The following is a 71,303-nucleotide window of genomic DNA, read 5'->3' as shown; positions in this document are numbered from 1 at the left end:
TATTCTGAGCAGTGGGATAAACACTTGAGAGACCCATCTCTGTTCATCCACCCTTTATCCAGTGTGCCCACGCTGCTGGCTCTACACTGGTGTAGGAGGTCCTTCTGCATTTGTGTTGATTTCATTGTTTGAATAAAGAAGCTGCCTTGCCCTTTTGATAGGGCAGCCCTTAGGTGGGTGGACTAGACAGAACAGAATGCTGGGAGGAAGAAGGCATGCTTCTCCCGGTAAGCGTCAGTCAAGTGGCGATACAGATTATTAGAAATGGGTTGAATCAAGATGTGAGAGTTAGCCAATACGAGGCTAGAACTAATGGGCTGAGCAGTGTTTAATTAATACAATTTCCATGTGGTTATTTCAGCTGCTCCATCTACAACAGACACATGCCTCAGTCACTCAACAGCCTCTGTGGCCCATCTCTGTTTCATCCATCCCTTTATCCAGTGTGCCCACGCTGCCGGTTCTACACCCCTCAGTCACTCAGCAGCTTCTTGGGTTGTCCAGTTGACTGTTGTGGTCTGGGTCACACAGTGCTGTGTCAAGGAACCCTATAGTCATCTACCATTACATCACCTCACACCATCTTCCCGTTTAGGCGTTCTCGTCTCACGTCACCAGGAGAGTGGGTACAGTTCGACAGGGTATTTTGAGAGCAAAAGACTACACTTGAAGAACAGCCTAGTATATCGCTGTAAATTGTGCTGTCTTACCATAGTTATTGTTCTTAATGTATACTATGTAAGTATGTTAAACATGTATTTTATCTGTATAAATATAAATATTTGCCCTAGGCAAAGACAGTATGTTATATAGCTGGTGATATCCAGGGTTTCAGGTATCCACTGGGGGTTTGGCAGTCCTCCTCCGGAGATAGGGAGAACCGCTGTGTTGTTTATTTTGCGTGTGTCTGTGCATGCTTCTGTGGGCGCACAGGCATGTGAGCATGGGGGGGTCCAGAGGCCAACTTTGGGTGCTGTGCTTCAGGAATGCCACCTGCTTTGTTTTTGTTTTAGATAGAATCATTTTCAGAAAAGGATTATGGATCTTATGTATATTGCGCGTGCCCACACGAATGTACGCGCACCTCATGGGTTGGGTTGGCCGTAGAAACGGATGCTCCTTATCCAGGCTCTGGACTAGATCTTCGAGCAGGTGGCCTCGCTGCTGGTAATGGCACTAGCTACTTCCCTTTCGGCCGGCAGGGACATGGCAAAGGTAAGTGGCGTGTGAGTCACAGTACCTGGAAGAGCTCCGTCTCCTGGAGGGGAGGAGCCCTTGGAAGGGTGATGCACAGCACTAGATAGATGATATAATATACTGGATGTAGCTAAGGATCAGTTTCACAATCCATCACGGTCAAGAATGGCCTTGGACCCCTGTTAGGGACCGCCATGGTGCCCTGGCTGGGAGCTGGAGTCGGGGAGTTGAAGAGACAAATCCTAATGAGGAGGAACGTAAGCTGGTGACTGAGGACATGGTGGCTTGCTCAGCAGAGTCTCCCAGCTGGGGCCAGATAAAGAGACAGTGAGTTCCCAGTCCCTCAGGACATCTCAGACCCATAAGGGTCTTAAGGGAGAAGGAGCTTTGAAGATGGGGCAGCTCTGGAACCCTTTTTGGAGAGGCAAGGGGAGCGTCCTCTAGACTCTAGAGGATTAGATTCTAGAACATTTCCCGTGAAGTAGTCTGCTTCCTGGATAATCAATGAGGGTGACCAGACCCTACCTGGGGAAGGCCAGCCCTCCTAAAGCAGATCCATTAAGCAAAGGAAAGCGGGGGTCATAGCTCAAAACAGCCCAGTGTGCTCCACAGAACACAGCGCACACCACACGCTATGCCGTGTGCAGAACTGGGGAGGTTTACTCAGAACTAATGGCCATCCAGTAGGGATAGGAGATGGTGCTTCTGGGAACCACATCTGTGGGCTAGCCCATGCTCCACTCAGCCCAGGCAACCCTGCAGTCGGTGTGTAATGTGTACCCAACCCCCTTGGGGAGAACAGTCTGCTGTGTGGTTGACGTGAGAAGACACTTCTGTCGGTGGTGAAAGTCCTGCAGACAGAGACGTGGTTAGCAGACTATAACCACACAGTATCAAAGGTGACTTTGCTAAGTGCGAAAGCAACAGAGACTTCTACGAACATCAGGGAAGCTTGGCAAGCCTTCTTCGAAGCTTTCTGATGGCAGCCAGAACCACGTCAAAATCACACCAGTTCCTCTGAGGCCAAAGTCGTGTTCTTTCTCCTGTGCCCAAGGCCTCTCCAGGTAACAGGAAACCAGAGCCTGCTAAATGAATCTTGGTATGTTCCAGGGTCACGTTGATGAGCGAGGAGATGGCTTATCAGTTATGAGCACTGGTTGTTCTTCCAGAGGACCGGGGTTCAATTCTCAGCACCCACACAGCAGCTCACAATTGTCTGTAACTCCAGTCCCAGGGGATCTGACATACATGCATGTAAAATAATTTAATATAATAATAATAGTAAATTTTATTTAAAAGAGGAGATGCTCTTGATCTCTTACTGAAAGGACTGAGTCTGGGCGTGTGCACTGACTTTTTTTTGGAACACATGCACCTACAGGGCTCATCAGAATTCTCCGTAGTCAGCGCTGACAACAACCAACAAGGCAGGTGTTCCTGGCAAGGACTCTGCTTCCAGGATCTCCCAATCAAGTAAGAAACACAGACGGGAATACATGTTTTGCCAGGCTGAGGCGGGGGAGGAGGGAGGCAAAGAGCTTGCTCTGGAGGGAGGGGCCGGTTAGCATGTCAAACGCGGATGGGGAGGATGGAGGAGGTTGGACTAGTGTGTGGGCATGGCTCCTGCAGACAGCAGTGACTGTAGAGAACGGTGATAAAGCAGCAGCCCGGGAAGCCAGCCTAGCGATGATTAACCACTGAGTGGGCGTGCGGAAGCAGAGAAAGGTGTGGCAGTCAAGTGCAGAGGTGAGCCAGGGAAATGGTGGAGAAAGAAGCTGGGGGGACCTGGGCATCCTTGCAGGCAGGAGGAAGATAGCGGTGAAGGTGGAAATAAAGATTTGGAGCTGTCACTGAGATGCTAATTTAGAAGTCCCCACAATGTTCCACATGTTTAGGCCTTGGCTCTGAGGGTGGCGCTGTCCTTTGGGGGACAGGCCAGGGGAGGTCTTTAGGACACTGGGGTTTGCACTCAGTAGGAACTGTAATCCTCCCCTCCTTCTTTCTCTTCCCCTTCTCTCAATTTTGGTTTTTCTTTACTTTTTTTTTTTTTTTAAAAGGTAGTTTAATTGCTTTTTAAAGGTTACTCCAGTCTGGGGCTTTGCCAAGAAAGTGGGAGGGCCCTGCCTATCCCCGCCCCTGCCACTATCCATCTCTTTGCTTTAGGCTGGAGATGTGACCATTGGCTCCTGTGTGTACTCTTGGCATAAGAGTTGCTTTTGTTGTGTGATAAGGCCTCTCTTGGGTATATTCCCAAGAGTGGTATTGCTGGGTCCATGGGTAGGTTGATCCCGAATTTCCTGAGAAACCTCCACACTGCTTTCCAGAGTGGTTGCACAAGTTTGCATTCCCACCAGCAATGGATGAGGGTACCCCTTTCTCCACAACCTCTCCAGCAAAGGCTATCATTGGGGTTTTTGATTTTCGCCATTCTGACAGGTGTAAGATGGTATCTTAAAGTTGTCTTGATTTGCATTTCCCTGATCGCTAAGGAAGTTGAGCATGACCTTAGGTGTCTTTTGGCCATTTGAACTTCTTCTGTTGAGAGACCGGTCTCGCTGAACATAGTGGACAATGAGGACTACTGAGACCTCAAGAACATGGGCAATGGGTTTTTGAGCCTACTGCACGTATTGGCTTTGTGGGAGCCTAGGCAGTCTGGATGCTCACCTTACGAGACCTGGATGGAGGAGGGTGGTCCTTGGACTTCCCACAGGGCAGAGAACCCTGATTGCTCTTTGGGCTGATGGGGGGGGGGGGGACTTGATTGGGGGAGGGGGAGGGAAAGGGGAGGCGGCAGTGGGGAAGAGACAGAAATCTTTAATAAATAAATAAATAAAAAAGTTATCTTAAACCTTGTAAAAAAAAAAGAGTTGCTTTTGTCAGAATATTTTAACACAGCCTCAGAAATGAAGCTAACAGTTTATATTGATATTTTATCTGTGATGTTAAAGATAACAGCAAGAACAACCTTGTTCCTGCAGCTTCTGAGAGCGAGTTGGAGCTCAGCTCAAACCTCCAAAAAAAGGGAGGGGACGGCCAAGCTCAGTATCTAAGCATTTACTTATCGTACATGCACAGGGGTCTGAGTTCTAGTCCCAGTACCACAGAAAATAGATAAGCAAAATGTGGCCTACCCTGCTATAGACTAAGACTAGCCATGGAAGGCACAAAGTACTGATGCTGAGCAGGAACGAACCGGAAAGCCTGGAGATGCTAGCCACACAAGAGTGGTCCCCTTGTCCTCATGTCCTTCCCGTTGCTGTAACAGAATACCCCCTCAATAAAAGCGCCTGGAAGGGAGCGAGCTGGCTTGGCTCATGGTTCTGCATGGGAGTTGTAGCTGTGGTGGGGCCAAGGCAGGGACCTCAGCAGCTCTTCACACCCACCATCAGGAGTAGGAAGAATGGCTGCAGGCGGGCTTATAACCAAGTTTCATTCTCCTTTTTTATACGGTCCAGGACCCAAACCCAAGAATGGTGTCACCCACCTTTAGATTGGGTCTTCCCATATCAATTATTTAGAATAAAAATTTATTTTATTCTATGAATGTGAGTGGTTTATCTGTATGTATACCTGTTCATCATGTGTCAAGCGCCATGATCAGGAGAGGGCGTGAGGTTCCAGATCATTCCAGATGGTTGTAAGCCACCATGTGCGTGCTGGGAACCGCACCTGAGGCTCTGCCAGCACAGCCGGTGCTCTTGACTGAGCCAGCTTTCCAACCCCTTCCCTCACTAATTGGTGGAATGGGGCAATCCCCACAAGACGTGCACACAGGCTAAGCTTGTCTGGACAGTCCCTCATTAGCACTGACTCCCCTGCTGACTCTGTGTCCAGGGGAACTCACTAGCAAACCCACTTCTATGAAATGCCCAGAAAAGGTCAGTTCACAGGGGCAGAACTCAGACTGGTGTTTCCCAGAGGCCGGAGGGAGACTGGGGGGAGACTTCACGGGCGTGAGAGTTCTATTTGAGATGATGACTGTGTGTGGGTTAGGATTCTCAGCCTTTCCATCAAGAGGTGGCCATTGTTGGACTATCAGCCCATGTCCTTAGCCCCCGGGATAGACAGCTCAGCCTGGCAACACTGCCTTCTGGACACCAGGGATGCAGCTAGCCTGAGGGATGACAAGACCACTTTCTCTAAGTCCGTTGGCGCCAAAGATTTCTCCGTTAGTTCACAGCATATCGGATCCTCTCTGGGTCTCTGGGAGAAGAAAACGAGACTACAGACAGGATCCTAGGCTTAGGCAGATAGCTGTCTGAAGGGCTGCAAAGAGCAGGCAGGAGAGATGGCTCAGTCGTTAAGAGGCTCTTCTAGACGACCTGGGTTCGGTTCCCAGCACCCACAAAGCAGTTCACAGTCATCTGTAACCCTAGTCCAGAGCATCTGATGCCAGGCAGGTGCAGGGTGCACAGTCTAATCATTTCTGGAAAATCCCTCAAGGACACGCCTGCAGCTGTGTTTTTGCAAATCTGCTAGGTGTTCCTCATTTCACATTGGTGAGATGAACAATCACACAGCAATAATTAAAACAAGGCAGGGTTGTTCCTCAGTTGGGAGAGTGCTTGCCTAGCATGAGGGGATGTGCTAGGTCCCATTCCAACACAGAGGAATGTCCTAGGTCCTGCCCCCAACACTGAGGGATGTCCTAGGTCCTGCCCCCAACACTGAGGGATGTCCTAGGTCCTGCCCCCAACACCGAGGGATGTCCTAGGTCCCATTCCCAACACCGAGGGATGTCCTAGGTCCTGCCCCCAACACTGAGGGATGTCCTAGGTTCTGCCCCCAACACTGAGGGATGTCCTAGGTCCCATTCCCAACACCGAGGGATGTCCTAGGTCCCATTCCCAACACTGAGGGATGTCCTAGGTCCTGCCCCCAACACTGAGGGATGTCCTAGGTCCTGCCCCCAACACCATATCGACTAGGCTTGCTGCTGCAGGTCCATGTTCCTAGCACTTGGGAAGTGCAGGCAGGACAACCACAAGTTCAAGGTCATCTTTGTCTACACTAGCCCCTGGGTCAACCCCGTTCTCCTTTTAAATGACAAACAATGCCAGGCACTTCCTGTTCCTGAATGCTGCATCTTTCGTGCCAACGACTTATTACTTTCTGGCTTTGAATCTGTGGGTGGGGACGCCACCACGGTCACTGAATACTTGTCTGGTGGATTAGTCACAGCATGCTAAATAGAAGAGTGGCTTTCCCATAGGCTTTCCCACCTAGGGCCACGTGGCTCTCTGTAGAGCATCGGCTTTATATAGTCCAGGTTGGCCTTGAACTCATGACCCACTGGCCTCGCCTCCAAGAGTTCCACTACCACACCTGGCCTTGCATCGCTATCACCAATCAATGCTAAGGTGCTGTACTTTGCATGGTGACTATCGGCCCTGCTTTGTCAGAGACCAAGGACTTTCCCCTAATGAGGGAATTTTGGTGAGCTGGGAAAGTCCCGGGTCAAACATGATGAGCTGGATATGTGGGGGGGGGGGGGGGCGCAGAAGTCAAAGCTACGGCCTCCCTCGGTCAGGGATGTGCAGGGTTTCCATGAGCTAGCGAGGAAGCTGGATTTAAGGTCAAGGGTGTAGGATAATTCTAAAGCAGTGGCTGCCAGTTTGTCGCTTTGGAGCTCATCTTGAGGTCAAGGGTTAGCACAAGGGGAGGCCTCTCCAGTCACATGGATGCCGGGAGCTTCGGTGCAGTTGGGGTGTTGTGAGATGGCACCTGGGAGATGCCGACAGTCTGGCTAGTTTATAAGAGTGGCAGGGCTCTGCTTCTCTGTTTCAGGGTTCAAGTTACCGCAGAACATCTGACGAGTTGGGGCCCGGGAAAAGCTTGACAGGGGCCAATCCAAAAAAGAGGGCAGAGGTTCTCCTCCCCGGGGCCAGCTGTCTCACTGCTGTGACCAAACACTTGCAAAAGTGACTTCCAGAAGGGAGATCTTATTTTATAGGTTGCAGGGAACACAGGGCACGGTGACAGGGAAGGCGTGGTGGTGGCAAAGTGTGAAGTGGCTGGTCGTGTTTCTGTCGCTGGGAGGCAGAGGCAGAGGCAGACGATGCTGGGGCCGGCAGGCGTTTTCCTCTTTGCCTCTTTCCTCCTTTCCAGTCTGCCAGCCCGTGGGGGTAGTGCTGTCTGCACTCAGTGGGTCGACAACTCTCTGAGAACCCATTCACGACGTACCAGAGGGTGTCTTCCAGGGGACTCTAAAGCTAATGACGTTGACAGCGAGGTTAATCGCTACAAGGGGTGAGGGTGAGAGAGAGTCTGAGCTGCGGTCCTGGAGTGTGACCCACTTGTGAGAGGAGCAGTCTGGATAGACTGCAAAGAGACATGGCTGCCAGCATTTTACGGGGTGTGTTAGGGGCGGTGGCTGTCCATGAATCAAACGTGGGCAGCTAAGTACTATGTGTATTAGCCCCAAAGTGAACAGCCCAAGCATCTGTCCACTTAGGAATGGGTAAATAAAATGTGGTGTATTGTAAAAATTATTTGGGAATTTTTAGAAAAGCTGTCTTGGGTCAGTAAGATGGTTCAGTTGGCAGAGGGGCTTGGCACCAAGCCTGGTGGCTGGAACTTGATCCCTGGGACCTCCGTGGTGGAACCTAAGAAAAAGCCGAGTCCTCTAAGCTGTCCTCTGACTTCCACGAAGGCACCATGGTGCTCACAAGCCCCCCCCCCAATCCATACACTAATAAATAAATGTGAGCAGCACTGATGAGGGATTCTGTGGCACCCCATGGCTATGAGCCTCAAGAAGGCCACAAGGCCACCAAGAATGTGGGAGCCGTGGTACAGCCACTGAGGCTGGAGCACTCTCTGTCCAAGGGGCCGTGCTTGGAGAACAGTGTGCTGTTTCCTGATCGCTGTGACCGATCGCCCGCCGTGATGCAGACACAGTGACACATGCTGTAATCCCAGCGCGTGGACAGCAGAAGCCAGAACGGCAGCTCAAGGGCTGTCTGGGCTACTTGAGTCCCTGTCCCAAAAATTTATAGCTAAAACCCCAAAAGGAGAAAATTTGGCTGAGGGCTTGCAGAACAGGTCATAACACAGAAGCCAGGGAAACAGAGGGACAGACAAGAAGGAATTAGGGACAAGACACCCTCAAGGGAATACCCCCAGTGACCTACTTCCTCTAGTCAGGTCCCACCTCTAAAGCTTCCAGAATCTTCCAAATTAGCACTACCAGCTGGGGACCAAGCCCTCATCAAATGAGCCTTTCAGGGGGGCCTTCCACATGAAAGTATGTCAGCCCTTATGAGCCGGTGGCCATGCCACAGCTGCCCAGGGACTCCAAGGACGAAGAAGAGCTAAGGGACGAAGACTTAAGTAGTTGAGAGACATTCCCTCCACCAGGAGAAAAGCAGTTGCCAAGGAAGACCGAATCCCCATCCCTAGTGTGTGTAATAAAACTTCCAGACCAAAAATAGATAGATGATAGATAGATAGATAGATAGATGATAGATAGATAGATGATAGATAGATGATAGATAGATGATAGATAGATAGATAGATAGATAGATAGATAGATAGATGAGTCCTGTTCGATGCTGCAATGTGGGCGGAACTGGAAAATGAGCGGCTCAGCAAATAACCCAGGCACAAAAGGCCACAGAGTGCATGATTCTCTTCATCTGAAATGTGTAGAGGAAGGTTAGCGGCACCAAACATGCTCATAGGCCGTCTGCTTATTTGGGAGATCACATGAGCCACCAGTGAGCCCTGAGGTTGTGGTATTCAACCCCCCGGACTCTTCCTCTGTGATCTTGTTTATGCTTTAATAGGCTCTTGATATTTAATTCTCTTTATTCAAAATTTGTAATCTTTAATTATGTGATTGTGAATATATATACATTGTGAACAGAATTTTGTATTTTTTAAATTAAAGTGTGTATAAGTGTTTTGCACACATGTACATATGTACCATATATGCATAGTGCCCACACAGTCCAAAAGAGGGCACTGGATCCCCTGGAACTGGAGCTACTGATGGCTGTGAGCCACTATGTGGGTGCTGGGAACCGAACCTGGGTCCTCTGCAAACGCAGAGAGTGCTCTCAACCACCGGGGCATCTCTCCAGCCTCATGTATTCTCTCTTTTCTCTTTTTCTCCTTCCTTCCTTCCTTCCTTCCTTCCTTCCTTCCTTCCTTCCTTCCTCCCTCCCTCCCTCCCTCCCTCTCTCCCTCCCTCTTTCCTTTTTCTTACACATATGCAGAGTGTCAATCTTGCCATGTTCTTGCCTTGCTTGCTACTGGAGATTAAACTCTGCCAACTTCAGTCTCCTTTTAAAATTTTTTAAAGGGATTAGTTTATCATTTTAATCTTTGACAATTTCATGCAATGTGTTTGGTCATTTCCCATGTCCTCTCTGATGCCCCATCCACTTCTGCTGAGCCTTTTCCTTTCCTGAAAACTCCCCCCTTTCATGTCCTGTTTCATTTTGTTTGTGGGAGCCGTTGAGTTTAATCTGGGCTGTTTGTGTGCACACAACAGGGGCAAACTAGGGTACGGACAGCAAGTGGCTACAGCACTGAAGAAAATGACCCCCAGCAACTACTAACTACCTTTGGTTCCTCAGGGGGGAGGGCGGGGGTCAAAACAGAACACTGATGAGCTGGAGTTACAGATGGTTGTGAACCACCACGCGGGTTCTGAGTATTGAACCCAGGTCTCCTGGAAGAACAGCTAGTGCTCCTAATTTCCTAACTATCTCTCCAGCCCCCTCTTCTCCTTTTTTATGAGTTTTTTTTTTTGAGAGTTCATACAATGTGTTTTGGTCACATCCATTTTCTTCCCCAACTCCTGCCACCCTTCTCTACACACTCCTAGAAAAGACAAAACGAAAAACCAAAACAAGTCCAACTTGTTTTGCTCAGATACTTATGAATGTATGGCCTCCCTCTGGAGCCTGGCCAACACCACCACTCAATAAATCAGACCCTTCTCTCCCAGTGGTCAGCAGTTGCCAGTATCTCCCCACCTAGGAGCAGGGACACCTGCCGTGTTGCGATTCTGTATGGCTTGAGGTTCTAAAGTTCTTGTGCCCACTGTGCAGCTGTGGAGAGTTCATATGTGCAGCCTGCATACTGTCTACCTGTGGAGAGTTCATATGTGCAGCCTGCATACTGTCTACCTGTGGAGAGTTCATATGTGCAGCCTGCATACTGTCTACCTGTGGAGAGTTCATATGTGCAGCCTGCATACTGTCTACCTGTGGAGAGTTCATATGTGCAGTTCCCTGCTGTGTTCAGGGGACACCACTCCCTTGTAGCCATCCTACATCTGCTGCCTCTGGCTCTTACGGTGTTTGCACCCCTTCTTATGCAACAATCCCCGAGTCTTTGGAGGGGAAGGTATACAATACAGATGTTCTGTTTGGGGCTAAGCATTTTGTAGTCTCTGAGTCCCTTCACTTGGTCGGTTGTAGGTCTCGTCTCGGTGCTGGTCACCATCAACTGCAAACAGACGCTTCTCTGGCGAGGGCCGAGGGCTGAGTCAACCCGAGTGTAGTGCTAAGTCATCAAGAGTTGGTTTAATACTTTTTAAAAAGTGTGTGTGTGTTCACGGGTATGTGTGTGCACACGAGTGAGCTAGTGTGCAGAAGAGGCCAAAAGAAATAATCGGATTCCCTGGAGCTGAAGTTAAGGAAGTTATGAGTTACGGGATATGCGTGCTGGGAACCAACCTCAGGTCACTGCAAGAGCAATACGTGCTTTTAACAGCTGACCCATCTCTCCAGATCCCATGAAAATATTCTTAAATCATTGCATCTTTTTTCTCTCAGTGACAATAGCTTAAATGAAACCAGTTGGACAATCTGAATGAATCTATAGCTGCCCATCTTTTGTCAAGCATCCTGCAATGGTTAATGTGTATGTGCGTGGCGCTGCCCAGATATCTGCTTAAACACTATTCTAGATCTTTCTGGGCTGGCTTGCGTCAGTGTAGTAGCCATGCAAGTGGTGATGGTGGTTAGATCTGAGACTGAGATGACCCTGGCAGGATTTCCTGACAGAATGTAGGGCACAGAGGAACTGGGAAGTCATGACTCGCACACCCTTTAAGCAGAAGTCAGGAACTAACCTAATTTTGATGGGAAATTATTGAGCAACGAGACAGTTTGACTTGGCTTCAAACCAGCACACGCATCCCTCCTTTGTCTGTCTTATTTGAGACAAGGTCTAGATAGACCAGGCTGGCCTTTAACACGCTTTTCCTGCCTTAAGTCTAGAGCACAGAGGTAATAGCATTAGATGTACTGTTATGTCTGGCTGTTGCTCTTTCTTTAGTAATGGAAGACTTTTTTTTTTTAATTTTGGAAGCCTTTTTTCTTTCTTCCTTAAAGGAAAGGAAAATATGTCTGTTGAATACCACACACACACAAAAGTCTGGAGTCTGTACTTGCAGAATTGTCTAGATAATGCTGCAACTTAAATCTGTGTAGTTTACCGCTGCCGATCTTCACGATGCGTGAGAACATCTTTTCCATGGTTATTACTTTCCCATAGCTATTGTTCCTGAGCACCTGTGGGGTTTTAGGCATAGAGAGGCGAAGCTGTTTAGCCCAGCGTGCACAGGAAAGAGCTGTCAGGGCTTGAATTTGAACTAGGTTGGTTCTTAGGATCCTTATTCCTTCAAGACACTTGGGCCTAATTGCAGAACTGTACATTGGGCCTGCTGTCTCAAAAACACATTGCATGACAATAACTTTAAGGTATCTGTTTATACGCTCCAGAGTGGCTAAAGGCAGTGTGAATATCTTTTGGGTCATTCAGTGCTTGTTTCTTAAATTCTATGTATGGGAAAAAAAAAAAACCAAAAAAACCTTCCCTGCATTGATGAGGAAGTGTAACTAGACACAGCACGCTTAGTCAAGGGGGAAAATTTCAACATACAAAAAAGCCCATACATTTGAGGAAGTGGCTCCACAGGCCAGCAGACCAGTAAAGAATCAGACATCTGTATGCATGTTCATAACAAAATTATGCAAAATAAAAGGAATAACACTAGCGAGATACCGGTATTGTAGTTGGTTCAGGACAGCTTTCCTTGGGTGGTTAGTGGTAGGTTGTGGGCAGGTATTCAGTGTAGGTTGGGAGACTGAAGGAGGCCTGTGTTCCGAGATGACCCATGGCTTTGGTGAGTTTGTTTATTCCTAATGATGACTGGCCTAGAGATGACGGCCAGGCTAAGGCTGCAGCTCGGTGGTAGAGAGCCTGCCTAGCACGCATGGACCCTCTGTGTTCAGTCTTCAGTGCCACAAAACAGAACAAAACAAAGAAAAAGGAGCCCAGTGTACAGGAAGCAGGCACCGCCCAACGCCTATAGCCGGGGCAGATGTAGAGGAAGATTCAGGGTACAACCAGTTGAATTTTAGAGAAAAGCAACTTAAGACAAAGGCTTCATTCTATCCATTCTGGTTTTGAAAAAGGTGAATCTAAACCCACAGTTTTCCACGCATTGTGATTTCAACATAAGCAAACATGTTCTTCTTGACTGGATATATATATATATATATATATATATATATATATATTGTGAATTCATTATGATGAGTTCTTCCTGTTTCTAAACCACAGTTTTTGCTTCGGGACCTAACACACTCCCTACCCTGACCTTGCTGCCACCCTGCCAACCTGCTGTGGGATATGTTTGCCACTTTGGCCTACTGGTTCCATCTGGTGTGGACACAGAGCCCCTCAAGGTCTCCCAAAGAGCCACGAAAGACAAAGTTGCAGGTGTGCGGACTTCCCTGCAGGGCCCAGGGTAAAGGGAGAAGAAGGTCCAGTACACGTGACCAGTTTTTAAACAGTGGCTTCCAGGACACTCTCAAATCCTACAGGATGTGAAAGCCCGTCTTCTCCTCACTCCCAGGCATCCCTACGGGCTGCCTGACTCCCGGCATTTCAGTATCTTAGGTGAATCTCACTTTGGTGGCAGTGACTACATATCTTGAGCTTAGGAGGAAGGAGACAAGCCTTCCAGAATCCACATTCTGGATCTCCTGTGAATCTTCTTTCCTGGTTCCCATGGAGAACTCGGGGCTGTTCTTGTTCATTTCAGGTGAAGTCATGCTTCCTCCCCAGGGTGGGGCTCACCCACATACCTGCTTGACGCCAGCTGGACCTCTCCCAAGCTTTGCCAGGCAATCTCTGGTCCTTGGCGTGAAGAGCAGAGCTGCTGGCTTCTATCTGCAGAGACCTCATGTCTCGAGGCCAAGAGTGCTATATACTGTAACCTCAACACAGGCTGAGATCCATCGTGTTCCCAGGCCTGGGATTATTAAGGGCCTATCTACGTGGGATGGAAATCCCAGGGACCGTCTTAGACTTGTCCATTGCACTCAGCTTGAGGAATGATCAGTCATGGCCAGTCATGTCTTGTTTGACCACAGGATAGACTTCCTTGTAAGCCCCCATTGTTGAGGTTGACTGTCAGGAAGTGTAGTAGTTGTGCTCTCTGGAGTGAACTCTGCAAGGTTGGTGGGGAGAGGGGGGGGGAAGCAAGGCTGGGGAGACAAGGCTCCAGGATGACCCTCAGGGGTGTCCCCATAGAGGCAAAGTCAGGGCTTCTCAGTGAGGCACTTCTGAGGATGCTGAGAGCATCCTGCTTCTTGGCAACCCCCAGGCAGGTAGGGATCAAGACCTTTGCTTCTAAGCCCTACGTGACAGCCCAGCTGTAGCAGTGCCCTGCTTTGTGGCCCCTTACTTCTGAGCCCTGTGTGACAGCCCTAGCAGAATGCTACATTGTGGCACCTTGCTTCTGAACCTTACATACAGCCTTAGCAGAATGCTACATTGTGACACCTTACTAAATCCATATCCAAGCAAGCTACCTTGAGCACAAGTTTTGGTCACCCATAACTAACTTGCCACTTTCCGACCAGCAGAGCACTGGCTGGTCAAGATACCTGCATAAGGGCCCACAACTGAGTAAGGCCCTGAGCCCCAGTTCTCCCCACAGCCGCCTACAGAGCAGCTGATGTGCAGAGGGACAGTCTCCAGGGAGGGAACTTGTGACCCAGTTTCAGTCTGATTTTTGTCCTGTGACCAGGGCCTGCGGTGGCTTCAGCACCATGATTCTACCATCAAGTTCTGGTGGGCAACCAACAGCAGCAGCCAATTGCCTGTATTGTTTTGGGGTCTCAGAAACCTCCTTGACCAGGCACTGCTCCCCTGGTACTGAGATTTTCATTTAATAACCTTTGGCTTCTGAAAGCAGCTGTGCCTATTCACAGGGTACCTCTACTCAAACTAATTGGTTTTCACTTTTATTTTTTAATTAGTTTGGCAAGAAGCATGTTTCCTTCTGGATTTTTACACATCCTAAGTTTGGTTGAACCACCTCCCCCAGCCTCTCTTCTCACCATGTCCCAGATAAGTTTATTTTAAAATGTTAGTATCACAATCCACTGGAAAGGACAGCCTTTGTAACTACCTGAACTTTTCAGGAGATATTTTAGACCTTAATTAAAACAGAAGGGATATAAACACAAAATTCTTTCGTAGGGACAGTAAGCACCGTGTTTAGAATGTAACTGTTTTTGAGGAAGGGTGTAGCCCAGGCTACTCAAACTCACTTAGTCAAAGACCTTGAATTGAACCTCCTGCCTCCACTTCCTAAGTTCTGGAATTGCAGGCACATGCCAACAAGCCTGGTTTATGTGGTGGTTGGAATAGAACCCAGAGCTTTGGGCCTATAGGCAAGCTCTCTACTGAGCTATATCCTTCCTCCTTTTAAAAGTTAATCAAGTAATTAATTTGTTATTTTGGTTTTTTTGAGAGAGGGTATTTGTAGTAGGATGCCACTTGTTTATTCCCGGCTGCTCAGGGCTTAAATAACCACACAGAAACAGTATTAATTAAATCACTACTTGGCTTATTAGCTCTAGCTTCTTATTGGCTAGCTCTTACATCTGAATTTAACCCATTTCAATTAATCTGTGTATCACCACGTGACTGGCTTACTGGCAAAGTTCTGTGTAGGGCTCTGGCATATGGAGAAGATACTGTTCTGTTAATATAACCAGTCCATCACCCCACACACATGTATTTATGCTGCCCTCAGGACTGGTAATTGTGTGATCATCCGAAGCCCGGGAAAAGCTGTAAGAAAAGCGGAAAGTGGTCTGGGAGCCGGCTAACTGGGTGAGGGCTTGGTCGGCATGAGCACTGGGCGCACACCGTGAACACCTAACAGAAAAGCCAGGCTTTGCTGTTTCCCTCAACCCTAGCACTGGGGCAGACAGGCGGATCTCCAGAGCTCACTGCTCAACCACCCCAGGCAGAATCCTGAGCTTCCTCTCCACAGGGAGATCCTATCTCAAGTCGCACTCAGACCTCCACACTTGTGACACCTGCGTGTTCACACTCATGCACAAGTGTGTGCTCACCTGCAGCACAGACACAGAGGAGAGGGGAGGGCGGGGATATCTCTGTGTAGTCCTGGCTGTCCTGGGACTCACTCTGTAGACCAGGCTGGCCTGGAATTCAAGAGATCCGCCTGCCTCTTGGGTGCTTGTGCGCCACCACTGCCCAGCGTGAGTTTTGGATGTAATGAACTGAAACCTTCCCTACTGGAGAGATGAGGGAAGCTTCCAACATTTAGGAAGCGAGGAACTCTTCCAAGGCTCAGGAAGTCATGGGATCAGGGAGCCCTTGCTGAGGAGATGAAAGCAGGGAACTGTTGCTCAGGAAGAGGGGACCCCCAGCAGGACTGCCTGCAAGTCCGACAGGGGGCGCTGAGATACAGCTTTCCAGTCCTCACCTGAGCTGCAGGGCACTGGTTCTCCACCTTCCTAAGGCTGGGACCCCTTAATACAGTTCCTCATGTGTGGTGACCCCAACCATAACATTATTTCACTACAGTTTCATAACTATAATTTTGGTATTATGAATCATAGTTAAACATCTGATACCCAGGGTACCCCATATTAGGCCACTATGAAAGTGCTGACTGAAAAGGGGTTGCGACCCACAGGCTGAGAACTGCGGACTTGGGTGGCACCCTCTCTTTGCTCTGTTGTTGGTGCCTGACCTTGGGCGGTGACGTTTCTTCATGTTCACCTAGAAAGAGTCAGGCCGTAGCCAGTGATCTGAGCACTTGGGAGCTGAGGCAGGAGCACCCCGTCAATCAAAGCCTGGAGGCAACAGGGTCTGTCACTATCACTAAGTAACAGGACACTGATGGAGGAAGGTCACTGAGCAATAAAGAAACTGCTTGGCTGGCCCTGATAGGTTAAAGCATAGGTGGGAGGAGTAAACAGAATAGAATTCTGGGAGGAAGAGGAAGTGAGGTCAGACTCTGCTCTGCTCCTGGAGAGACCTGACAGCTCCGCTCTCCCGGGCAGATGCACGCAATAAAGCTCCTCCGACCCAGGATGGACATAGGCTAGAATTTTCCCGGTAAGTGCACCTTGGGGTACTTACACAGATGATTAGAAATGGGCTAAATTAATATGTGAGAATTAGCCTAGAAGAGGCTAGATAGAAATGGGTCAAGCAGTGTTTAAATGAATACAGTTTGTGTGTTGTTATTTCGGGCATAAGCTAGCAGGCGGCCGGGGTGCTGGGGACGCAGCCCCGCCGCTCTAATTTCAACAGGACACTTAGGAATAAAGATGATAAATTTATTTTTCCTCCACTGCGAGGAAGGAAACTGACGAACACGAGTTGTGTTCACCCTCCACGCAGAAGGGATCTCAGGACAGTGAGATGGAGGGACAGGTGACTCAGACACTGGCAAGGGTGAGACTCTGGATCCAGGAAGCCAGAGGGCAACAGTCCTACACAGCTCACCTCGTGACGCCATGTGCAGGGCTGCTGCCCACAGGACACTGTCCGCAGTTCCTGCTGCTGGGAATGTCTTTGGAGGGCACCGTCTGCAGGGCTGCTGCCCACAGGACACCGTCCGCAGTGTCCTGCTGCTGGGAATGTCTTTGGAGGGCACCGTCTGCAGGGCTGCTGCCCACAGGACACCGTCCGCAGTGTCCTGCTGCTGGGAATGTCTTTGGCGGGCTCCATCTTAGCACCCCTGGCACACAGAAGCCAACTTCAAAGTAGCACCTGCCAAAACCCCGAGTGTTGGCTCCAGTGTGTGTTCTGTGAAACCATGGCAGCGGCAGACCCTCAGGCAGATAGACAAAAGGACAATATGTCTGTGCCGAGTACCGCACTATGATGGGGTTGGGGCACAGCGGGGAACTTGGTCCCTGCGCGAAGCTTCTGCACTAGAGGGGAGACAGACACCGAGGGAACCAAGCAGGCCAGGTACACGAGGCTACACTGGGGGTGGGGGGCTTCGGTAACACCTGCCCCCAGGGCCCAGGAGAAATACAAGGTTGTCTGAAGTATCAGAGCCTGCTGGGCTCTGTACTTCATACACATGTACATTCATGTGTCCACACCTGTCTGCAAATACTCATACATTCGTAGGCGCTGGGAAAGAAACACAACAGGGACCGTTAGATGACCTGCCTACGACAGACACTCATGAGCAGCAATGTAAAGTTAGTTACAGGCACCTGCAGACGGCGGTACACAATCCACTCTTCCTTCGCCTTAGTATTTGACACTGTTTCTTTAGCTACACAGATGCTGAGACGGGGTCCCTGAATACTGCTGGACGGGCGAGGTCGGCCTGGTGTACAGAAGAACAAAGAAAAGCTACATACAGAAGCCGGCATGGGCTGTCAATGGTGCTCCAGCTTACTCCTTCCGGAATGATTCCACTTCCGTCTGCTGCCGGCATCTTCTGCTCCTACAAGCGCTAGACTGCCTATCCACTATGTAACGCCAGCTCCTCTCCACTGCTTCAGCCCCTTCTGAGTTCTAGCCAGACGCCACTGCTGTGGCAAGTCAGGGGTTAGGAAGTGCCAGTGCAGACAACAGCACCTTTGAGACATCTTAGGGGCTACGGCAGTGGCAAAAAGCCGAATGTTCTGGATTTCTTCTAGAAATGAACAGTGGGAGAACACCAGATGGCATACGCAGCAACGGGCCACCGCTGTGGCACAAGACAGCACCCCGGGACTTCAGCTGGCAGCAGAAATGGGTGGCCACCTTCTGTGAGGCCTGTCTGCTCACAGACGAAGGTCCATCACTCCAGATCATGCCCCTCCGCATCAGCGGTGGAGAGCTGCCGCATCTGCAGGCCTGGGCTCTGAAGATGCTCCTCCTCTCCCAAGGAGCAGCCGCCCTCTCTCATTCCCAGGAGGACAAAGGCGTGTTCCTTGGCCTTCCCACATGGAACTCTGAAAGAGCCCACTGTGGGCAGACTCAGTCCTATGGCCTGAGCCCTTGGCTGCTCTCACTCCCGGTACCTTCCTCTTCGTTAGAGTAGTTCCCCGAGTCCTGGCTGGTCTGGAAACTGTACTTTCTGTGATCTTCCTCAGGCGCATGGTTTTCTTCTGCTACAGTAACCACGTTTGTGCTCTCGATGACGAAGCACCTCTCGGTGTGCTCCTCAGGAGTCAAAAGCAGAAGGTTCTTCAAAGGCGGCTCAGAGAAAAGCTAAGGATGAAGAAGGAAGGGAACACAGGTTGTTTAAAACAAAGACTGATGTTCTAGCTCTAATGTCTTTGCTCTCCTATGCCCGACGTTGGCAGACCTACCTTTTGGCGTGTGCACTCCAACAGATTAGCTAAACACAGCCATGTGTGTACGGCATATTTTGGGCAAGTCTGAGAACGCTTAGACAGACACTGTGCTGTCAAAGGCTGGGGCAGGGGCGGGCACTAGATTTTGAGGGAGCAGCATCCAGCTCACTGGCACTCGAAAGCACAAGGGAGACGGGAACATCTTCCTGGTGGTCTGGCTGGTAAGGAGCCACTGGCAGAGCACCAAGGGGGATTGAAAAGGCCAGCCCGCAGGAGGCTGGGTGCCGAGCTCTGAGGGCATCATTACGACTCGGGCACTGGGGAATCCTGGTACAGACTTGCAAGGCTCCCTGGAGCTCTTTATCCAAAGCCTGACCTCTCAAGGCCAGCCTGCCCTGCCTTGAGCGAATGGCTCATCCTCTAGGTCCCAGGGTCTAGGGACTAGTGCTGTGACTGCAGGTGCTATCCTCACTGGAGTCCTGAGCCACTCAGTGGTTTCAGGTTTACCCTGACCTCACCCAGGGGACCAGATGAAGACAGATGGATAACAGGGCAACAGTGTTTCTCATACGATGTGGAAAACCACACAGAGAGGAAGCGGAAAGACAAACCCAGGGACAAGTCATTATTCCGACTGTAACATACGTTTCTCTAGTTTCTCTAGCAAACGGTCAGGTGCCACTGACGGCTGACTATGGAATAAGGTAGCCTTGCACATGCTCGCGCATCTCCAGTGTCCATCCCCTGGCATGAGGTGGCTGTGCTGGGCACAGGAAGTCAGAGATCTCACTCATGGAGAGAACGTCCTGTGCCGACTCCAGGAAGACTGCGAGGGTATCAGGGCGTCTCTGGTGATTTCCTGGGGATGCTGTTAGTGCCAACCTGATGGTTCTGTTATTGTCTGCTGTCCACTTTCACTTTTGTTGCTACACACTTACATGTACTCATTTGGAACCAGAATGCAGCAAGTACGCAGTAAGCCATTGTTTCTAAACATTTTCCCTTCCTTCCTTCCTTCCTTCCTTCCTTCCTTCCTTCCTTCCTTCCTTCCTTCCTTCCTCCCTCCCTCCTTTCCCCTCCCTCCCTCCCTCTTTCCTTCCTTCCTTCCTTCCTTCCTTCCTTCCTTCCTTCCTTCCTTCCTTCCTTCCTTCCTTCCTTCCTTCCTTCCTTTCGACAGGGTTTCACTGTATAGCCCTGCCTGACCCTGAATTCAGAGATCCACCTGCCTCCTAAGTGCTGAGGTGAAAGCTGACGACAGCTTGGTTTGTGCCGGGGTCTCTCTGTAGCTCTAGCTGGCCTGGAGCTTCTGAAAACCTCCTGTCTTGTTTTTGCAGATAGAATCGAACTACTCAGCTCACACTGGCCTCAAACTCATTGCAATCCTCCTGTCTTAGCTTCCTGAGTTTTACAGACATGCACTATCATACCAGGCTTCCAACATCACCAGAATTCTGAAGGAAAAAAAAAGCACATTAGTCCAGAATACTTTCTGGACAGATCATCTGCTGAATCCAATGCTTGCTTCCCAATTCCTGGCTGGTGACGAGAAGAGACACTTACCTCATGGATACTTGGTGGAGGCTTGGGTGATGAAAAGACATGGCTGAGGTCTTTCAGGATGCTCTTCCCAGCATAAAAGACCAGGGCACAAAAAAACAGAATGCCGAGTCCAGTCACGGCCCAGATTACAGGAGAATTTCCTGAAACACACGAGGACGTCGCGTAAGCACATGAGACAGTCAGAGGAGAGGAACGAGTGCCCTGAGAACCTTTGGGAGCACTCAACACACCGCTGTGGGCAGTGGCAGTCACACTTAACGGCCGCCCTGAGAAACAACCCTGCGTTCAAGAGGAGAACCGTACGAACAGAGTGGTCTCATCAGCTGGGGTCCCCCGCACCCGCACAGTCACAGCGTTCGGTGGCTAAGCCAGTCGCTTCCAGGAAGTAAAATACAAAGGAGAATGAGGCCCAAACACATGAAAACCTTCATGAAAATGTCCATTCTCACAGGTTATTAAAGACCAGAAAACGGGAGCACTCCCAGTGAGTGATCTGGCTGTCTGCCAGCGAGCAAGGACTGAAGGCGGTTGTCACCATGTGAGCACTGCTGTGTGAGCAAGGACGGAAGGCGGTTATCACCGTGTGAGCATTGCTGTGTAAGCAAGGACTGAAGGCGGTTGTCACCGTGTGAGCAAGGACTGAAGGCGGTTGTCACCCTGTGAGCAAGGACTGAGTGAAACAGAGCGACAGGAAACACGAACTGGGAGACCGAGTGTCCCTGGCCCCGGAGGACTCGCTGGGCTCACTTTTGATTCCTGTGGCTGAGGAAGGACATTCTCTACCACTGGAAGCAAAGGGAATTCTCCACCAATCCCAATGCGGCACTTTATCAACCCGAGCTCCATTGAAGACATGTAGAAGATGCTCACCTGCCCTTGTTTTCTCACACACCCTTTTACTGAAGTTGCTGCTCTTGTGCTGCGAGGCAAAGGGGTACACTCTCGCTTCCACGCAGTACACAGTCAGCGGCGGCAGGTTCATGATGGTGAACTCTGGGCTACTCTGCACCACTTTTCTCTATAAGAATAATAAAATCCGTGATGAAACTCAGTCCTTCATAAAATCTGGCAGGGAATATGCACTTTCTGTTTTTCTTTTCTCTTCATGACTGGTCTCTTCCAAACACCTAGCCGGTATGTAGCGAAGCAATAGAAATGCTTTAAGTTACCCATTATAACCAAATCAGAGTTAAAAATCTGTCACCAAAAAAAGCATACGATGCCTCCCTCAGGCAATTTCATCCTAACTGCCACTGCCGCATACCGGTGGGGACAGTTAAGAGCAAGGGCTCCAGTGGCCGCTGTCCCCAGTAAATCACCACGCAAGCTGCACTGCTGGTGAGGTCCTCTCACTGGGACCTTATTTCCCGACCCTTGACGGAGAACCTGTCATTGCTGTTTGCACTCTGAGGGAGTGCTATGGACACCCAGGAGAAACCGTGATGTTCCCTATCCACTGAAGTAAGGGCGGCTTTACCACAAGGAATTCCCAGGCACAAATGTCATTCTTATAAAGGAACCTTAGTTTAGGACAGTGCTGGGAATCACGGTAAAATGGTTCTAATGCCATAGCAATAGACTCAAGTTATATTTCAAGAGCGAAGTAGAGGGCTGGCAAGAGGGCCCAGTGGGTCAAAGGGCTTCCTGAGAAGCCTGATCACCAGTTTGACCTCTGGGAGGTATAAGGTGGAATCACTTCCACAACCTGTCCTAGAAGTTCACATGTGCCCTTGGATACACACATAATAAACAGGCAATTGTAAATATGTGCGTGCACACACACACGCACATGCATACTGTGGGATAGAATATTTGTTTAATTAGGTAAAGGTGTGTTGCGTTTGTTTATGCAGCATTTGCTGAACTATGTAGAGATGTGTGGCTCTCTCACCTTGCCTGCCCAGGGCACCTGACTGAGCTAATAAAAGGCACAATGGCCAATAGCTAGGCAGAGGAGGGATAGGCAGGGCTGGCGGGCAGAGGGAAAAGGGGGGCCAGGCAGCCTAGGGTCAGCTGTCCAGACACAGAGGAAGCAGGAAGCAGGATGGACAGTACACAGACGAGGGAAAGGAGCCTTGGAGCAGCACACAGATGAAATGAAATGGGTTAAGTTAAAAAAAAAAAAAGCTAGAAACAAGCCGAAGCTAAAGCTGAGCATGCATAGTTCATAATAAGTCTCCTGTTATGATTTAGGGGCTGGTGGTCCAAGAAAGCCTGCTACACACGCACACACACATGCACTCACACACATGGTCACTAACACACACGCGCGTGCACACATACACGCACTCACACACGGTCACTAACACACACGCGCGCACACACATGCACTCACACACGTGCTCACACACACGCGCGGGCACACATGCTCACACACACGTGCACACACATACTAACACACATGACCACGCACACACGTACTTACACACAAATACACTCACATACATGCACACACACACATACACACACGCACACATGCACTCACACAAAGTAGGACCCAGATGCAGGCAGCCCATAACTGTCCTGCAGAAACATGGAAAGGCTGATACTGACTCTACCGCACACAGCCGCAGTCATAAATGTCTACAAGACCCACCTCCTCTCATGCACACATCTTAAAGCTACGACTTACGTCTCAGTCTCTCTCTCTCCCTCCCTCCTCGGTTTCTTTCCCAAGCTACAGTTATGAGGTTTAAGTCACAAAGTTTACTGTGTAGGCTTTTACCTTAGTGTTTGAAGAGATTTCCCAAAAACTTATTTCGTAAGTTAGTCCCTGACACTTGCTGGAACTGTCCTGACAGCTCACGTTGACAAGCAGAGACTCCCCAGTGGGAGTGATGGCTACGGTTGGAGGACGAATGGCAGCTGGGAACACGACAGAAAAACGAAGAATTAGACACCTTAGAACAGTTCTCACAAACTTAAACTAAATGAGGAAATTAGTCTCAAGTGAAAAAACTGAGGTAAGGCATGCATGAACCACACTCGTACCCTTAGCTCTCAAGAGCTCAGGCAGGAGAATTGCCATGAGTTTGAAGCCAGCCTGGGCTACACTGAGTCCCAGGCCAGCCTGGGCTATAGTGTCAGATGTCGTCTCAGAAAAACATGGCTTACTGTACTTTTGGGAATCAATAAGTTTCTCTTCAGACCAGAAAGATGTGTTGTTTCCATGTGAGGCTTGTACCCGGAGGAAGAACGTTCCCGTGTAAGTGGCGTTTTGAGGAAAGACACAGCGTGGAGTCTGGACATTTGCACAGGCAGGCACTGGTCTCCATTGATCTGAACATCTTTCGGGAACAACTTTTGAATAGCCCCTTTGAAGAACAGAACAGATGGTTAAAGTCAATCATGAACTCAGTAAACACGTACTGAGGATTTACAATACGTCAGACACTAGTCAGCGCTATGGTCCCAGGGACAGCTTCCCCATTTAGGAAACTCGTGGGTCAATGGAGGAGACATTGGTCCCAACAAAGGAGAGTCGAGGATGCTCCAGAGTGTGCGCGGACTTCTTGGTAATGTGCAAGCTGTTCCTCTGTGTGTGTGTGTGTGTGTGTGTGTGTGTGTGTGCATGTGAGTGCCTATGTGTAGGTACACGTGCATGGGGGGGGGGGCAGCGTGTGTTTATGTAGGCCTTAAACTGACACAGGGTGTCTTGTTGCTTTCCACTTAACTGAGGTAGGATATTTTACCCAGCTTGCAACGTGCTGATCTGGAAGGTCCAGCTAGCCAGCTTGCCCCAGAACCCCGTCTGACTTTCAGGGGCTGCCACACCTGAACCTCAACTCCGGCTTGCGCTTGCATGGTAAACGCTTTATCGGCTAAGTCACAGCTTCCAAGTACATTTCTTTTAAACAAATTATTATTAAAAGGCTGATATAAAATTCAGAAGTAAAAACTTACTAAAAATGTTGCCGCGAGAAGGGAGTCTCAACTGCGCAGGGGCCTCCAGGATACATAGGATGTAAGTAGGCAAGCCTGGGGGGGGCAGCCCCAGGCATTGTGGGTATGGACACCCCTGGCTGGTGGTCATAGGTTTGATAGGAAAGCCCCGAGGAGCAAGCCAGTAAGCAGCACCCCTCCATGGCCTCGGCATCAGCTCCTGCCTCCAGGCTCCTGCCCTGACTTCCCTCGTGGTGGACTATGATATGGAAGAGTGAGCTATGTAAACCCTTTCTTCTCCAACTGCTTTTGCTCACAGTGATGCATCACAATAGGAACCACAAGTAAGAGAGCCCAGTTATCTTTTCTTGAAGCTACTTCTGGCTCTCACATGCTAAACCACACTACTCCGCCATGCATGTGCATGCGTGTCTTCCCATGTCCACATTCAAAGACTTCAAGCTGGTAGCTTCAAAGTGGCCATGATGGAAACATTTCTGCCACAAAGTCCTGCCAACACGACAAATAGGGACTTTCCCTTCTGGACAACACCCCAGCAAAAGTGCCACAACTTTTCCATGGCGTCCCTTACAGAGCGCATCCCACCAAGGGGGAGTCCCTCCCTGAGGCTGGAGAAGAAAATCTACTGGCCAAGACACTAGAGCTCAAAGCATCTCAACCGAAGGCCAGAACTGCACACCTCCTAGGTGCTTTCCTCAGGCATTCTGCTACCTGGGCACAGGGCCCCACATAGAATCCGGCCACACATAGCCAAACAGACCCCAGGCCACCTCCCTTCATAGACCAAAATTGCCAATGGCCCAAAGATTTCTGAGATAGGTGGCCAGTGCCAAGCCTTTTTGTTTTCTTAAGTCACTTCTCCTTGTCCAACTGTCTGTTCTGCTCTTCTCTGACACCTTCAAGGCTTCTGCCCCCCATACTGCACACTTCCTACAATCCCTCCACAGTGTGGGCAAGAGCTGAAAAGACGGTGGCTGCTTTGCTTTTCTGTCAGGCTACACTGTTTGGCAGGAGGAGGGCTTCTGAAGATTTAGCTTAAGGGTCCATCCGCCATTCCGAGTTAAAGGAACGGCACACCTCCTTTGTGGACATGACCTTTGAGATGAACCCTTAACCCAGGTGTAGAGGTCACAGTCCCCTCCTAATGGCCTCTGAGATGCGGCCTTGAGTTCTACAGCTTCAAGACAGGGCTTCTGGCCACAACCGCAGGAGAAAGGCAGGTTTCGGATGAAGCCACCCTCCTTGGAGACATTACTTCTTTTTCCTTTGTGTGTGAGCCGGCGAGTGTGCACACACGTGGATGAGTATGGTGTGTGCATCTGTATATGTGCTGGGATGTGTACGGGGCCAGGACCGGCCACCGCGTGTTCTGTCACTTTGTGTGTGAGCTGGCGAGTGTGCACACACGTGGATGAGTATGGTGTGTGCGTCTGTATATGGGCTGCGATGTGTATGGGGCCAGGCCCGGCCACCGGGTGTCCTGCTCTATCACAGGCCACCATGTCCCCTTGAGACCTACAATAAGGGAACCTATAATAAGACTCGCCCACTTTCACCCACTCACTTTTTTCACAGAACAGCTCACCCACTTTCAGTCAGTGGCACACAGAGGCAGCGTGAATGGACATCAAAGCATACTGGGTAAAGAACAGGTAGGAAAGGGACTTACGGGAGCCACTCTGCTCTGAAGCTCACGTTTGGAGATGCATAGTCCCAGCTGAGAACATAGCTCTCACCCTGGGCATCCACTTCTAGGTTTTCTGGCACAGGCAATCTATTTGCCTCTAGAAGTCAAAGAATCCATTAAACATACATTTTTTTTATAAAACTTTTTTTTTTTTTAAATTATGTTCTGCTGGCATTTAAGTATGTACACCAGAAGAGGGCACCAGATCTCACTATAGATGGCTGTGAGCCACCATGTGGTGGCTGGGAATTGAACTCAGGACCTCTGGAAGAGCAGCCAGGGCTCTTAACCTTGTAGCCATCTCTCGAGCCTTTAAACTAGTGCGACAGAACCGTATTTTTCCTGTCTGATTTTAAGAGACAAAACACACTACATTTACAGTTAAAACCACGAACAAGCCCAGTTCCCACCCCTGACCTAACTTCTGGTCAGCTTGGCAGTGCTAACACTGCGGACATTTCATCTGCAGAGGCTCTGGATACCAACTATTCTGCCAGCAACTGCATGAGGGATTGCAGGCAAGTAAAAAAGCACTATGATACTATAAAATTTTAACTTTTAAGTAGAATTTATTATTATTGAGACAAAAATTACTAAGTAAATGACTTGATTCTGTAAGCGCTATTACCCTCCCTTCCTTCTGTGTGCCTGTGCTGGACAAGTGTTCAATCACACGCCCATACCCAGTGCTCTGTTTTAATAATTAGTAAACCTCCATTCAACTCCGTCTGGTAAGATGTGCAAATTCCATGCTGTCCGTGGTGGGTTACTGACCGAAGGTCAAGAGTTCACGCTTACTTGTGGTGTTTATACACTGCACCTCACTGAAGTTGCTCTGCCTCCCGAGGGACAGATGTATCGCTTCAACTTTTAAACAGTAAGTAGTCTCTGGTGACAGTTTTAAAATCTTTTCTATGCAAAACTTAGTTGTGACATTTTGCTACAAAAAAAGATAAAAAAAAAAAGAGTCACAAGTTTAGAATTCACTCAGGGCCTATTTCTCACATGAAATTGGGGTCAAGAGACACTTACGGTCACACCTGAAGACTTCTGCCAGAACACTATCTGGTACTTGAAGTTGAAAATTTCATCTGCCCACATATTCCCACCTTCTCCGGGTTGAGAGATGTGGACTAATATAGCTTTGTCTTCAGCTTCCAAACGTACTCCCGGGGGGCCAATGTGAGCTGTTGACAGCAGAGAACAATTATAGAACTTCAGAGACCCCTCTAAATGTTCATGACAAGCATCGGCGTGGAGGTAAGAAAGAGGACAGTCTTCATGGGTCTGACGCTTTGGGAGGACACGGCAGGAACAACCCTAAACCAAGGTCTGCATGCAGGCGCTGCAGACAAACGTGAAGAGCAGGAAGGGCACAAATAGGAAAGCCAGCCGCTCCGGAACCTCTGAGCAGAAGCCCGAACAAAGCACCACGCTGTGCAGACGGCAGAAAGGCAGCCCAGGTCCCGGGGACCACATGTGAACTCTCTAAGACGGGACACTGAGGGCACAGAGTGCATGAGAGGGCTCAGGAGGAGTCAGACGTGTGGTTGAAAGCCGTGCAGAAGGAAATGGTAACAATTTAAGAAGACACTGGGGGCTGAGGAGGGCCAAGAACAAAATCCCATTCAGGTTCTGGAATGATCAGCCTGGCCAAGGGATAGGAAGCAGCGAGGTCAGAAAGAAATCAAGAGAAGACGACAACGGCCTCAGTAAAAAGGCAAAAAGGGACGTTTCAAACATCCTCACGTGACATTTGTGAGGTATAAAATGTAGAAAAGGATCAAAATGAGTCTAGGGTCGAGCAAATTACCAGCCGATGTCATTCCCTGAGATGGCAAGGGCTGCAGGAAGGGCTGTGAGAGAGACTGAGAGCTGTGCTTGACCATTTTCACCGTGAGACGGCTTTGCCTTCTCGGCAGACACTGGATGGAGAAGGGGACACCAGTCTAATGCTCAGAGGGAGCATGGGGCAGGGAATGGAATGCTGGGAGTCAAAAGCAGGTCCAATGACTTAGGCTGGCTGCAGCCCACACTTGACATCTCCTAGAGAGACAACAGGACACCAGGAGACTCAGGAGCGAGCAGTTCCCGGGGAAGCTGGGAGAGAGCTTTGAGGGACTGGAGCCCTGTGCACGCTGCACTCAGAAGCACCCTCCTGAGGACCGGGAGAGCACCCGGGAGAAGAGGTGGCCGCTGCCATCTGCAGAGGTGACAACATGTGAGAAGCAAGGAAGTGAACAGACAGCAATGAGAGGGACATGGGAGGAAATGACAGTGGATACAGGCCAGGCCTGAGGACGGGGACAGGGCAGGGCGTCTTCAATTCTGGTCTCTAGGTCTCTTTGTGCTGCCGCAGAAATCACGGAAGCTGTTGAAGATTTGTTTACACTGGCTATGGACTCTGACACTCAGCAATACTGCCCATGAAAGTAGACAAAATTACAAAAAGTGGGTTCACAAAGGTAAAACTATCAGACACTGTTACAAAAGTAATTTCCCAAACCAAGAACTTAACGGCCTGATTTTAAGAAACCTACATTAAAAACATCTCATTACCCTGTGAACTAACCAGCACAGACCACATCCGCAGCCAGTAGGTTCTCGCCTCCTTTCAAAATTCTCTTTATACAGACAATCAAAATATCAAAACGAATGAGGCAATAAAGTCTCTGGATTACTAGGGAGCACTGACCTTAGGGACTCCTAAAAGGCTCCTGGTGACCACACCCAGAGAGCCACTAACACCAGCGGGAAGCAGCAGTACCAGGCTGACGACTTCTCTGGTGACACTTTACTAGGGAGCGGGGCGGCCAGGGATTCCTTCTCACCTCTCTGAAATGGAATGAACTGCTCGACCTCATTCCACGAAGAAGTGCGCTTTCCTTTCTCAGCTCTCACACGAAACTTCATGTAGGTGAAAATATCTGCATCCCGTAAAGAGAATTCGCATTCGGTCCCCGTAATGTGTTGACACTCGGGCATCTTTAGCCAGTTCTCCATCTCGTCTCTTTTAATTGAGAAAAAAGAGTGAATGAGCTCACGTCCACACAGAAGCTGCAGAGACATGTCCTATGCACCGTCGCAGTTCGCTTAAGAACTTACTTCCCATGCTGAGCGTCACCGTGTGCCGAGCATGTGAGCAGAAGGGAAGGGTCAGAAACAATACCAACAAATTAACAACAGCTGTAGAAAAAGGCCACGGGCAAAGTGCGCCCAGGAGGTGCCCAAGGACAAGCCCACTAAGAAGCTTGTCATTTGGGACAGCAGAGGCTGCCACCATCAGGGACAGGGACGTTTCTAAAGCAGAGGTCTTCAAAGGTCATGTGCTTTCTAGCTTCCCATGCTGGGTTACTACATGAGCTGAGCCATAGAGCGAGGTGGTCAGATCTACTTGGGAAGCCTGGACACAGGCCTCTTGGTGCTGCCCTATGACCTCCACCAAAGTCCATCAAAGTCCACCAAAGAGGTGGCTTCATAACGACAGAAGAAAAACATCTGGGAAAAATAAAATGGAAATTATACTTAAAACAATATTTCCTTTGGGATAATGTCCTGCTAACATTTACCTGGTTACCTTTTGATACCTTTCTGATACATATGAGCTACGTCACTACGTGGAATAAGTCAGATATTTAATTTTTGTTATTGCTGGTTTTTGAGACAGGTTTCTCTATGTAGCCATGGCTGTCCTGGAACTCACTCTGTAGACCAGGCTGGCCTCAAACCTGGGGATCTCTCTGCCTCTGCTTCTGGAATGCCACCATCACCTGGCCATTTGGTCAATTTTTAACAAGGTTTTCACGTCAATTCTCTGAGTGGTTACATCAGCATTTCAAGGAACCAGAAACAAAAGATCTATGAGATAGAGCAGATGTGGCCAGCCTAGGACAGCGGTGTGACTTCTGGACCTGTGTCTCTGGACTTCAACTTCCTTATGGAAGCTTGGTAATAGGTCTGATAATCGATGTGGGATTCCCTTCCATATGCTATGTGTATGTTTTATTACTACTGGTTAATAAAGAAGCTGTTTTGGCCAATGGCTTAGTAGAATAAAGCCAGGAGGAAAATCCAAACAGAGATATATAGAGAGAGTAGGCAGAAGCAAACAGCTGACAGGCAGTCATCGAGGAAACAAGACATGTAGAAAATGAAGTAATGCCATGGCCACGTGGCAATACACAGACTAATAGAAATGCGTTAATTTAAGATGCAAGAGCTAGCTAGAATACGCCTGAGCCACTGGCCAAGCAGTGTTGTAATTTAGTATCATTTCTGTGTGATTATTTGGGTCTGGGTGGCTGGGAAAAGAAGTGTGGTTTTCTCTTTACAGATGATGACTGCCTTCAGACCCTCGACAAACAGACTGCCTATCCTAGGATAGACTCAGTACTGTGTGGCATGATTTCCTTGGCCCAATCTCAAAGCAATCACTCTAATTCTTCAAAGACTTCTTCTAGAATTATGTGCACATGTGTCTATGTGTGGGCATGTGCACGTTATTGTGGGGAACAGCTAGAGCTGGGGTTCTAGGTGTTGTGAGCTGTCTGACCTGTGCTGAGCACCTGAGTTGGGTCCTCTGCAAGGCCAGACACCCCCCAAGCCCTCTCTAGAGCCCCTTTCCCCTTAGTTCTATTACAACACCAGAAACAAAACCTTGGTATGTCAATGCAAACAAATGGATTCCAGCAGAAATGTCCAATCATAAAATTTTAAATGACTTGTATTAATAGTCTTAAAATGGGGCATGGCTGGGGATGGTGATCCATGTTTAGAATCCTAGCACTGGAAAGGCTGAGACAGGGGGATGAACCTTTGATGCCAGCCTGGGCTACACAGTAAGTTTGAAATCATTCTAGGCTATATAGTAAGACTCCACAAATAAACATCTAAACAAACAAACAAAAATAAGAAAAATTAAATAATAAAAAATGTAGTGAGGGGTGTTGCTCAGTGGTCAGAGCTGGCCTAGCGCGTGACTGGCGACGACTGACTGCGTGAATATGAAACTCGCCCCACTGTCCTCTTAACCCACCACGATGGTTATCTGTGTCCTTCCGTGTTCCTGGAGACGGAGCTCAGCTGTCAGTGGATGGCTACTGCATTCAAGGGAGCTCCTTACAGTGGGACGAGTTTCATATTTTCTTAGAAAACACTTTATCATACTCACAACTACAGCAGAATACAATTTGAAACATGGCTATCTAACTGATACAAGACTCATTCATAAGTTTAGTCTCAAGAATTAACTTCATGTTCTTTATCGCTCCTGACCACGGAGGCATTCAGGAAAGTACGTGATGTAACAGGCTTCCAATATCTGTTAAGTAAAGAGTGAGTATCACACACAATGTAGATCAGTCTTTCCGATTGGTTTCCCTAGAGACTGTGTCTCCCTCGGTATTCCAGGGTGGCTCGGAACACACAGCATAGCCCAGGATCGCCTGTCATTGCTATCCTCCAGCCTCTGCCCCCTGAGTGCTGGGATCCTAGGCGTGAGCCACTCTGCCTGCAGACAGGTCATTTGAGACATAGTGACAGTGATGTTCTAGATGCAGAGACTGAACGGCTCACTCGTTCCGTCTCTCATCAGTGCTGCCCGTCCACACGGTGAGGAACACACAGTAGATGCGGAGTAGGCCAGGTCTGCTCATACCCCAGCTCACCACTCCCATCACCCTCTGGGCACTTCAGGTTTGGCTTAAATAAATTATTTTTATTTTATTTAAAACATTTTTTTATTTAAGTATGTGGGTATGTACGTGAGAATACAGGGCCCACAGACATTGCCTGAGCTGGAGTTACAGACGGTTGTGAGCGGCCTGACCTGGCCACGGGTCCCCAGGAGTGCCCCGAACTGCTGAGGCATCTCCCTAGCACCACAGAGTACTTTATATAAAACCACTCACTCTGTGCTCAGACAGACTTTAGAGCTAAACTCCTCCTCCTTCCCAGAGTACCTGGACAGCTCCTTTAGAACCACGCTTCCTTTCACTCTCAGAACTGCCCGGACTCGGATGGTAAGTTACTCACTACCACAGCTGTCACCTCCATTAACACCACAGGGACAACGCAGACACTGACAGCAGCGGAGGGCAGACTCAGTCTGCACAACTCCGCCCCACTGCTGTTAGTGCGCAGGTCTCTGCAAGGGGACTGCTTGCAAGGCCAGCAGCGCTACAGGGTGAGGACGATGCATCTGCCAGGACAGAGGGCACAGATGACCGTAAACTGGGTCTGGGATAATAGTGTTTGCGTGAGACTCTGGCCGTCTGCTCTTATGGGTAACTTTAAAGGCATCTGGGAAGATCCCCACTACACCTAAGTCAGCCGCTGGGTGAAGAACCCAACCTAAGGCAAAGAACAAATGGTATCAAAACTCAAAACGTAATGTACGGGAAACCCGCTAGAGAGACAACGTGCCTGTGCACACAGACACAGTTAGGAATCTCTGGGTCACTGTCTTAGTAACACGTGGAAACACAGTGCAGGGGTGGGGGAAGCACTGGGGTCCTGACACCTTCCTTCACTACTGACTCCATCCTACACAGGGACAAAGGGGTGCATCGGGACCCCACACCGAGCAGGGGATGGGGGGCAGCACCTCCTGAGATGGGCCCTCCTTAGGCCTGCCTTAGAGGGCCTCTGTTGATCGCCCTGGCAAATGGGAGACAGAAAGTCAGTGCTGAGAAAGAGGCACTGACGAAAGCATTCAGTCTATGGAAATGCAGGGTCTGAAACACTCATGCATATGAACTGTATCTAATCTAGGGCTGGAGAGGAGGCTCAGTAAGGAGCAGCACTCACTGCTCTTGCAGAGCACCCACATGGTTCACAACCTTCCCTAACTACAGTTCCTGGGAGTCCAGTGCTCTATTCTGGCTTCTGGCCTCCACAGGCACCAGGCATGCACATGGTTTACACACACACACACACACACACACACACACACACACACACACACAGAGGCAAAATAGTCATGCACATAAATTAGCCTAATTTTTAAAAAGTGAAACCTTTGTGTATGGCAGTAATGAAAGGAAAACTGACTGCAGAAGGCTGTGAGAGGCTGTTCCAGGACCCAGCATGTCAAGACAGTTCAGACACCAGAACACATTTAGTGAATATGTGACATCCATGCAGAGAAGGGATGGGAGAGGCTGTGTACTACTCTCAACCACAGACCTCAAGAAACGTCTTCTTTGTTTGTTTGTGTGTGCGTGCGCATGTGTCTGTGCAAACACACCACAGCACATGAGTGGGGGGTCAGAGGACAACTTGCAGGAACTGGTTCTTTCCTTCCACGCAGGTCCTGGAAATCCACTTAGTCTCTCAAGCTTGGCGGCATGCACTTCTGCCCGCTGAGCCATCTCACCAGCCCTTCGGCTCAGCTCGGCCTCCACTGAGACAGTCACAAATGTGATGGGAAGTAGAACTCTATGATGAAAACGAATGCTTCCCACATTAAAAAGAAATCATGGAGCCGGGCGGTGGTGGCGCACACCTTTAATCCCAGCGCTTGGGAGTCAGAGGCAGGCAGATCTCTGTGAGTTCGAGGCCATCCTGGTCTACAGAGAGTTCTAAGACAGGCTCCAAAGCTACAGAGAAACCCAGTCTCAAAACAACAACAAAAACAACAACAACAACAAAACAGTTCCAAAAAAGCCCCGTATCATTTCAGCAGGCCAGTTAGTCACCTACGTTTGATATTCTGCTGAGAAAGTCACATTGTTCACTGACTCTTCATTGCGGCCCCACTTTAGGGTAAGGCTGTCATCTATAATATAGACGTCTATATCCCCAGGAGGTTCCAGATCTTCTCCACCTAGAAAGCCAACAAACAACAAAATGATTATTTATATAAAAATATTTTATAAATTGTTATTATTCACATCAATAACTCGACTGTTTGCATTCCTTTCCTTTTTTTTTTTTTAAGCTGTGATGTCTAAGAGCCACCACCACACCAGCATGTACACTAACCCTCTGGGTGCAATAGGGGCACACACACACACTGGCGGTCACCAATGGCTTCACCAACTGAACTTCAGATCTGCTTAACAAGACAGAAACCCTTCCTGGCACCGGAAACTTGTCAGCTGTCCAGGCCTACTGAAGTCATGGATCTTGGCAGAGAACCTACAAATGTCACTCTAATAAACCATCATAATCCCTAACTCTGTTTTAAATGTTTGTCCTTACACCCCCAGGGAAGTGTACTTCTCTGTGCAGCAGAGGGAGAGCATAACAGAAAAATAAACTGATCAAAATGCAAAGTCGTGGAGTCCCAAGTTGTACCTAAGGCTCAGGGACCGCTGGGGAAGAGGGAGCGTTAGGAGCCAGGGAAACAGGGAATTGACTGTGTCTCCTAGCAATGCCAGAGGCTACATCCATGACGGCTCCCCAACATGACTGCCTGACATGACCTAGCCGAGCACGTCACCATCAGACATGCTAACGTGGAAGGGAAAAGCTCAGGAGGCCTCTGTCCTAGAGAAACAAACGAAGAAGTACGGGCAACCGGGAATGCAGTCAGCACGTCCATCATTGGATGTCCAGTATCAAATGGTCAGCCTGAAAACACATACGCCGGAAACATTATACAGATTAAGAAGGGTGTTACTTACACATTTAGGAATACGTCCGAACACACACACAGTCACAGGAAAAGAGACGGTGAATCTGAGAGAATGAGGACAGGGACTGCTGGTACGTGAGAGGGTACGGACTCCAGTTCCTAGGCTGGAATTTTTAATCTTTTCATATCTGGTTCCACTGTTATGTCCTATATTGAAAACGTCTGCAGCAAGGCCATCATGTCCTATCCTGACACGCTTCTAACCCAGAAGTTTACAGATTACAGTCAGATTACATGAGGAGATACCGGAGAAAACATTTTCTGATTCTTTTTTCTTTTTACCTGCCGGGGCGAGGTATCTATCAAGTCTCTCCACTCTCAGTATTTACTTTCTCAGTGTTGGGGATGAAAGTCGTGGTCTGGCATATGCTAGGCACTACATCCCTAGGACCCCATCAGAGCCTTTGAACTTCACCCCTAACCTGCATCTGTCCTGCTCTCTGTATCTTCTTAACTTGGGCCCCATTCCATTTGTTGGAATTTACAGATTCTGTGCAGGAAGGGCAGTAACTGGGCATATAAGATTAACAAAGGATCCAATAGCATTTGTAGCAGTTATAATATTCTGTTCATAATATTCGTTTTCATATTTATATGTAGGAGTACTTTGCCTGCATGTACACCATGTCCTTGTCTGGTCAGAAAAGGCATCAGGTCTACCTAAACCTGGAGTTACAAGTGTTTGAATGCTGCCACATGGGTGCTGGGAACTGAACTTGGGTCCTCTGAAAGAACAGCCAGTGTTCTAAACTGCTGAGTCATCTCTCTAGACCCCAGTTCATAATATTTTAATCGAAATGAATGTAAGCCCAAGAGGAAGTGGAGATCTGATGAGGTATAGCCAGGGAGGATGTATCTTCCTAGTGCTAACTGAAAGAGCCCAACGGTAGAGGGATTTTGGTACTTGGGTGACCACTCCTAAGAGAATGGATGGTGTAGGAACTCAGCAGAGTCACTGAACCGGGAGGATATAAGATGAACAGCTGAGGTTTCAGGAGTACTGTGACCTTGAGGAATCCCCTAGGAAAACATTGCAGCCATCCCATGACTTTGGTCACAAGACACCTCAGGCACACCTGAGGCCCTTGCATTATTGTGTATTGCAAACGATATATAAGAAAGGACTAGAGTCCTGTGGCATGCAATGCTCTCCTTTAGGAAGACGTGTAAAATTAGATTAGGGACCTTGGTATGATTTAATACTTTGAGTAACAATCAATAAACATGCCTTTCTAAGGCTGTTAGGGGTTCAGCCCCTCAGAAGAGGCTTCAGCATTCCATCTTGGAGTGCCTCTCTTCAGCTGACCCGTGCTGTATGGTGCGCCCCAACAAATGGAGATTTGGCAATGAGAGTTAACTGGATTCTGTTTTCACAGATTTTTTTGGTGTCGGTAATAATAGTCAGCCTCCCCTCAGCATGGAGCATACCATTTCTTAATTGTGTATGTGTCTGTGTGTGGGCACGTTCATGCCAGAGCGAGCAGTGGAGGTCTGAGGACAAACTGCTGGAGCTGGTGCTCTCTCTCTCTCTGTCTCTCTCTCTGTCTCTCTCTCTGTCTCTCTGTCTCTCTCTGTCTCTCTCTCTGTCTCTCTCTGTCTCTCTCTGTCTCTCTCTCTTTCTCTCTCATGTAGGTGGGGCCTGAACTCAGGTCCTCAGGCTTGGGGGCAGGTGCCTTTTCCTGCTTAGCCATATTGTTGGTCCAGCATGTAAAGTTTATATAGGGGCATTCCTTATAATTTTTTAAAATTTGCTTATAATTTCAGTTGTCTCCAGCCTTTGATGTTCGTCTCGAAGGCCAGTAGGGTGTACTGTTTTCTGAAGTGTGATGTAAATATAAAGACATACAGCCATACATTTATGCACTAAGATTTCATTAACATGTTGAACAATTTTCTTGGTCTAAAGTCCAAGATGGCCCTTGCTAGGATACAAAGCATGATTTAATTTAGTTAAAAATTTTTTGACATTTGGTCTTAGAACCAACATTACAATCTCAAATTTAGAGTAATAACTCATTTATTTTTTAACATTATTAACCCTTTAGGGGGAAGAGAGGATTAACAGAAAGAGAACTAGGAAGGAGACTTTTAAATGAATAGTCAACTATTTTATTTTAAATATTTTAAGAAAATAGCTCTGGTTGGGTGTGGTAGTGCACACTTTTAATCCCAGCATTCTAGAGGCAGAGGTAGGTTGATCTCTATGAGTTCCAGTTCTGCCATGGCCACACAGTGAGACCCATCTCAAAACAACCCAACTCTGGCGTGGCGCGGTAGCATATGCCAGTAACCCCAGTCCTCAAGCAGCAGAGGCAAGAGCCTTCAAGTTCAAAGCCAGCCAGGCTACATAGTGAGAGCCTGTCCTAATAAACACAAACACAAGAGCAGGGAAGGCTCAGCTGACAAACGTGCTGGCTGCGCAAGCATCAGTGCAGTGATAACTTATTTGTGATCTAACAAATAAAGCTTGCTTGAAGATCAGAGCGAGCCACTTGTAAGCCATAGAGGCAAGGCACTGGGGGCACACAGTTTTAATCCCAGCACTCAGGAGGCAGAGTCGGAAGGATCTCTGAGAGTTCAAGGCCATCCTGGACTACACAAGGTAAGTCTAAAAGAGAATCAGAGCCAGGCTGTGGTGGCTCACACCTTTCATCCCAGTACTTGGGAGACACACGCACACCTCTGATGCCAGCTCTAGGAAGGTGGAGACAGACAGGGATATGGCTGGGCAGAGAGGGGGATATAGCATTTAGTCTAAGGACTTGTAGAGATGGGATACCCATTTCCTTCTGAGCATTGTAGAGGTGACTACACTAGTGGCTGACTGCTCAGCTTCTCTGATCTTTCAGCTTTCACCACCTAATATCTGACTCCGGGGTTTTTACTATAAAGACCAACCAGAATTCGCGCTACACACAAGGACCTGAGTTCGCCTCCAGCTGGATGTGGCAGCAGGCGCCAGTCATCCCAGGGCCCAGCAGATGGCAGCAGGAGGGTGCCTGGTGCTTGATGAGTGGCCAATATATTATCCAGCTCCACGTTCAGAGACCCTGTCCAGAAAAGGTGGACAGCACCAGAGCACAGCACCTGACAGTGACCTCTGACCTCCCGTTTCAGGAGCACATAGCAGCACACTGTGCACACAGGCACACTTCAAAACAACAGCCCAGCGTAGCTAAGCCACAAGGCTCCCAGGAATAGACTCACAAGGTACGATTTTCGATTCAGTCAGTAACTGGTGCACAGTGTTAGGCGAGCTAGTTAATGTCTCAGGGCCTCAGTTTCCTCATCTGTGGAATGGCGGCGCTGAAAGTTTAGTTTACCTCTTTAAAAGACTTAGCGGCGAGCCCAGTAAATGCTCCTGTGAATTATGCTTTAGTCCAGAGTTAGGTCAGTTCTTCTGAGACACATTCTCACCATTATCCTCTCTCCTCAACCCCGCCTCAGTCTCTCCAGTGCTGGCACAACTGGCTAAAATTAATTTTTTAATGTACACCCTCCTCAATGTCCATTTTACATGAAAATAGGGAGGGGTTCCCTTTTATACTGAAGTAAACCCGATCGTGAAGCTTTCCAAGACCAAGGGCTTCAAAACATCACCTGGGGCTGCGTCGGGCCACTTGCACGAATTTCCAGGACTGGGTGCTATCTGCAGGGTGAGACTTGGGGTGTCCCGTACCTTTCTAAGAGCAATCGGGACTTACTAGCAGCCTCACAAAACCCCAGGAGTCCTGGCTAGCACGCCGGGCTGTCTTCCTCGGGGTGCTTAGGCCACTGTGAAAAGATCGCTCTTGTCTATCCCCCATAGAGAAGTCATAGCTCTTCTGATGCAACAAACTAGCCCGGCGGTTTCCTGGCTTGCTTGTTATTGTTTTGGTAGCCTGCTGCAACCTCGGCTGGCCCGTTAAGGCGACTCTCATCTCACTCATCGCTGCGGTCGGGACAAACCGCGCTAGGCTGGGAGAGCGAGTTTCTGCGGCTGTCTGGTCTCCCACCGCCATCTGGCCCCAGGTTTGGGCCCAGGAGTGTCCCCAGGCAGATCAGGGGCGCAGGCGCCGCTTCCTCCGGGAGCGTGACGGGGTCAGCGCGGGGACTCGGGCCACCCACGCCCAGCTCGCGGCCAAGGCCAGGGCTCTCCCTCCCTGCCGCCCAGCCCTCGTCCAGGCCCCTCGGCTCACCTGCGGCTGCAGGCAGCACCCAAGACGCCCCGGCCACCAGCACCAGGGCCGCCGAGCCCAGGAGAGCGAGCATGGTGTCGGTAGGCCAGACCAGTGGCTCGCATCCCCGGCCTCCTCCAGCGGCGCTGTGGAGCTGGAGAGGATCCCAGAGCAGCGTGGCCCTCTCCGCGACGCCCCACCCCTTCCGCGACGTCCCGCCCCTTCCTATAAACCCCGCCCCTCCGCGACGCCCCGCCCTCTCCGGGAGCAAGCAGCTAGGAAAGTCCCTGGCGGTCCAGCCTTAAACTCTTGACTTCTGATCTAGACACCTGGTCACGCCGCACTCCCACTTTCGTAAAGACCGACTATGATAATTATCTCAGGGAGAAAGGCGGGCTGCAGCCAGTATGCTTGCGCAGATCCTCCCGATAACACCCCGACCTCCTCCACTCCCCACCCCTAGCTTCTCAGCTTCCTGTTTTTGTCCTGGGGTGGAGCTGGTGTGGTGGTTGTAGGGTGTTTTCTCATCCGGGGATGGTGCACGGGCTTGCAGGCTGGTGTGGGCATCCCCGAACGCCCGGGATCCGAGGACCCTGGGAGCGGGAAGGCACGGGCCACACATTTACTATCTCAACTGCACACGATTTTTACGCTTGATTCTTTGGTTGAAATCCCACTGGGATTCATGCGATGGTTTGGTGGGTTTTCAATTACACAGCATTTGAATTCTTTCCTAAAAATAGTTTTTAGTTTTTTTTCGTGTATGAGTGTTTTGCCTAAGTGTATATATGTGCGCTATACCTATGTGCATACCTGGTACCGATGGAGGCCAGTAGAACATGCCAGATACCCTGGCACCGGAGTTACCGATTTTAGGAGCTACCCTGTGGGTCCTGGGTCCTGGTATCCGAATTCCAGTCCTCTACAGTGTGCTTTTAGACACCTCTCTAACCCCTTAACTGTTTTCCATAACTGCCTCCTAAAGGGATTTTTATTTATTTGTTGTTTAAGTCATTTTTTAAAAGCATGCTTATCCATCAGCAGTGATACAATATAGAATTATTACAGTGGAGAAAGAAACAATCCCCAAATACCAAGAAATTTTCTGTGTTCTCATATTTCTGACCTTTGAAATTCAAGAACAAATATGTATTCCCAGGTAGTTTCTGGGCTTTGAAAATAATGATACTTTAAGCATAGTTGGTACAAACTTTGCCTCTATAATCTGGATAGCTAGAATTCCTGTTCAAAGACTCAAGTACACTATATTTAATAGTATTTAGAACTACCTTCGAGAAGGAAAGTCAATGAGGGGCTGGAGAGATGACTCAGTGGTTGGAAGCACTGACTGCTCTTCCTGGGGACCCTTGTTCAATTCCCAGCACCCACATGGCAGCTCGCAGCTGTCTGTAACAGTTCCAGGGGATCTGACACCCTCACACTGACCTGCATACAGACACCAATGCACATTAACAACAATAGTCAATGAAAACATAATCTAAAATTCGGGTCTCACAGTAAGATCAACAGCCCTTCATGAAATCACATGTAGCCGATGCCCAACTAAAGACTTGTGTTTCACAAAGTGTACGTGTGAACTCCTGATAAGCACGTTAGCTGTGGTAAATTACCTATTCTTGTTCTATAACATGCTATGCCCTCATGTACATGTTTACTTAGACACATGTAGCCATAGGCTAGGACCCACAAATGAAGGAGAACATTTTCCTCCCAAGATGGTGGCCTTGCTTAATTATGTATTTGAAGTTCATTCATCTTGTGGAATATCATTTTAACTGGGCAAAGATGTGTTATGTTTGTTAATGCTCCAGAATATTACCTTAGCCTTGTAGAGGTGTGTTACCTTTGCTAATACTCCAGAATATTACCTTAGCCGTGTAGAGGTGTGTTACCTTTGTTAATACTCTAGAATATTACCTTAGCCGTGTAGAGGTGTGTTACCTTTGCTAATACTCCAGAATATTACCTTAGCCGTGTAGAGGTGTGTTACCTTTGTTAATACTCTAGAATATTACCTTAGCCGTGTAGAGGTGTGTTACCTTTGTTAATACTCCAGAATATTACCTTAGCCGTGTAGAGGTGTGTTATATTTGTTAATACTCCAGAATATTACCTTAGCCGTGTAGAGGTGTGTTACCTTTGTTAATACTCTAGAATATTACCTTAGCCGTGTAGAGGTGTGTTACATTTGTTTATGCTGCCTGTGTTTAATGTTGTAAGGATGTGTGTTTAATTATGTAAAGATTTGTTGCGTGTGGTTCACCTTGTAAGGCTCCCGATTGGTCTAATAAACAACTGCCAATAGCTAGGCAGGAGAGGGATAGGTGGAGCTGCCGGGGCAGAGAATAAATAGAAGGAGAGAAAGCTTCAGAGAGAAGAGACCAGGGGAGACAAAAGGGAGAGCCTGGGGCTAGGAACCAGGCCAGCCAGACGTAGAGACAGCAGGAATGTAAGGAAAAAGGAAAAAAAAAAAAAAACCCTGAGGCAAAACAGAGATAAAGAGAAACAGATTAAAATAAGAGCTAAGATAAGGCTGAGCATTCATAACTGATTTTAAGTCTCCGTGTCCTGTTTTCAGAGCTGGTTGGTAGCCAGAAAGAAAAAGCCTGGTACACATTAATTTTTTTCTTAAAAGTTTTGTGATTGTTTTCCTTTATAGCTGAATAATATTTCATATCTTATATGTCCCAGATTCTCAGGATCCACTCATCTGTTGGTGGACAAGTAGGCTGGGTCCATTTCCCTCCTATACTGACAAAGCGCAGTCAACAGGAGGGTGCAGGTATCTCTGTGACGGGGTGTGGAGAGCGCACAGAGGGAAATAGCTGGCTCATGTGGTGGTTCTGATTTGAGGAACCCCAGAATGGTTTCCACAGTGACTATTGATTTGCATCCATCAGCGGTGAGTAATAGTTTCTTTTTCCCGCATTCTCTCCAACATTCGTCAAACTTCTTGATGACAGCCATTCTGACAGGGGTGGGGTGGCATCTCCAAATTTGCTGATGGCTCTAGACCTTGAATACTCGAAAAGTAGTTATTGACCATGTATTCATGTTTTTGAAAACTGCATTCAACCCATTGGTCCATTTGGTGACTGGTAGTTTTATTTCCTTGGTATTTAGCTTCTGTAACTCTTTGTGGGTTTCCCATATCAGAACCTTGTCTGAGGTGTATCGGGTGAAGATTCCCCCATCATGTGGCCTGTGTGTTCCTCTGATGTCTCTGTGGACGAGCAGAAGCTCAGCGTGTGACGTGCTGTCGTGGATGCCGGGGATGAGTCCCGCTCAGAGACTTCTTGCCTCCCCCGTGTGGTGTGTGTGGTGCACAGTGTTCCCTGTGTTTTTGTCTGGATGTTTCAGGTTTTAAATTAAGGTCTTTGATCCATTTAGAATTGGCTTTTGTGAAAACCACAACTCTAGTTTCATTCTTCTGCAGTGGACGTCCAGTTTGGCCAGCATCATTTGCTGAGTGTTTTTCTCCGCATGCCTCTTTTGTCAAGAGTTGGATGGACACAGCTTGGTCAGTTTCTCTCCAGGCCTGTGATCTGTTCGCTGGTCTGTTTTAATGCCAGGCTGTCCTTATCTCTAAAGTATAATTTGGAGGTGTATATAACGTTAGGGCTGCCTTGACTGTTAGTCATTGCTTGTGGTTCCATATGAATCCCCGAATTATTTTCATTGCATCTCTGAAATATGACATTGGAATTTTGATGCATATTGCATTAAATCTATAGATTAATTTCCACATGTCAGTTCTGCCAATTGGAGAGCCTGTCAGATCTTTCTATTGTTTAATATTTTCTTGGATTTTCATTTCAGTGTCTTGAGATTTTCATTGTAGAGGTGTTTCTTCTTTAGGTATATCCCTAGGAACTTTTTTTTTGTACAGCCCTAGGAACTTTTTGGGCGGGGTTGGGAAGCTATTTGAATGGGACAGGCCCCCTAACTTCTTCCTTGGTGACTATATTGTTGGCATATATGAAAACTATCTTTTAAAGTATTGATTGTATCCTGCAACTTTTCTGTGTTTATTAGCTCCAGTTTTCTAGTAGCTTCTATAGCAGTTTTAAAGTATAGAATCATGTTATCTGCAAATAGAGATAGTGTGGCTTCTTGGTATTCCGTTTTTAGTCCCTCTATGACCTCCCCTTATTTAATTGCTATAGCTAAGCCTATGAGCAATATTTCAAACGAGAGAGGAGAGAGTAAGCGTCCTTGTCTCATTACTGATTTTTGAAGAAATGCTCGCTCTTCATCCCCATTTAATATTGGCTATAGGTTGTATATATGTAAACTTTACTATTTTGAGTTTTGTGTTTCTAACAGTTCCAGGACTTTTTTTTCTTGTTTTTCAAGACAGGGTTTCTCTGTGTAACAGTCGTAGCTGTCCTGGAGCTCACTCTTTAGACCAGGCTGGCCTCAAACTTGCAGAGATCCTCTTGCCTCTGTGTCCCCAGTACTGGGATTAAAGGCGTGTGACACCACTGCCCAGCTGTTTCCAGGACTTTTATCAAGAGGACATGTTCACCGTTGTCAAACGCCTTTTTGGTGTCAGTTGAGTTAGTTATGTGTCTCTGTCCTCCAGTTTGTTTATACAGTGCATTACGTACATTGATTTGCATATGCTGGACCAAGCTTGCCTTTCTTGGGTGAAGCTCACTTGGATATAATATATATTCTTCTCAAGGTGTTCGTGAATTTGGTTTGCAAGTATTTTGCCAAAAAATAATTTTTTTATATATACCCACAGTTTCTTTAGTCTATGTTTTCTTTGTTGGTTCTTTACCTGGTTTTTGAAGTTAGACTTTCTTTGGACCTCCAGCCCCCAGATAATTACATGGAGACTTATTAATTATGAAAGCTCAGCTTTAGCTTAGGCTTGTTCCCAACTAGCTCTTAAAATGTAAACTAACCTGTTTATATTAATCTACATTCTGACACATGGCTCATTACCTCTCCTCAATATTGTATGTCCCACTTCCTCTGTATCTCACTGGTGAATCCCTGCAGCTCTGATTCCTTCCCAGAGTTCCTATCTGTCTGGAAGTCCCGCCTATCCTCTCCTGCTTAGCTATTGGCCATTCAGATATTTTTAAAACCAATCAGAAGGTGTCTAGGCAGAGACACATCTTCACTTTGTATTTTGCAGAACAAACTAGGAAGTACTGAGATCTTTCTTGGAGTTTGATAGCATCCCAGTAATCAATCTGGTCCTAGGCTTTTCTTTGAGTGGAGACTTTTTGTTTTTAATTTTAAATTTTGGAAACAGGGTTTCTCCGTGTAGTTCTGGCTGTCCTGATGGTTGCTCTGTAGACCAGGCTGAGCTCAAACTCACATGCTCCTGAGTGCTGACTGAGCAAGCAAGTGCTGGAGGCTGAGAGGAAGCTTTTGATCACAACTTCTGTCTCATTGCTTGTGATGCGCCCAAGTTATTTATATCTTCTGACTGTAATTCTGGTAGATGATATGCATTCAGAAATTCTATTCCTATGTCTTACAGAATTTTAGAGTGTAAGTTTATGGAGCATACTCTAATAAGGTCCTGTAATTTGCTTGATTCTGTTGTAATGGCATTCTTTTGATCTCTTATTTTAATTTGTTTCTTCTCTTTTTGTCAGATTGGCTAAATGTTTGTCAATCTTACAAAAAAGAAAAAAAGAAAAAGAAAATACAAAAAACTTAGATGCTTTTTTGATTTTTGATATATATTACTTTTTCCTAATTCCTTTTGCACCATAAGGAAGAATTCATCATGATATCCAAGATTCTCTGTCTCCTAAGAACCGGTTCTGTATGCCAAGAGTTGCTGTAATAGGCACTCAGACCTTAGTACAATAGATACCATGCTAGATGCACCATTCTGACCTTAGAACCTAGCTCGCCGGCCCCAACACCTGCCAAAACAGGAACAAAGACTTCACCCATCCAAGACCCCATCTGTAGTTCCAGGGTCTGAGGAAGTCCCTGTAGGGGTTTGACTTAGAATGACCCCCATTGATTTGAATGCTTGGTAGCACTAGTTAAAAGGATTAGGACGGGTAGCCTTGTTAGAGGGATGTGTCACCAGGCCCAGGCTCTCTCTCTCTCTTCCTGTTGCCCATGGAACTGGATGTAGAACTCTCAGCTACTTATCCAGCTCCATGTCTGCTTGTAGGCAGCCATGCTCCCCACCATAATGGACTAAACCTCTGAAACTGTAAGGAAGCCCTAATTAAATGCTTTCTTTTGTAAGAGTTGCTGTGGTCATGGTGTCTCCTCGCAGCAATAGAACACTAAGACAGTCCCTAAATGTCCCTTGCTTTTGGCTTTTGTAGTTTTGCTTCTCACTGACTGTTCTAACTGAGGGTGTGCCAACCTGAATTATATTTTTCTGCATAAAAAGCAAAGATCAGTGAGGCTTGGGGCTGCATGATGGGGGCAAAGCTTCCCAGGTAGCCACTGGCTAGCAATATAGACCTTTGGCTTTAAGAGTGTTCCTGTAAGCCTGGCGGTAATGACACACGCCTTTAATTCCAGCACTTGGGAGGCAGAGGCAGGTGGATCTCTGTGAGTTCAAGGCTAGCCTGGTGTACAGAGCTAGTTCTAGGACAGCCAGGACTACCTAGAGAAACCCTATCTGGGACGGGGGGGGGGGAGAGGGAGAGTGCCCATGCATTTTCAGGAATCACCTTTTGCCACTGCTGCCTGAGGACACGTGACAATGATGGTTATTACTACAGTGAGAGAGTGTGTTACTGACATTTGATAGAGCCAAACCATGTTAAGAATCCCATGAGGCAAGGACAGCTTTCCCTCAAGGAATTCCCTGGCCCGAATGTCACCAGTGCAGAGAAACCCTTGCTTAGGTGACCACGTGGAAATTATGCAAATAAGGGTTCTAATTTAGCAACAGTGGCCTCAAGAATCATAAGTTTCATTCTGTTGCTGAGGGAAGGGTTTATTTGACGTACACTTCCAGGTCACAGGCTGTTGGTAAGGGAAGTTGGTGCAGGAACTTGAAGCAGAAACCACAGAAGAATGCTGCTTGCTGGCTCACTCTTAGGCTACACTAAGTCAGCTAGTTTAGCTTACACCCGAAATAATCACACAGAAACTGTATTAATTAAATCACTGCTTGGCCCACCTCTAACTTATTGACTAACGCCTACATCTTATTTAACCCACCTCCATTAATCTGTTCATTACCACAAGGGTATGGTCTAACAGCAAAGTTTCAGCATTTCTATCTTAGGTGGCGGCTCCATGGTGTCTCTCTCTGCCTTTCTTTCTCCCAGAATTCAGTTCCATCTTCCCTGCCTACCTAAGTTCTGCCCTATCAACTGGCCAAGGCAGTTTCTTTATTCATTAATGGCAATCACAGCACACAGAGGGGACTCCCACATCAGGTTGCTGTGTAACTTTGGAGCCTGTCCTGGAATTAGCTCTTCTTGTACACCAGGCTGGCCTCGAACTCACAGAGATCCTCTGCCTCTGCCTCCTGAATGCTGGGATTAAAGGCATGCTCCATCACCATCCAGCTAGGTAACTTTCTTATATAACCCAGGACCATCAGTCTACGAAATGGCACCATCTACAAAGAATTTGCCCTATGACATCAATTAACAATAAAGACAGCCTTCCACAGACGTACCCAAAGGCCAATCCTATCTACACAATTCCTCAAGCCAGGCAATGAATTCCAGGTGGTTCTAGGCTATGCCAAGTGATCGATCAGTGATCTATTTCAGAGGCAAGCTGGGGTTTGGCAAGGTTGCTCAGCAGAAAGCACTTAATGAAGGGCAAATGACCTTCATTAAAACTCGGGAACCCTCTTGGTGGGAAGACAGAGAGGACCCCACAACTGACCTCTGATCCCCACACAAATGCAGCATGCATAATACACAAGTAAATGTAGTAAAAGCAAACTGGCCCCCAGAGGCTGGTGCCCCATAACTCTAACATACAGAACACAAAGCTGCGGATACACTTCATAATACTGCACCCAACCGCAAAGCTTCGATTCCCCCATCTCAGGCAGGCTTTCCTTCCCCACAGCACAGTTAGAAGTCTAAGGTGCAGAGTTACACCCTGGAGAGTTGTTTTTACTTCAGTATTTGAACTGTTTTCCCTAAAAGTAATTTCATAAATTAGTCAATGACACTTGCTCATGGAATCATTTAGATAACCGATACAGACATGCAATGACTTCCTAGTCGGGGTCAGGTTAATACCTGAGGAGGAATGGTAGCTGGAGAAGATTTATAAAGATGGAATGTGGACTTAGCCACATTAATGTGTAATATGGAAATAGACATCCATGTTAGTCAGGGTTCATGGACAGAACTGATAAAGCAGATGTATGCCTGCATGTATGTATGTATGCATGTATGTGTGTATGCATGTATGTGTGGGATTACTAGAGTGGCTTAGAGACTGTGGTCCAGCTAGTCCAACAATGGCTGTCTCCCAGGACCAAGTCCAAACAATGTCTCAGCTGGTCTTCAGTACACATTAGAATCTAGGAGTAGCGGGCTCTAATGCCAGTGAAGGAATGGACTTGTCAGCAAGAGCAAGCAGGCAGAGAGAGCAACCTTCTTTCCTCCGTGTCCTGAAGGTGTGACCCAGATCAAAGGTGGATTTTCCCACCCCAGAAGATTTGGACTTAGGGTGGGTCTTTTCCACAGCTGTCTGACTAAGCAAGATATATTTAGGAGTGCACAAGGGATTGGCCAGACACTGTCTCCCCCGAAGTCGGACTTTCAGAGGGTAGCCCCGACTGGCTTTTGATGCTCCTTTTACTAGGAAGGTTTAGGGTTGGTATAAAGCAGCTATTGAGATACTGCTCCTAGCACCTGGACAGAGAAGTTGGGACCCAGGGCTCCAGGCTGCCTGTGGAGGGTAGATAAGGGCAAGAATACGTCATGTACAAGGGGAGTCATCACAGCCGTCAGGACTTTAGCAAGGCAAAGGGGTGGCTGGACATCACGGGGTTATAAGTTCAACATAGGTTGAGATATATGGTTTCCAGGATACATTAGGCTTAGGAAACAGAAACTTATTCTTGTAATCTACAGAGACAGTAACAATGGGTAGCAGTGAGGTACAGAGACAGTAACAATGGGTTGTAGTGTGGCTGGTGTTTTGGTTTCATATCTTCCCACTTCAAACAACTCAGTCAAGAAAAATTCCTCACAGGTGTACCCAGCTACTTGGGTGTTAGTTAATTCCAGATGTAGTCAAGTTAATAACCAAGAATAGCCATCACAACGTATTAAAATATTTTAAAATAAATTTATTATTATTATTATGTTTGTGCATACTTTAAATATGTGTGCCAAATTGAGGAATTATAGTCCCAAGTGAAAAAATTGAGGTAAGGCATGCATGAACCACCATCAGAACCTCAGCTCGCAGGAGCTCAGGCAGGAGAAATGTCATGAGTTTGAAGCCAGCCTGGGCTACAGAGTTTCAGGCCAGCCTGGGCTATAGTGCTAGATGCTGTCTCAAAAAAACCTTGGTTTACTGTATTTTGGGGGATTAATAAATTTTTCTTCAGACCAGAAAGATGTATTATTTCCATCTGAGACTTGTACCTGGACAAAGAATGTTCCCGGGTAAGGCACTTTGATGAGAGACACAGCGTGGAGTCTGGACATTTGCACAGGCAGCCACTGGTGTCCATTTATCTGAATCTCTTCCGGAAACACTTTTTAAATAGCCACTTTGAAAGAACAATGTAGTAATGAGGAGCGGGTTGCGTCCCTGCCACCCGGCTAGTTTATACCTGAAATAACCACGTGGAAATCATATTAATTAGACACTGTCTGGCCCATTAGTTCTAACCTCCTATTGGCTACCTCTTACATATTTGTTTAACCCATCTCCATTAATGTGTATCGCCACACTGACTGCGTGAATATGAAACTCGCCCCACTGTCCTCTTAACCCACCACGATTCGTTATCTGTGTCCTTCCGTGTTCCTGGAGACGGAGCTCATCTGTCCGTGGATGGCTACTGCATTCAAGGGAGCTCCTTACAGTGGGACGAGTTTCATATTTTCTTAGAAAACACTTTATCATACTCACAACTACAGCAGAATACAATTTGAAACATGGCTATCTAACTGATACAAGACTCATTCATAAGTTTAGTCTCAAGAATTAACTTCATGTTCTTTATCGCTCCTGACCACGGAGGCATTCAGGAAAGTACGTGATGTAACAGGCTTCCAATATCTGTTAAGTAAAGAGTGAGTATCACACACAATGTAGATCAGTCTTTCCGATTGGTTTCCCTAGAGACTGTGTCTCCCTCGGTATTCCAGGGTGGCTCGGAACACACAGCATAGCCCAGGATCGCCTGTCATTGCTATCCTCCAGCCTCTGCCCCCTGAGTGCTGGGATCCTAGGCGTGAGCCACTCTGCCTGCAGACAGGTCATTTGAGACATAGTGACAGTGATGTTCTAGATGCAGAGACTGAACGGCTCACTCGTTCCGTCTCTCATCAGTGCTGCCCGTCCACACGGTGAGGAACACACAGTAGATGCGGAGTAGGCCAGGTCTGCTCATACCCCAGCTCACCACTCCCATCACCCTCTGGGCACTTCAGGTTTGGCTTAAATAAATTATTTTTATTTTATTTAAAACATTTTTTTATTTAAGTATGTGGGTATGTACGTGAGAATACAGGGCCCACAGACATTGCCTGAGCTGGAGTTACAGACGGTTGTGAGCGGCCTGACCTGGCCACGGGTCCCCAGGAGTGCCCCGAACTGCTGAGGCATCTCCCTAGCACCACAGAGTACTTTATATAAAACCACTCACTCTGTGCTCAGACAGACTTTAGAGCTAAACTCCTCCTCCTTCCCAGAGTACCTGGACAGCTCCTTTAGAACCACGCTTCCTTTCACTCTCAGAACTGCCCGGACTCGGATGGTAAGTTACTCACTACCACAGCTGTCACCTCCATTAACACCACAGGGACAACGCAGACACTGACAGCAGCGGAGGGCAGACTCAGTCTGCACAACTCCGCCCCACTGCTGTTAGTGCGCAGGTCTCTGCAAGGGGACTGCTTGCAAGGCCAGCAGCGCTACAGGGTGAGGACGATGCATCTGCCAGGACAGAGGGCACAGATGACCGTAAACTGGGTCTGGGATAATAGTGTTTGCGTGAGACTCTGGCCGTCTGCTCTTATGGGTAACTTTAAAGGCATCTGGGAAGATCCCCACTACACCTAAGTCAGCCGCTGGGTGAAGAACCCAACCTAAGGCAAAGAACAAATGGTATCAAAACTCAAAACGTAATGTACGGGAAACCCGCTAGAGAGACAACGTGCCTGTGCACACAGACACAGTTAGGAATCTCTGGGTCACTGTCTTAGTAACACGTGGAAACACAGTGCAGGGGTGGGGGAAGCACTGGGGTCCTGACACCTTCCTTCACTACTGACTCCATCCTACACAGGGACAAAGGGGTGCATCGGGACCCCACACCGAGCAGGGGATGGGGGGCAGCACCTCCTGAGATGGGCCCTCCTTAGGCCTGCCTTAGAGGGCCTCTGTTGATCGCCCTGGCAAATGGGAGACAGAAAGTCAGTGCTGAGAAAGAGGCACTGACGAAAGCATTCAGTCTATGGAAATGCAGGGTCTGAAACACTCATGCATATGAACTGTATCTAATCTAGGGCTGGAGAGGAGGCTCAGTAAGGAGCAGCACTCACTGCTCTTGCAGAGCACCCACATGGTTCACAACCTTCCCTAACTACAGTTCCTGGGAGTCCAGTGCTCTATTCTGGCTTCTGGCCTCCACAGGCACCAGGCATGCACATGGTTTACACACACACACACACACACACACACACACACACACACACACACAGAGGCAAAATAGTCATGCACATAAATTAGCCTAATTTTTAAAAAGTGAAACCTTTGTGTATGGCAGTAATGAAAGGAAAACTGACTGCAGAAGGCTGTGAGAGGCTGTTCCAGGACCCAGCATGTCAAGACAGTTCAGACACCAGAACACATTTAGTGAATATGTGACATCCATGCAGAGAAGGGATGGGAGAGGCTGTGTACTACTCTCAACCACAGACCTCAAGAAACGTCTTCTTTGTTTGTTTGTGTGTGCGTGCGCATGTGTCTGTGCAAACACACCACAGCACATGAGTGGGGGGTCAGAGGACAACTTGCAGGAACTGGTTCTTTCCTTCCACGCAGGTCCTGGAAATCCACTTAGTCTCTCAAGCTTGGCGGCATGCACTTCTGCCCGCTGAGCCATCTCACCAGCCCTTCGGCTCAGCTCGGCCTCCACTGAGACAGTCACAAATGTGATGGGAAGTAGAACTCTATGATGAAAACGAATGCTTCCCACATTAAAAAGAAATCATGGAGCCGGGCGGTGGTGGCGCACACCTTTAATCCCAGCGCTTGGGAGTCAGAGGCAGGCAGATCTCTGTGAGTTCGAGGCCATCCTGGTCTACAGAGAGTTCTAAGACAGGCTCCAAAGCTACAGAGAAACCCAGTCTCAAAACAACAACAAAAACAACAACAACAACAAAACAGTTCCAAAAAAGCCCCGTATCATTTCAGCAGGCCAGTTAGTCACCTACGTTTGATATTCTGCTGAGAAAGTCACATTGTTCACTGACTCTTCATTGCGGCCCCACTTTAGGGTAAGGCTGTCATCTATAATATAGACGTCTATATCCCCAGGAGGTTCCAGATCTTCTCCACCTAGAAAGCCAACAAACAACAAAATGATTATTTATATAAAAATATTTTATAAATTGTTATTATTCACATCAATAACTCGACTGTTTGCATTCCTTTCCTTTTTTTTTTTTTAAGCTGTGATGTCTAAGAGCCACCACCACACCAGCATGTACACTAACCCTCTGGGTGCAATAGGGGCACACACACACACTGGCGGTCACCAATGGCTTCACCAACTGAACTTCAGATCTGCTTAACAAGACAGAAACCCTTCCTGGCACCGGAAACTTGTCAGCTGTCCAGGCCTACTGAAGTCATGGATCTTGGCAGAGAACCTACAAATGTCACTCTAATAAACCATCATAATCCCTAACTCTGTTTTAAATGTTTGTCCTTACACCCCCAGGGAAGTGTACTTCTCTGTGCAGCAGAGGGAGAGCATAACAGAAAAATAAACTGATCAAAATGCAAAGTCGTGGAGTCCCAAGTTGTACCTAAGGCTCAGGGACCGCTGGGGAAGAGGGAGCGTTAGGAGCCAGGGAAACAGGGAATTGACTGTGTCTCCTAGCAATGCCAGAGGCTACATCCATGACGGCTCCCCAACATGACTGCCTGACATGACCTAGCCGAGCACGTCACCATCAGACATGCTAACGTGGAAGGGAAAAGCTCAGGAGGCCTCTGTCCTAGAGAAACAAACGAAGAAGTACGGGCAACCGGGAATGCAGTCAGCACGTCCATCATTGGATGTCCAGTATCAAATGGTCAGCCTGAAAACACATACGCCGGAAACATTATACAGATTAAGAAGGGTGTTACTTACACATTTAGGAATACGTCCGAACACACACACAGTCACAGGAAAAGAGACGGTGAATCTGAGAGAATGAGGACAGGGACTGCTGGTACGTGAGAGGGTACGGACTCCAGTTCCTAGGCTGGAATTTTTAATCTTTTCATATCTGGTTCCACTGTTATGTCCTATATTGAAAACGTCTGCAGCAAGGCCATCATGTCCTATCCTGACACGCTTCTAACCCAGAAGTTTACAGATTACAGTCAGATTACATGAGGAGATACCGGAGAAAACATTTTCTGATTCTTTTTTCTTTTTACCTGCCGGGGCGAGGTATCTATCAAGTCTCTCCACTCTCAGTATTTACTTTCTCAGTGTTGGGGATGAAAGTCGTGGTCTGGCATATGCTAGGCACTACATCCCTAGGACCCCATCAGAGCCTTTGAACTTCACCCCTAACCTGCATCTGTCCTGCTCTCTGTATCTTCTTAACTTGGGCCCCATTCCATTTGTTGGAATTTACAGATTCTGTGCAGGAAGGGCAGTAACTGGGCATATAAGATTAACAAAGGATCCAATAGCATTTGTAGCAGTTATAATATTCTGTTCATAATATTCGTTTTCATATTTATATGTAGGAGTACTTTGCCTGCATGTACACCATGTCCTTGTCTGGTCAGAAAAGGCATCAGGTCTACCTAAACCTGGAGTTACAAGTGTTTGAATGCTGCCACATGGGTGCTGGGAACTGAACTTGGGTCCTCTGAAAGAACAGCCAGTGTTCTAAACTGCTGAGTCATCTCTCTAGACCCCAGTTCATAATATTTTAATCGAAATGAATGTAAGCCCAAGAGGAAGTGGAGATCTGATGAGGTATAGCCAGGGAGGATGTATCTTCCTAGTGCTAACTGAAAGAGCCCAACGGTAGAGGGATTTTGGTACTTGGGTGACCACTCCTAAGAGAATGGATGGTGTAGGAACTCAGCAGAGTCACTGAACCGGGAGGATATAAGATGAACAGCTGAGGTTTCAGGAGTACTGTGACCTTGAGGAATCCCCTAGGAAAACATTGCAGCCATCCCATGACTTTGGTCACAAGACACCTCAGGCACACCTGAGGCCCTTGCATTATTGTGTATTGCAAACGATATATAAGAAAGGACTAGAGTCCTGTGGCATGCAATGCTCTCCTTTAGGAAGACGTGTAAAATTAGATTAGGGACCTTGGTATGATTTAATACTTTGAGTAACAATCAATAAACATGCCTTTCTAAGGCTGTTAGGGGTTCAGCCCCTCAGAAGAGGCTTCAGCATTCCATCTTGGAGTGCCTCTCTTCAGCTGACCCGTGCTGTATGGTGCGCCCCAACAAATGGAGATTTGGCAATGAGAGTTAACTGGATTCTGTTTTCACAGATTTTTTTGGTGTCGGTAATAATAGTCAGCCTCCCCTCAGCATGGAGCATACCATTTCTTAATTGTGTATGTGTCTGTGTGTGGGCACGTTCATGCCAGAGCGAGCAGTGGAGGTCTGAGGACAAACTGCTGGAGCTGGTGCTCTCTCTCTCTCTGTCTCTCTCTCTGTCTCTCTCTCTGTCTCTCTGTCTCTCTCTGTCTCTCTCTCTGTCTCTCTCTGTCTCTCTCTGTCTCTCTCTCTTTCTCTCTCATGTAGGTGGGGCCTGAACTCAGGTCCTCAGGCTTGGGGGCAGGTGCCTTTTCCTGCTTAGCCATATTGTTGGTCCAGCATGTAAAGTTTATATAGGGGCATTCCTTATAATTTTTTAAAATTTGCTTATAATTTCAGTTGTCTCCAGCCTTTGATGTTCGTCTCGAAGGCCAGTAGGGTGTACTGTTTTCTGAAGTGTGATGTAAATATAAAGACATACAGCCATACATTTATGCACTAAGATTTCATTAACATGTTGAACAATTTTCTTGGTCTAAAGTCCAAGATGGCCCTTGCTAGGATACAAAGCATGATTTAATTTAGTTAAAAATTTTTTGACATTTGGTCTTAGAACCAACATTACAATCTCAAATTTAGAGTAATAACTCATTTATTTTTTAACATTATTAACCCTTTAGGGGGAAGAGAGGATTAACAGAAAGAGAACTAGGAAGGAGACTTTTAAATGAATAGTCAACTATTTTATTTTAAATATTTTAAGAAAATAGCTCTGGTTGGGTGTGGTAGTGCACACTTTTAATCCCAGCATTCTAGAGGCAGAGGTAGGTTGATCTCTATGAGTTCCAGTTCTGCCATGGCCACACAGTGAGACCCATCTCAAAACAACCCAACTCTGGCGTGGCGCGGTAGCATATGCCAGTAACCCCAGTCCTCAAGCAGCAGAGGCAAGAGCCTTCAAGTTCAAAGCCAGCCAGGCTACATAGTGAGAGCCTGTCCTAATAAACACAAACACAAGAGCAGGGAAGGCTCAGCTGACAAACGTGCTGGCTGCGCAAGCATCAGTGCAGTGATAACTTATTTGTGATCTAACAAATAAAGCTTGCTTGAAGATCAGAGCGAGCCACTTGTAAGCCATAGAGGCAAGGCACTGGGGGCACACAGTTTTAATCCCAGCACTCAGGAGGCAGAGTCGGAAGGATCTCTGAGAGTTCAAGGCCATCCTGGACTACACAAGGTAAGTCTAAAAGAGAATCAGAGCCAGGCTGTGGTGGCTCACACCTTTCATCCCAGTACTTGGGAGACACACGCACACCTCTGATGCCAGCTCTAGGAAGGTGGAGACAGACAGGGATATGGCTGGGCAGAGAGGGGGATATAGCATTTAGTCTAAGGACTTGTAGAGATGGGATACCCATTTCCTTCTGAGCATTGTAGAGGTGACTACACTAGTGGCTGACTGCTCAGCTTCTCTGATCTTTCAGCTTTCACCACCTAATATCTGACTCCGGGGTTTTTACTATAAAGACCAACCAGAATTCGCGCTACACACAAGGACCTGAGTTCGCCTCCAGCTGGATGTGGCAGCAGGCGCCAGTCATCCCAGGGCCCAGCAGATGGCAGCAGGAGGGTGCCTGGTGCTTGATGAGTGGCCAATATATTATCCAGCTCCACGTTCAGAGACCCTGTCCAGAAAAGGTGGACAGCACCAGAGCACAGCACCTGACAGTGACCTCTGACCTCCCGTTTCAGGAGCACATAGCAGCACACTGTGCACACAGGCACACTTCAAAACAACAGCCCAGCGTAGCTAAGCCACAAGGCTCCCAGGAATAGACTCACAAGGTACGATTTTCGATTCAGTCAGTAACTGGTGCACAGTGTTAGGCGAGCTAGTTAATGTCTCAGGGCCTCAGTTTCCTCATCTGTGGAATGGCGGCGCTGAAAGTTTAGTTTACCTCTTTAAAAGACTTAGCGGCGAGCCCAGTAAATGCTCCTGTGAATTATGCTTTAGTCCAGAGTTAGGTCAGTTCTTCTGAGACACATTCTCACCATTATCCTCTCTCCTCAACCCCGCCTCAGTCTCTCCAGTGCTGGCACAACTGGCTAAAATTAATTTTTTAATGTACACCCTCCTCAATGTCCATTTTACATGAAAATAGGGAGGGGTTCCCTTTTATACTGAAGTAAACCCGATCGTGAAGCTTTCCAAGACCAAGGGCTTCAAAACATCACCTGGGGCTGCGTCGGGCCACTTGCACGAATTTCCAGGACTGGGTGCTATCTGCAGGGTGAGACTTGGGGTGTCCCGTACCTTTCTAAGAGCAATCGGGACTTACTAGCAGCCTCACAAAACCCCAGGAGTCCTGGCTAGCACGCCGGGCTGTCTTCCTCGGGGTGCTTAGGCCACTGTGAAAAGATCGCTCTTGTCTATCCCCCATAGAGAAGTCATAGCTCTTCTGATGCAACAAACTAGCCCGGCGGTTTCCTGGCTTGCTTGTTATTGTTTTGGTAGCCTGCTGCAACCTCGGCTGGCCCGTTAAGGCGACTCTCATCTCACTCATCGCTGCGGTCGGGACAAACCGCGCTAGGCTGGGAGAGCGAGTTTCTGCGGCTGTCTGGTCTCCCACCGCCATCTGGCCCCAGGTTTGGGCCCAGGAGTGTCCCCAGGCAGATCAGGGGCGCAGGCGCCGCTTCCTCCGGGAGCGTGACGGGGTCAGCGCGGGGACTCGGGCCACCCACGCCCAGCTCGCGGCCAAGGCCAGGGCTCTCCCTCCCTGCCGCCCAGCCCTCGTCCAGGCCCCTCGGCTCACCTGCGGCTGCAGGCAGCACCCAAGACGCCCCGGCCACCAGCACCAGGGCCGCCGAGCCCAGGAGAGCGAGCATGGTGTCGGTAGGCCAGACCAGTGGCTCGCATCCCCGGCCTCCTCCAGCGGCGCTGTGGAGCTGGAGAGGATCCCAGAGCAGCGTGGCCCTCTCCGCGACGCCCCACCCCTTCCGCGACGTCCCGCCCCTTCCTATAAACCCCGCCCCTCCGCGACGCCCCGCCCTCTCCGGGAGCAAGCAGCTAGGAAAGTCCCTGGCGGTCCAGCCTTAAACTCTTGACTTCTGATCTAGACACCTGGTCACGCCGCACTCCCACTTTCGTAAAGACCGACTATGATAATTATCTCAGGGAGAAAGGCGGGCTGCAGCCAGTATGCTTGCGCAGATCCTCCCGATAACACCCCGACCTCCTCCACTCCCCACCCCTAGCTTCTCAGCTTCCTGTTTTTGTCCTGGGGTGGAGCTGGTGTGGTGGTTGTAGGGTGTTTTCTCATCCGGGGATGGTGCACGGGCTTGCAGGCTGGTGTGGGCATCCCCGAACGCCCGGGATCCGAGGACCCTGGGAGCGGGAAGGCACGGGCCACACATTTACTATCTCAACTGCACACGATTTTTACGCTTGATTCTTTGGTTGAAATCCCACTGGGATTCATGCGATGGTTTGGTGGGTTTTCAATTACACAGCATTTGAATTCTTTCCTAAAAATAGTTTTTAGTTTTTTTTCGTGTATGAGTGTTTTGCCTAAGTGTATATATGTGCGCTATACCTATGTGCATACCTGGTACCGATGGAGGCCAGTAGAACATGCCAGATACCCTGGCACCGGAGTTACCGATTTTAGGAGCTACCCTGTGGGTCCTGGGTCCTGGTATCCGAATTCCAGTCCTCTACAGTGTGCTTTTAGACACCTCTCTAACCCCTTAACTGTTTTCCATAACTGCCTCCTAAAGGGATTTTTATTTATTTGTTGTTTAAGTCATTTTTTAAAAGCATGCTTATCCATCAGCAGTGATACAATATAGAATTATTACAGTGGAGAAAGAAACAATCCCCAAATACCAAGAAATTTTCTGTGTTCTCATATTTCTGACCTTTGAAATTCAAGAACAAATATGTATTCCCAGGTAGTTTCTGGGCTTTGAAAATAATGATACTTTAAGCATAGTTGGTACAAACTTTGCCTCTATAATCTGGATAGCTAGAATTCCTGTTCAAAGACTCAAGTACACTATATTTAATAGTATTTAGAACTACCTTCGAGAAGGAAAGTCAATGAGGGGCTGGAGAGATGACTCAGTGGTTGGAAGCACTGACTGCTCTTCCTGGGGACCCTTGTTCAATTCCCAGCACCCACATGGCAGCTCGCAGCTGTCTGTAACAGTTCCAGGGGATCTGACACCCTCACACTGACCTGCATACAGACACCAATGCACATTAACAACAATAGTCAATGAAAACATAATCTAAAATTCGGGTCTCACAGTAAGATCAACAGCCCTTCATGAAATCACATGTAGCCGATGCCCAACTAAAGACTTGTGTTTCACAAAGTGTACGTGTGAACTCCTGATAAGCACGTTAGCTGTGGTAAATTACCTATTCTTGTTCTATAACATGCTATGCCCTCATGTACATGTTTACTTAGACACATGTAGCCATAGGCTAGGACCCACAAATGAAGGAGAACATTTTCCTCCCAAGATGGTGGCCTTGCTTAATTATGTATTTGAAGTTCATTCATCTTGTGGAATATCATTTTAACTGGGCAAAGATGTGTTATGTTTGTTAATGCTCCAGAATATTACCTTAGCCTTGTAGAGGTGTGTTACCTTTGCTAATACTCCAGAATATTACCTTAGCCGTGTAGAGGTGTGTTACCTTTGTTAATACTCTAGAATATTACCTTAGCCATGTAGAGGTGTGTTACCTTTGTTAATACTCCAGAATATTACCTTAGCCGTGTAGAGGTGTGTTATATTTGTTAATACTCCAGAATATTNATAAAGCAGCTATTGAGATACTGCTCCTAGCACCTGGACAGAGAAGTTGGGACCCAGGGCTCCAGGCTGCCTGTGGAGGGTAGATAAGGGCAAGAATACGTCATGTACAAGGGGAGTCATCACAGCCGTCAGGACTTTAGCAAGGCAAAGGGGTGGCTGGACATCACGGGGTTATAAGTTCAACATAGGTTGAGATATATGGTTTCCAGGATACATTAGGCTTAGGAAACAGAAACTTATTCTTGTAATCTACAGAGACAGTAACAATGGGTAGCAGTGAGGTACAGAGACAGTAACAATGGGTTGTAGTGTGGCTGGTGTTTTGGTTTCATATCTTCCCACTTCAAACAACTCAGTCAAGAAAAATTCCTCACAGGTGTACCCAGCTACTTGGGTGTTAGTTAATTCCAGATGTAGTCAAGTTAATAACCAAGAATAGCCATCACAACGTATTAAAATATTTTAAAATAAATTTATTATTATTATTATGTTTGTGCATACTTTAAATATGTGTGCCAAATTGAGGAATTATAGTCCCAAGTGAAAAAATTGAGGTAAGGCATGCATGAACCACCATCAGAACCTCAGCTCGCAGGAGCTCAGGCAGGAGAAATGTCATGAGTTTGAAGCCAGCCTGGGCTACAGAGTTTCAGGCCAGCCTGGGCTATAGTGCTAGATGCTGTCTCAAAAAAACCTTGGTTTACTGTATTTTGGGGGATTAATAAATTTTTCTTCAGACCAGAAAGATGTATTATTTCCATCTGAGACTTGTACCTGGACAAAGAATGTTCCCGGGTAAGGCACTTTGATGAGAGACACAGCGTGGAGTCTGGACATTTGCACAGGCAGCCACTGGTGTCCATTTATCTGAATCTCTTCCGGAAACACTTTTTAAATAGCCACTTTGAAAGAACAATGTAGTAATGAGGAGCGGGTTGCGTCCCTGCCACCCGGCTAGTTTATACCTGAAATAACCACGTGGAAATCATATTAATTAGACACTGTCTGGCCCATTAGTTCTAACCTCCTATTGGCTACCTCTTACATATTTGTTTAACCCATCTCCATTAATGTGTATCGCCACACTGACTGCGTGAATATGAAACTCGCCCCACTGTCCTCTTAACCCACCACGATTCGTTATCTGTGTCCTTCCGTGTTCCTGGAGACGGAGCTCATCTGTCCGTGGATGGCTACTGCATTCAAGGGAGCTCCTTACAGTGGGACGAGTTTCATATTTTCTTAGAAAACACTTTATCATACTCACAACTACAGCAGAATACAATTTGAAACATGGCTATCTAACTGATACAAGACTCATAAGTTTAGTCGCAAGAAGTAACTTCATGTTCTTTATCGCTCCTGACCACGGAGGCATTCAGGAAAGTACGTGATGTAACAGGCTTCCAATATCTGTTAAATAAAGAGTGACTATCACACATGATGTAGATCACAGTCTTTCCGATTGTTTTCCTGCGAGCCCAGGAGAGCGAGCCTGGTGTCAGGACGTCAGCCGACCGACTTCCAAAGTCCATTGTCACTTCAAGTGGCGCGCCAAAAAAAGCCTTGGTCCGGGCCGCCCTCGGAGAACCCCGCCCCTGTGCCCGCCCCGCCCCTTTCTTATTCCCCCCCCCCCCGTTCCCCACCCCTCTGCATACGTTCCGCCCCCTTACTCCGCCCCGCCCCTTTCCTATTTCCCGCTCCCTACCCCTCCGCCTCCGCCCCACTCTTCCGTCCCACTAGGCTCCGTCCGTGAGAACTCCTCCCCTTCCGCTTCGTCCCGCACCCCTCCGTTCTGGCTGGCTCCCTCCATGAAAGCTCCTCCTTTTCCGCCCCGCCCCGCTTCTCCGTCAAGGCTCCGCCCCCTAAGAGGTGGAGGCGAACACGGAGTGGGAAAGTAGACCACTGCAAAAGCCTTGTTCCCCTAAATTCCGACCCGTGACAGGTCGTGGCCCACCCCACTACCGGGAAGCCTGCCTTTAACTGTCCAGTAGGGAGGTGAACGCAAACGCGCCGTCTATTCGCCTGTGCAGAGGTCCCCATCGCCGTTGTTCCCTTTTTGTTTTTGCATCGAGGTGGTTCGTGCTCTGAGGCTGAGAGCTGATATCCAGGGTCGCTGACTTCGGTTTGGAACCTGGTGTGGGGATTCCCGGGGTCGGGGGCCCTCGGTTGCTGGGACTAGTGAGGCACCAGCGAGGCAAGTGCAGAGAGGTGATGTGTCGAGCACCGGCCTCCGGAATGACTGCCTCTCTCTCAGATTATGGGTCCCTGACACTATCAGTAAACAGCTTGAGCCTGCCTATCAGACGGTTATTTAACTACATAGCTTAAGACTACGTTATGAAAATGTACAAAGTGAAATTTAAAGAGAAGAATGAGGAACGTTGTCAGCTGCTGGGATGTTGGCCATAGGTACAATGCTTGACAAGCGCGCATGAAATCCTAGGTTCAATGAACTAATTGAACCAGGCACATGCTTCCAGTCTCAGAGCTTGGTTAGCGGAGAGCCCCCAATATATTGAGAGTGGAGAGAGGGCGCCACATCTTTTTAAGAAAACATAAAGCGGTTGTACCTATTTCCTTTTTAAGGTCTTGGGTGTAATCTGACTAACTTGAAGTCATGCATTTTAAGTGAACAATGATTTTTAGTAACTCTGGTTATTGAGACTTTTTTTTTTTCTTAAGCACTTTTGACTTTATTTCATGAGTCAATGATTTTGGGGTTTTGGTTCTTTTATTTCATGATTCAATGGTCTGGGGCTTGAGTGTCATTGTCTTGTTTTAACAATGTTTGTCATAGCTAGAAATATAATCCTAAGGAGACCCGTGGGTCCAAGAGGAAGAAAGTTTTAAGTAGTTCTACTAACTCATCTTCACTGAAGAACCTTCCCAGTGGCACACACTTAAGGTTGTTTTTACAGTCTCCACTCCCCCGTCCCGTTCTTACTAACTGGTTGGAACAAACGACCCTTTCACAGGGGTTGCGCAAGACCATCAGAAAACAGATATGTACAGTATGATTCATTTACAGTAGCAAAATTACAGCTATGAAGTAGTAACGAAAATAATTTTATGGCTGGGGTCACCAAACCTGAGGGACTCTATTAAGGGTGGCAGCATTACAGAGGCTGAGAACAAACACAGAGAGCAGCAGCTGGACTGTGCAGTTAGCGAGACTCTGGAACCCGCAGTCCTAAATGGAATGTCGTCACCAAAGCCCTCCCCTCAGGGCTCAGGAATCTATGCCAAAGAGGAGGCAGAAAGATGCTAGGGTCGGAGGTGACAGATGACCCCAAGGAACAGTGTCTTCCTGATAGACACGTGAACTCAGAGATTATGGCACATGGTCAGGCCACATGGGGTCCTAGCACTGAGAGCATGGAGTGACATCTGGGAGAGTCCCGAGCAGACATGACCAGCAAACTGAACCATTTGAGGAGAGCTCGGAGGGGAGAGGGGACAGGGACGGAAGGGAATGCAGAGCATTGGCCAAAGGCCAAAAAAAGGGCTTGAGCAGCAAAAATGGCTGGGTTATATAAGAAAGAACACACAGAGAGCGACATGGGTCATCCTTGAATTCCCCAAGAATGCCCCCTTTATTGTGTTCAGGGGCAGATTATATAGAGATAGCCACGCCCCAGACAAACCCACCAGAAACCGCTCTCCTGCCATCAGGAACTCCTGAAGGTCTCGTGCTCAGAGCAGCTGTAGGCACTCAGATCAGGGGATTACAAGAAATTCAGGATCTGGGGTCTCACTGCTCCCAACATCTCCCCCCCTAAATTTTTTTATAAAACAGAAGACCCTCCTGACCACACAGCCTTTTGGTCACTTTGCTTGAACCTGTACTCAGAGAGTGACAATATCTCCTCAGGAGAATACTGGCTTTTAGGGAACATGAGAGCAACTTAAGCCTGTAAGACAGGTAGATTCAAGTATCCCAGAGATTTGCCACACACCCTCGTCCCCTCAAGTGAACAGAGGTGTGTGACCATTTCAGACTTGGGACTTTTAGGAGTGGCTTTGCCATGACCCCAGGAGCAGTCCCCTAAATACATACCCCAGCTGCCATACCCCCGTGGCACATTCATTCTTGTCAGCTGAGTGCGTGGAAGACACCTTCTCGCTCGTGCACCTCTTTGGCTTCCCTAGCAGCCCAGCTGATCCTGCTTCTGCTAAGTGACCATATGCTGCATTCTCGTGGGTTGTCTGATCTTACACAGGATTCAAAGATGAATGCCCATGGCAACAGGCGTTAAGATTGCCAGCAGTAGGGTCCCCAGTCACCACTGGACCCAACCTCCCATTTGAGCTATGGTATTCAACCATCCCTTTGGCTAAACAGTACAATCTGGTGTGCTAATTGTAACATTTCAAAGGTTATTCAAGTAACCATTGTTTCACCACATAAGAGGCATTAGCAATTTTAACAGATGTCACACAAATGGAATCATGAACAAGACATTTGCTGTACTAGCCATAAGTCCACCTGCTCCACAATAGGGCAGTCTCTTGATTTAAATTTGCTCTGGTGCAGACTCTTCGGTGTGCAGAGCCTGGAACTGCCACTGCCTTTTCCTTGTCCCGCTGCTGCGTTCTCGGGCAGCCCAGTGGGGTCTGTGCTCCAGCTTATCTCAGCTCCAGCACTTGTTGTGTTTGCTGATACTCTTGGCACTGTTGTGGCATCCGCCAGGCTAGGCACTGTCTGGGTTGAGGCAATGTGCCTTCCACCACAGCCACCTAGCAAAGCTCTGCTCCAGCTGCCTTCTAGCCTCCCCCCCCCCCCCCCCCCCCCCCCCCCCCCCCCCCCCCCCCCCGCATTCGTTCTGGGTCCAAACTGGTGCATGGAGTGGAGCGAAACTCAGGGAAGCAGGCTTGCTGCTCTGCAACCACTGAAGGGGCCTCACTTAGGGAATTTGGGCGTTGTCAGTCTATCTGGCTACTTCCTGCTGAGTGGGGACGCTGCATTCTTGGGGGTAGTTACTGCAACTTACTGCCATTTTCCAGCCGCACTCGGCGGTCAGGGCGACAGCAAAGAGGAGGAGCCGTGAGAGCTTGGCCTGCCCTGGTCAGCCCACAGGGCGGTCTCAGCCATGGTGGCGGCTGCTGCTGCCACCGCCGCTGACACTCCACTGCAACATTTCTGGAGGTCTCGGTGAATCAAACCACATGCTAGCCTCGCATTTCATTTAAATCTCGAATAAATCCTCAGGTTCTCATCCTCTGTGGAGACAAAAGCAAAACCTCTTTTCCAAAACATTAAATCCTTAAGCCCATATTTTAAAGTCAAAATACTGTTCTTAGCAGTTCCTAGAAATGTCTTTCTCCAGTCCAGAACACAAAAGACAACACAATCAACATCATACATCTGTACACATTTATCTTTTTAAGCTATATACATTCTTTTTTCAGCACCTCAGTGAAGACAGGATTTCTCTGTGAAACATTCCTGGCTTGACCATGAATTCATTTTGTAGACCAGGACAGCCTCGAAATCACAGCAGTCCACCTACCTCGAACTTCCAAGTCATGTTAATAAAGGTGCTCTTTTACCCAGTTTGTGAGCTTCGGGCAAGCGGGCTGGAGGTTAAAATACGCAGACACACACAGAGAGACAGCGACACGGGTCATCCTTGAATTCCAAGAATGCCCCCTTTATTGTGTTCAGGGGCAAATTATACAGAGATAGCCATGCCCCAGCCAAACCCACCAGAAACCACTCTCCTGCCATCAGGAACTCCTGAAGGTCTTGTGCTCAGAGCAGCTGTAGGCACTCAGATCAGGGGATTACAAGAAATTCAGGATCTGGGGTCTCACCGCTCCCAACAGTGTTCAGTTATGTAAAGATGTGTTGCATCTGTTTCACGTGGCCTGCCTAAGGTACCTGATTGGTCTAATGAAAAGCTAAGCAGCCAGTAGCTAGACAGGAGGATAGGCCGGGCTGGTGTAGAAAGAATAAATAGGAGAACTCTAGACTTGAGAGACGAGAAGAATGGCAGAAGACAGGGGAGAACAAGGGAGATGCTCAGGGCCGGAAACCAGGTAGCCGCCAGCCAGTCAGAGAGACAGCAAGAAAGTAAGAAAAGGGGAAAAAAAAAAACCCAAGGCAAAATGCACAAAAAGAGAAACAGGTTAATTTAAGTTAAAAGAACTATCTAGAAATGAGTTAAGACCACGCATTCATAACTAAGTCTCTGTGGCATGAGTTGGTTGGTGCCCACCCCCCCACCCCCCCCAAAAAAAAATTCCTGGTACAATTTCTTGAGAGCTTGATCTGTGGGTTTACAATTTCCACGAGTTTAGAAAACCATCAGTTGTTTCTTTTATGGTGGTTTTTGGCACCCTCTTTTATGTGTGTGTCATATGCGTGCAAATGTGTACACATATTTCAATGTGTGAGCATAAGTGTGTGCAAGCCCAAAGTTGATGGCAGGTGTCATCTTCCAGCCATCTCTCTAGAGGCAGGATCTCTTATTGAACCCAGAGCTCATCAATTCTGGCTGGTCTAGCTAGTCAGCATACTACAGGGATCCTATGAAGAGAATCCTAAGTCCTGGGCTTCTAGAAGGCCACCCACCACGCCTGCCCAGCATTCGTATAGGTACTTGGAGATCTGAAATCTGGTCCTCACGTTTGCAAAGCCACCTCCCCAGCCTTTGGTAACCATTCCAATGCCCCAGTCTAGTAATTCTGCTGACTTTTCTCCCACTATAGGTTTCATTTTCTGTCTCTTGGAATTCCTGGTAATTATTGACTAAAACCCAAGGATTGTAGAATTTGCTTGAGTGATGGGATTGCTGTATACCTATAAACAAGCTTGGGTTTTGTTTTAGGGTGTAGTTAAGTTACATGGAAATGGCTTAGTCATTTGGGTGGAATTAGATAAGTGTTAATGCCAGGCAAACTGCCCTACTATTGGGGCAAGTCCTCTTCAGCACCACACCTGATGATCAGGGAGTACTGAGTTCTCTGTGTTGGTGCTGGGGATGGAGCCCTCATCTTTGATCTGTATGTAGCTGAATTAATTTTGAAGGCCCATTGCAGCTCTCCAGAGCTTTCTCTTAGCGTGTAGCTCATTTCTTTCCAGTGCCGTGCCCTGGGAAACCTGTCTAGCCCTTCTGGACTCCTAACTCTCAACTCTTCCTCAACCCCATCCCACCCTGGGCTTTCCTTCCTCCCTGGACCAGGGACAGACACTCTCTGGAGTCGGCTCGAGCAGTCGTGGGAGGAACTCTTCTAGTATTCCAAGTCTCTGTGCCATGGGTCATTATCTGGAATCTGACATGGACTCACCTCTCGCCTGTCACTCGAGAGGTTGCAGCTGGGGCTAGGACACACCAGGTGTGGTTTAGTTTATCAGGGCACGAGCAGCAGGCTCTTTGCTCAGCTGTGTTCTACTTCCTCTTCATCTTCCCTGCTATTCTTACTAGGAGAAAGTTAGACTTCATGGATTGACCACTCGTGTCTCATAGTCTGTTCTTTAGTTTTATTTCTAGGCAATTTATTTGATTTCTAGAAAACTTTTTTTCGTTTCTAGAATTATATGCTTACTTTTAAGCTTGTTTTATATATATATGCATGTAGACATCCCCACTCTATCACTATTAATGCGCTAATATAAAGTATGTTAAATTGGTTTTCATGGCATTTCCTCTGTTTACTACTCCATTTCTTCAAAAGTCGATGGCTCTGTTTTGGAATTTCTTCTTAAGGTGGGTAGTTTCTCTCATTTTTTGGGTGATCTTTGGGTTCTGATTTATATTTAAAAGGAGAAGTCGATTTTTATGGGTAGCTAGTGTAGCAGAGTTATTTATTTATTTTTTTCCCAGACAATGGCACCAGTTCCTGAGGCAGACCTTTCTCTTAGTCTAAGCAGAGGGCTTGGTCATCGCCAGAGCTGCCGCGGTACCGAAACCCTCTGGGCCAATGGATCCGGCAACATTCCTAGATCAGTTCTTTTTTTTTTTTTTTTTTTTTTTTTTTTTTGAGACAAAGTCTTTCTTGCTTTGTAGCCCAGGCCGGCCTTGAGCTGGTGATCCTCTAGCCTTCTTGGTACTGTGATTTTTAAAAAGAATAACAATTATATAGACTTCTTTTTGGCCTAAAAGTAAAGCCATCATGCCTCACAGAAGAGCAAGGGGGGCGGAGAGAGAAGCAGGAGAACAGTAGCTTCCTAGAATTGCCATTCTTTTGACGGATTTTAAAATCTAACCCTTTGGTTTTTAGGCTTTTTTTCCTGCTTTCATCTTCCCACCACCTCAGACCTGAGAGAAATGATTTTACATATTTTAATTACATAGAGCAAACAGGGAAGGCGCTTTGATAATGCATCTGAAAGTGTATTTCCAACATGGGCATGGTTATTTATAATTTAAATATGCATATTGGTGTGCTGCCTTTTGCGTGTCATAACTCCTGCCAAAACGACAAAATGGATCCTTTAAAACTTGAAATTTAAGTAGACATTTTATAGTGTTTATCAAAAGGCATTAAAAAATAAAACTCCCAATATTTGTTCCTAATGTATGTTGGTGGTCACTGTTTGGAATCCCTGGGGTCCCAACATGCAGGTCCCCTCTGCTCCCTAAAGCACAGCTTGCCAGGGACTCTGCCTTGCTGCACCATTTGTCTCCTTTTGCAGAGAAACCTTTTGCAGAAACCAATGGGGAACTCCTGTCTGCACCACAGGCCAGACAGATAGACGAAAGCATCCTTTTGCCTGAGTTCAGGAGGAAGTTTAAGCTTGAACCTGTTGATGGATCAGTGCCAACCTTTTTAAAGCTACTATATCTGGATGGGGGTGCAGCCTTCAATTTTCTAAGTGAGATTCCTCAGAGTTTACCAGACTTGTTAAAATACCCTGGAGGTGTAAATCAAACTACTTTAACCCTCAAATCAAAGTTTTCTAACTTTACATCTTGCAAAATATAGCTGAGAGCCTTTGACATGCTAGGCCCAGTAGGCATGGCTCTGAATCCTCAGGTTGTTGCCATGACATGCTAGGCCCAGTAGGCGTGGCTTTTATGTTCTCAGGTTGTTGCTATGACAAAATGCCACAGATGACAAAACAACAGGAATTTTTTTTTAATTTTTTTATAATTTCTAGTCCAAGATCAAGGCAATGAGTTATTCAGCTCCTGTGAGGCTTTTCTTCCTGGCTCTCGGAGGGCTACCCTCGTGCTCAGTCCTCACAGGGTGGAGAGAGCACCCTCTCTGGAGTCTCTGCTTCCAAGGGTCCCACACTGACCACCTGATTTAACCTCAGTCACGTTCTACCAGCCCTGGCTCCAGGGCAGCCATGTTTGGAACTGGGGTTCAGTTTACGAATTTGGGGTGGGTGCAGTTCAGTCAGCGGCATTATTTCCTCATGTTTTTTTGTACGGTCCTGAGAATGATCTATGGCAGTCATAGTTGTGGTTTTGAATGAATGAGTTTGTTAAGGAAGCCAAAATAGTAATAATAATAAAAGAATAGTAAGAGGGAGGAAGATAGGTAGGTAGGTGCATATGTACATGCCTGCATGCATATATACATACATAACAAAACATCATCTTCTTGGCATTGAAAACATCTGCTAGAAACTAACTTGGGAAGCCCCTTGAAACCTGGAGTTCTAGTCCCAGGCAGGGCAGAGTGTCCCCATGGGGAAGGCTTCCAAGGGAAAGGACGAACAGAAACAGGTAGAGATGGCATCATTCAATCAGACGCCCACAGCGTCCTGCAGAAACTAGGGGTGGAGGCAGTCACCTGGAATTCTCACAGAGCCTTCTCTGTGGATACGTGTCACCTGGATGAACTTCTGACTTTGTGGTAGGTGTTTATATATCACCAGATAAGCAATAGTAACCCCTATTGGAAATGGCTCATCTTCTGGCTGCTCAAGGGCACAGTGTTTTCACTCATGGACTCTGTTGTTTCTCTCTCCCCATCACAAAGCTAGGGGGGACCATCCCATCTCCAGCAAGGGGCTTTGGAAGACACTTTGAGCTGAACAAGCTTGGATTTAAAAGGAGAGGCGTTTGCTCAGAGGAGCCTTCTCAGGAGCTGCACGTGACGGTTCCAATGCAGCACCCTTCACACCTCCTGAAATCCGCTGCGAAACTAACAGGCCATGCTCAATGAGAGCAGAACACGCAGTAGAGGTGGCAGCTCATTTGAAGGGGCTAGACCGGCTGCCACGCTCTAGGTGTGATTAGTGGGGTACAGAAGCACAGGGGCTAGACCGGCTGCCACGCTCTAGGTGTGATTAGTGGGGTACAGAAAGCACACATAAGCAATATTTAGGAAAATGGAACACTGAAGGGATATGCCTGGCAGTGATGGCTCATGGCTTTAATCCCAGCACTCTGGAGGGGGAGGCAGGTGACTCTCTGAGAGTTCGAGGCCAGCCTGGTCTACAGAGCGAGTTCCAGGACATCCAGGGATACACAGTGAAACCCTGTCTCAAAAGTCAAAACAGAGAACTGAAGGAATATAGTCTTGACTTTGGGTCTGAAGAAGACAACCTCTTCATTTGGGCTGGTCAATCGCACTGCTGTTTTCTCGTCAGCTCAAAATGCGCCAGCTGTGGGCGTTATAGCCGGTGTCGGCTTCGGTAGAACGAGGCATTTCTGCACGGAGGAAACACAATGGGCCGACTGGAGTAGGCCCTTGCTGCAGCTGGGGAGACCGTGGAACTGAGGGCCCGAGTCATGGATGCTGTGGAGGCTCATGCGTGCACACGTTTCTTCCCGTTTTAATCACATTTACAGAAACTTCTTTGCTGCTTCCGGAATAAACCAAAAATAAACTTGAGCTAAACAGGGCCTAGGCCTGCATTTGTCAAGCTGAGGTTCTGGATTACACAGTGTCGTCGGCCCTTGAATACACAGCGTGACTGGAGAGCCACCCATGACTCCTTTGGTGCCCATTGTTTCCGTGTGCATCTGGCTGTAGTTTATAGTAACCTTTCTCAGGCGCAGAACAGAAGTTCTTGGAGCTAGTGTCACCTCAGTGCAGTGATTAATGAATCGAGGGCAAGAAACCTGGCTCCTTCCCTTGGCCAGCACGTCTCCACAGGCTTAGCGGGTACCAAGGTCAGGAGCGGGCTCACGGGAGGACTTCCTCTCTGCTCTGTTACCATCCCTTCTCCCGGGGAAAACCCTGCATTCAGTCGTCAGAAGGTTTTCTGGAAGTTGGGGGAAGTGTTAAATCAGGATAAATGGTAGTCTGGACCAAAAGTGATGTCCTCACCACCACTTCCTCACGGAGAGCTCACGTTGCCTCTTTAAAGGGCCAAGAAGGGAATCTGGAGAGAAGACACTTCCTCTCCTGCCCTTTCTCTAAAGTCCTTCGTGCTGCTCAGGGTTTGGGCAGCACCAGAGACTTAGGATGTGGCAGGGCTGTCACTAAGACCTCGGACCACAAACCTGCACGAGCAGGTGGAACACACACACACACACACACACACACACACACACACATCCCAGCTGACACAACTGCTCTGCCGAAGGTTTCACATCTGCCTATCTCTACCACAACGGAACATTTTTACAGTACAAAAACAAAGACACAGAAGCTCTGAGTCAGGACGTACGTCTGTGCTCAGGGACTTCTGCATTCACCAAGGCAGCAGTTCTCCAAATTCAATGTGCTGCAGAATCACCTGTGCCTGCTAAAACCCGGACCAAACCCCAGACCCAGGGTCTTCAAGCCAGTAGGTCTGAGACGGAGTCAAGCAGAGATTTCTTGTACATTTCTGGTGGTACTGACTTTCCAGGACCAAGGAATGCACTGTGAGAAACGTTAAAGAATTTTGATCTTTTTATCACTAACTTGAAGCACAATTATTAGAAGCTCAGAGATAGATATTGGGGTTCAACCTGAAGATCAGAGAAGCAAATCAAATCAGCCAGCCACTGACTCTTAACTTAACCTCAGTCCAAAAATGGCAATCCTGCCTCTAGGAATCTCAGAATGAGATTGTGTCTGAGAGCTGTGCCCCCCCCATCCCGTTTTATAATCCTCTCTAGGGCTGAGATTAAAGGCACTAGTGCCTGGTTTCTGTGGCAACTAGTGTGGCTACTAGAACTGAAGATGCGTGTCATTGCTGCCTTGTCTGTAAGGCTGGCCAGTGTGGCTGTTTTACTTTTCTGATCTTCAGGCAAGCTTTATTTATTAAAATGCAAGTGAAATGCCACTATACTACTAGTGTGTGTGCGCGCGCTTGTGTGTGTGTGTGTGCATGCGTCCATGCATGCATGCGTTTGCAGGTGTGTGTATGCATTCACACATTCACATGGGTAACAGTGTGTGTGGATGCACTTGCACATGTGTTTGGGGGCCAGAAGACAGCTTCGAGGGCCATTCCTCAAGAGGTGACGTCTGCCTTATTTTTGAGACAGGGCCTAGGGCTTTGAGGTAGGCTAGGCTGGTATCCAGGAAGCCAGAGAACTCTGCCTGCCTCCACTTCCTAGAGCGGAGATTTCAAACAAACCCTAACTCTAGCCTTAACCCTAACCTGACCTTATATTTATTTTTGCATGAATTCTGGAAGTTGAGCTAAGACCCTCACATTTGTGCAGCAAACCCTTGACAGGCTGAGCTGTCTCCCCAGCCCCCACAATTGTTACTCTTCAAGTCACTGTTCCTATGTACTTCTGAAGTGACACAGGTCTTTCTTTTCTTTTCTTTCTTTCTTTCTTTCTTTCTTTCTTTCTTTCTTTCTTTCTTTCCTTCCTTCCTTCCTTCCTTCCTTCCTTCTTTCTTTCTTTCTTTCTTTCTTTCTTTCTTTCTTTCTTTCTTTCTCTCTTAAATATTTGTTTATTATGTAT

The 71,303-nt window shown here is 47.8% G+C and overlaps 1 protein-coding gene and 1 long non-coding RNA gene across 4 annotated transcripts; one reads left to right on the top strand and one right to left on the bottom strand.

Annotated features, from left to right (window-relative positions):
• Positions 1 to 12,726: 12,726 nt before the first annotated feature.
• On the top strand, positions 12,727 to 18,118 carry LOC126515279 (uncharacterized). The gene is made up of 2 exons (XR_007595810.1): positions 12,727 to 17,048; positions 17,120 to 18,118. It is a non-coding gene; the product is annotated as an uncharacterized lncRNA (long non-coding RNA).
• Ifnar1 (interferon alpha and beta receptor subunit 1) lies at positions 16,819 to 56,657 on the bottom strand. 3 transcript variants are annotated; one of them, XM_050164824.1, is made up of 11 exons: positions 56,478 to 56,657; positions 51,363 to 51,486; positions 28,782 to 28,960; positions 26,983 to 27,137; positions 26,749 to 26,890; positions 25,933 to 26,047; positions 23,475 to 23,674; positions 23,086 to 23,225; positions 21,231 to 21,378; positions 20,361 to 20,500; positions 16,819 to 18,714 (listed from the first exon to the last, which is right to left on the bottom strand). In XM_050164824.1, exons 1-11 carry the CDS (start codon positions 56,548 to 56,550, stop codon positions 18,487 to 18,489), a joined length of 1,644 nt encoding a protein of 547 aa, XP_050020781.1. In that variant the 5' UTR covers positions 56,551 to 56,657; the 3' UTR covers positions 16,819 to 18,486. The 3 variants fall into 3 exon arrangements, with proteins under 3 accessions (XP_050020781.1, XP_050020780.1, XP_050020779.1); XM_050164823.1 differs by lacking the exon at positions 51,363 to 51,486 and adding an exon at positions 33,652 to 33,775 and having other exon boundaries at positions 56,478 to 56,656; XM_050164822.1 differs by lacking the exons at positions 51,363 to 51,486; positions 56,478 to 56,657 and adding exons at positions 33,652 to 33,775; positions 38,767 to 38,936.
• Positions 56,658 to 71,303: the final 14,646 nt, after the last annotated feature.

This window comes from Alexandromys fortis, unplaced genomic scaffold, assembly GCF_014885135.2.
Source record: "Alexandromys fortis isolate MF-2015 unplaced genomic scaffold, M_Fortis_MF-2015_v1.1 scaffold_162, whole genome shotgun sequence".
Classification (NCBI taxonomy): domain Eukaryota; kingdom Metazoa; phylum Chordata; class Mammalia; order Rodentia; family Cricetidae; genus Alexandromys; species Alexandromys fortis.
The sequence above is the reverse complement of the archived record's forward strand: the minus strand, read 5'-3'. Positions and strand labels throughout refer to the sequence as shown.

Excerpts from the sequence above, each read along its gene's own strand:
- Ifnar1 (XM_050164824.1), bottom strand. The coding sequence starts at position 56,550 with ATGCTCGCTCTCCTGGGCTCGGCGGCCCTGGTGCTGGTGGCCGGGGCG. Across the intron at positions 51,487-56,477 it reads GGTGCTGCCTGCAGCCGCAG|GTGGAGAAGATCTGGAACCT; the intron begins GTGAGCCGAGGG and ends TTGGCTTTCTAG. Across the intron at positions 20,501-21,230 it reads GTGTGAGAAAACAAGGGCAG|GAAATTCTCCTGTAATCTGG; the intron begins GTGAGCATCTTC and ends CGTGTGTTTCAG.